The sequence below is a fragment of the Protopterus annectens genome, chromosome 17.part0 (genome assembly GCF_019279795.1).
Source record: "Protopterus annectens isolate FY-2018-M chromosome 17.part0, PAN1.0, whole genome shotgun sequence".
NCBI lineage: Eukaryota > Metazoa > Chordata > Ceratodontiformes > Protopteridae > Protopterus > Protopterus annectens.
This window is the reverse complement of record NC_056751.1, coordinates 569,219,648-569,291,736: the sequence shown is the minus strand read 5'-3', so window position 1 is coordinate 569,291,736 and position 72,089 is coordinate 569,219,648.

The window sequence follows — 72,089 nt, the reverse complement described above, 5'->3', positions numbered from 1 at the left end:
GTTAAGTGTAATTGGGTGTTGGATTGTGGGAGCGGTGCTAGACAGTAAGTGAATTTGTAGTGGATGGCTGGGCAGGAAGGGGAGGGATGGTTAAGTATAACGGAAATTGTACAGGGGTGGGTGGGAATGGGGGTAGGGTAGGGGAGCGAAGTGAGCCCGAGCGAGCCTACACACAAAAGGAAAGTCTGAAGAAAAAAACAATCAGTGAAAAGAGAAAGAAAGAGAGAGGAAAAGTGTGTAGGGTTCTAGCAAAAGCAGGGATAGTGGGCCTGAGATTAGGACAGCAGGAGGTAGGAAGCAAGGCACAAGTCTATGAAACCAGTGTTCTCTGTCCCTGCTCCAAGTAGCTGACACACACACACTGACTGAGACTTGATTTTCACACACACACACACACACACACACACACACACACACACACACACACACACACACACACACACACACACACAGACACACCAGATATGCCCCCTCTGCCCAACCTATAAGGTAGATACTGCCACCAGAACACTCCAAAGCCAGTTACTCTAAGGTTCTTGCAAAGGTACCCAAATATACTGAATAAAGTTAATACTAATGCAAATGGTAGAATCTGATCAGTGTAGCAAGGCTTTCAGGAGTGGCCACAATGTCACCAAATAAATATACGTGCTTTCAAAGGTTATAATATTCTCTAAAAGATCAGCAACAATGGAAAGCTTAAATATATTTAATAATAAATAATAAAAGAACATATAAATATTAAATAATTATTTATAATAAGCACCAGAGTTTCAATCACATGAAATATTAAAAATAACACCAATGGAAAGATCTACACAGATACATAAAAACAATACTTCTCTAATCACACAATATTTTCCTGACTGATCTATCAAATTACTCTCCCCTAGTTCACTTACTACAGCAAGGCAAGATGATGTAAGTGAGTGGTCCTTCTTTGTCAGGTTTCACAAACAGATTGCCCTGAGACTTCTGTCTCATCTAGTATTTTACAGAATGACATCATGTACATCTGGTCACCTGACTTCTGGTTCCCACACTAACCCCTTTACTAGAAATTGAACCAGAAGCTAGCACATACGTCACACACACACACACACACACACACACACACACACACACACACACACACACACACACACACACACACACACACACACCTTTGCTAAGATGTGTTAGAGCATCTGGAAGCTATAAAACCATTTCAAATACTTCAACCCTTCCAGAGTAGCAATTAGTTCACCCCTAAGGACAATACAATATGATTCCTAGTCCTGGTTTTCACAGACATTTTGTCTCTGGCTTCAATCAGAACTGTAAGATACAATATTTATTGCTTAAATGAGATAATTTAATTTCAGGCTATTATTCAAAGTTAGCTGGACTGAGATTAACCTATTCTCTTCCAGTATCCTCTGTTACGATATATTCATTTCAGCATTTGCAATACAGTCTGAAATACAGGTATACTTCTTTTCTGCCCAGCAAGACCCACCGTTGATACATTTTGTAATACAAGCAACTTTGCAAATGCATTTTCAACACAAGCATCTGTACAAATCAGTTTGATATACAAATGACATAAAATTGTTTACAAAACTCCAGCTAGCTATGCTGGCATATGTTAGACACGCACTGCCCTATTCTCTCTGGCATAGCTGCCACTACCTCACATTATCACACTTATATTCATTGAAACAGTATTGAAACCCCCATTCAAAGAAAATGCATCTGGTCAGTGGAAGATAAAGTCAACTTTTGGGCTGTTTTCAAATCATAGGCTCCTTGCACACATTTTTAGATCCAGGCATACATGCATGCGTTTTTAATTTACCTTTCTGATTATATTAATTTATATTCCTTGTATAATACAGCACCACTTATAAGATCATTTGAACATTTTTCCAGTAAGCTATGAAACAAAATATATGGACCAATAATGACAAAATGGCCCAATTCAGAACATTTCATCAATAAATGTCTGCTCAAACTTCTGTCGTTAAAATTCCACCAATATCAGTCAATATGTACAATCTCTAAAGAAGTAATAGCCATCCTTATAAAATGTACTTGACACTCAACTATACCTCTCAACCTTGTAACACAAGAAATCTAGACAAAGCCGAAATTAATGGGGGGAAAAGGCCCACAACTAGGGGCAAATATTGCTTGTACAATCTTAGAAATTTGCTACAATAAAAGGTTTTGTGTTACCATGCATTTTCTAAAGGATATGAAGACTGAATCTTAAATAGCTGTCATTAGGTAATTAAGTCAGTCTTCACAGATTTGCCAGAAAACCACATTTATGAGGAAGAAACCTAAAATATGAGGCAAAATCTGGACATTCTATGAAAATCTCAACAGCTGAGAGCTATGCACTCAGTTCTTTGAAACTCATTTTTTAACATCTTGGTGGTTGGGGTACAGGATTCAGGCTCTTTCTACCTGTATATAATGTACTGGGTTTGAGCCTGAATAAATTAATTAACTATCAGTTATCTCTCTTTGGGGCATTTCTCACACACACACACACACACACACACACACACACACACACACACACACACACACACACACACACACACACACATACACACACACACACACACACACACACACACACACACACACACACACACACACACACACACACAAACACACACACACATACACACACACACACTGAAGATGAAGGCTTCATTTCCTGGAAGCAGCAGCACAAATCTATCCAGGAACCTAGGAGTGAGTGCACATTCATTCTGCAGAATCAGTACATGGAAGGGGAATGTTAAATCCTGTGTGTGCAGAAATGAAGAACAATCTATGTGATGATAAATGCACAGACACAACAGTTGTGTGTGACCAGATGCAGAAGGTGTTCAAGAAGATGGCCTTCAAAAACACATACATTTTTGTAATTTAAACTGTAAATGTGATATTCCATCTGCAAGCAGATCCCATCCCAGCCAGCAGGGGCCCCTTCAAACCAGTGGGCCCTATGCTACTGCTTTGGTCACCAGTGCTTGAACCAGGTCTGTCTGCACCAAGTATTACTCAGACATTTGCACTGTAAATGCAGATCACATGTGCCACACATTGATCTGTTGTGCTTGGGCATTGTTCAGAAACATTGTGCACCATGGTGTCAATAGCAGAGCACAATGCAATTCATAGAAATTGCAACACAATGAGGTTAGACTCCATGGACAGTTTTATTCTATTGTACAACCATAGTATTGTGTGCCAAGGTATGCATGCAAATGAGACCTCAAGCAACATACTGGATTTGTGACCACTACAGAAAATGCATATTGACTGGTACCAACAGGGTAAATTAGAGTACATGAAATACATACCTGCAGATGGTGTGGTGTACATTATCAATAATCCCTCTTCTCTGCTGATGATTTGCTCAGTTATCATACCTGAGAAGTACATTGATACAAAATAAAAAATCAATCTCCTTTGCATGGTAAGAACAACCCTGTCAACTCTGGGGTTCTGGGTGGTCATATCTCCTTGCAATGACACTGCAAAGCTTTCGCCAATGGGAGCTCCAGATCTATCATTGACATAAAATGGTAATGACTTTAGCGCCACCATTATGACTAATGGATGAAAAATCTTAATGAACCACATTTAGACATGCTAACAGAGCACAACACAACAGAAAACAGCTGTTTGGTAAGGTTAACAAATCATACCTTAGTAATTAACTGTTCCCTGATGTGCTGTGTTGTACTTCATTCGTTTTGGCTCCAGAACCCATAATACATTATTGTGCACTATATTCATACATATGTGACAATGTGTGCCATTCTTAACAAAAAATAGTCCCTTGCATACTACATGTCAGTTCCATGATCCATGTCTGTGACTCATGATACTGACAGGTGGTATACTATACAGCACTATGAATTTATGCAACTGCATATTTATGAATGCAGGGGCTTGAATTCCCAGTTGTGTGTGACTGGCTGACCAACATAGCTCCAATTATCACTGTGTACCTCCTGTATGTTGTATTGTCAAGGCAAACGTGTGCAGTATGCAGTTGTTTCATATACAGCATACCACAAAAACTGCATGTTTTTTGTTAAGGTTCCACTGGTGTAATCAATGCCAACAGAATGCATTTCCCAATAGGAAACTAAACATTTGATGATATTCCTTGTTCTCTTCTGTTTATAGTTGATATGCTCTTTGTCATTGTGTGTGAATAGATGCATGCTTTCTGCTTTGTTGTTACAGACTTCTATACAGCTCTCTGGATTTCAGCCTTAATAGGTCAAAAGCCAGTTAGCCATGTGGTATATTGTCAGCTCTGAAGGCCTAATATGCAGCAGACATTTGTACTGTACTGCCATTATAGTTTCCCCTGAAGTGTTTTTTTTTACAGAGATCATCGCTGCAGTCTATGTGGTCACAAATTGCCTGGCTCAAAGTTTAGAGGTTGGTATCCATGCCACATGACATAAGTGTGAGCTTTATGTATACTAGAATCCCTGATGGACATGTTTCCAATGTATAGCAGCAAGGATGTCCAGAAGGAGGTCTAGAGTTTAAAGCCCCCTTGTTACTGATGTTTTGCCCACCTGACTGTATGGAGTATTTATGTGCTGCATGTTGTATCATGTGGGTCATAATCTAATGGTAGACATTGTCCACATCAGCCTGTGGCCCACTTCAGTTATCAGCCACTGCTCATTGAATTGTTCAGTGGATATGATGCCCACTGCTGTTGCCACTCTTGTTTGCTGTGAAATGGAGTGTAATGAGTGGCACGCAGTACCATATCCAAGCACGAGACAGAGCTGATCAACATTTCCAAAATCCATTCCGTTGCACCCTGTCCCCTTTGCACTATTCAGCACAATATATAGTAGCTCATGCAGTTAGTGTCATTGCACAGCAGTGATGTAGGCACTGGATATTGTGATTCATGCTGTAGAAAGAACAAGAAATGACTGGTTACTCTGTACCCAAGTATTGGTGGAGTTTTAGCTAAGTTAAACTGCATCACTATTTACACTTACGGTTGATGCCTCCAGTGCATCTCATATATATATTTATTTTTGGATTTTTTTACTGGGAAAGTCTGACTGCATAATTTATCCATTTTTCAGTGGAGTCTGGGCAGAAAAGTTCCACAATTAAAAGAACAGAAAATACACATGCATAGGTGAAACCGGCATCATATTACAGCATACAGTAACTATGTAGATTAATACAAATATTAATATACATATGACATATTGATGTTTTAAATGAGATGGTATTAAATGATTTACTGTTTGAATTTCACCAGAGACACTATGATGAAATTTTTACATCTATTAATGAACATGCAGTTTCTTTTAAGAAAAGAAAAACATAAGAAGCTAGTTAGGGACTATAGAGATTATGCCGATGGGAAAGCAGATTCCCTTAATGATAATACTAATAATTCTAGTGGTAGGAATGCTGTTTTAAATACTGGATCTGGTATGGAACAAACTAACAGAGATGACTCCCAGGATATTGAGAGGGATTAACAAGGGGGCAACATATTTCATTAGTGACAATGACTTATAGGAAATTCTCCCTTTAGAGATATGCACAACCCCGAGGAGATCAGAAATACACACACCCCTGAGGAGATCAGAAAGTCTAAGGAACAAAAATCTAAGACAAAACCTAACAAATCCAGACTATAGTCAGCACAATGCAGAGTATTAGCAAATAGAAACAAGGAAAAGACACAACTGAACTTCAGTGAAGGGACAGAGAGGAGCGAATGGCAATTAACACTAACAAATATGCAATTTCTTTATCATTAGATGGTAAGCTAGTCTAGTGTAGGGGGTTCAACATTTTCAATTGCAGTGACTTAGTTATTAACTATACTTATTTTGCATTGCTTGAAAAGGGGTTTACATTTGTCCCTAGAAATGAGAGATATCTCCAATGTCATATTCGACATAAAACTATATACTAGAAAATTTAATTCATCCTTCTGTAATAGGAACACAGTTAAAGAATATGTTCCTAACCCTTTGAAAAAAAAAAAGTTTATTTAATCCTTCCTTTCACTCAAATATTTTATTATGTGAGGAAACATGTGAAAGGAATTTGTATGCACTATGTACAGATAGAAAGAGAGAGTATTCTAATTTGAGTAAAGAAGAATGTATACTTTTGGATAAGTTGACTAGGGATAAGGCTGTGTGAATAATGAAACCTGATAAGGTTGGTGGGTTGGTAATAGATAACCAGACTGATTATGTAAGCAAGAATTTTGAGATGCTTCAGGACGAGACAAAATACATGGCTGTATCCAGAAATGAGATTAACATAGCTTATAAAACAATTGATTTCTTTCTGGAAGATGCAATGACTCATGGAATTATCAGTCCTGAAACACATGATTTTCTGGTTAATAAACACCCCTTAATTCCAGCAGTTTTTAGGATTCCAAAAACTCACAAAGATTTCTTCAATACCCCCCCCCCTTACAAGTTAATAGTAGCTACACAGGGTTCTAAAACATATCCACTTGCAGTATACATAGATAGAAAACTGAAGTTATTACTTAATGATTATCCCCCATATCTTGAAAGATTCATGGGACTTCCTGGGGGAACTGACACCAGATCTGTGGAAAGGCAACTGCAGTTTTTTTATGATAAATGTCATTGATGTGTTTACATGCATTCCACATGACAGTAGATTAGAACCTTTTGAGAAAGCCCTGACAAAATATCAATTTTTAAAGACCATTGAAGTGAGGTCCCTGGTAGACTTAATGTAAATAGTGTTACAAAACAATTTATTTGTTTTTTGAGGGTGTGTTCTATAGACAAACCAGTGGCATAGCTATGGCTGGGCCATTTACACCAATCTAGTCATGTTAGTTTGGGAGAAACCATATACTGATTTGTGGACTTTTACTGCAGATTTATATATGACTTTTTTGATCTGGCAAGGTAGTACCCATGGCAGTCTCAAACACTACTATTTTTTTTTAAATTCACACGCAAGCTTAGTTTTTACTCCACACATTTCCTTGATGTATCTCTGACAGTAGAGACCAGCCAGTTTATCTTTTATATATGGAAAGGATACCTTTTCAAATTCCTATTTATATTTTAACAGTAGTCATCCCTGGTTTTGTAAGAAAAATCTTGTGAAAGGTCAGTTCATTAGGGCAGCGAGAATGGTCTCCAATTATAATGGATTTATCAAAGAAGTAGAGATGAAGTAGAGTATGTTTTTGGAAAGGGGATACCCCAGAAATTTGTAAACTGCTATGCAGGCAGAGGTTATTAAAAATAGGGGAGGGAAATACCCACCCCTTTTGGGGAAAACAATAGAATGTAGTGAAAAACAAAATAGGATGACCACTGATTTTACCCCAGTTTTTCAGAACACTATGGCAATTACATATAGTGACTTTAGTCCACAAGTGAAGAATATTATTAAGAAAAAATGGGCATTTTTAAAGACAGATGAAGAATTATAAACCTCAGTGGGGAAACTACCCCAGTTTATCTATAAGGTAGAAAGCAACATTAAGAGAATTTTAGTAAAAGACACAAAGGAAATTATGAGGGGTACTACTAAGTGTGGAAAATGTAGTTATTGCAACTACATTCTTGAAAAAACATGCAGTACTTTGAATAATTATTGTAGCTCAGAAATTAGGTTTGTTAAGGGTGACTGCGAAACAAAAGGGATACTATATATAGCAAATTGTACACAATGTCAGTGGGGAAAACTGAGAGGAAACTGGCAAAAAGAATGCACAAACACTTATATGACATCAAGAAAAAAAAATGTGAACACAGCATTTTATACAAACATTCACTAGTATGTAAAGATTTTAATAAGTTTGGGTTTGGCATTTTAAAGAATATACATCCTAATATAAGAGGGGGACAGTGGGAGAACAGGATAGAATACCATAAGTTGGTATGGCAAATTAAGGTGGATGCCACTATCCCACCTGGTTTAAACAAAAATATTTCAATTCAACCAATTTTAAAAATGAGGGCTGCCAGAATTTAACAAAAGATTTTTTGATATCAAATTTTGTAATATGTAATTTTAATAATATTTTATATTTTGTTTTTCTATAGTTTAGACATTTTATATTCATGAATTTTATTATATGTATTTTAAGCTTCTTATGCTGATTTTATTTGATGAAGTGTTTACATTAAAAACATTTGATTAATTATTTAATAATTGTCTCAGTTAGTGATATATACAAATATAACCTCTGCAATTGCTTTGATTAAATGTTCTGAAGAAGTCCGGAGTATTGTGGATGAAAGCACTTAGCAACTATTTATTAAATGTTGCTTGGATCAATTAACAGTCTTCAGTCTGCACATTTTATTATATTTGTGTTTACACCGAACCAGAGCCAAAAATAATGACAACAACTTTTAATTCAACACATCCACAGTAAGTGCTTTCATCCACCAAGGACTTCTTCAGACTGTATCAGATGCCGTCTGAAGTCTGAAGAAGTCCTTGGTGGATGAAAGCACTTACTGTGGATGTGTTGAATTAAAAGTTTTTGTCATTATTTTTGGCTCTGGTTCGGTTTAATTTTATTTCCATTATTTGTTCCGGATTTTTGTTTGTTTTTTAGATTTGTGTTTACCACTTGCTATTTACCTGCCTCAGACTATGTGGACCTGATTTTGCTTATAAGTACAAAACCAAGTAACATTGAAATGTTTAGCATGTTATATGTGTTATATTACTCACTAAAGCAGAAGTCAGACTGGATCATTCAAACAGTGGATAAGGAGGAGGAGAGGAAAGGAGAAAGAGTGAGAAATAAGTATTTGTTAAAGGTAATATGGAGTAGATATGGGAGGCATGAGAAATAGAGCAAAAGTAAAATTAAAATTAAGGGAAATAAGAATAAGAAAAATAAAAACAAGGTAATGGAGAGAGAGCTGTGTTCATAGGTTCATAGGTGTGTACTAGGCCAATGACCACAAGCACCTTTTAAAGCTTAGCCACACACACCAAATTTCTAATGAGCTCTGGTACCCTTGATAAGTGTAAGCAGGAGCTTGGGAGATTAAATCATTTACAAGCAAGGGCCTGGGAGATGAAATCATTTACAATCTACCTGTGTCCACTAGAGACATAGGTGCCAAAGCAGGGATGAATTTTCTGTTCCCCATCCAGTTGTCCAAGTTACACTTGAATTGGATTGGAGAGGAACTCTGGTTCACATAGATGGAGAGCCTGTTTCAGGGAAAGGATAGCCTCTGAGATACAGGCCTGTTACTCCAGCAAGTCTTATTTATATTACAGACAACATTTAAGTCTCTAGAATAGGAAATTCTGATGCTGATTGTTTTGCAGATACGCAGGAGGCCCATCAGGGTGGGGTCTGACAATGTCTTGTATGCCAAGCCTTCTATGATAGGGTGTATATAGGTATTAGAGGAGAACGGTCTGAAATTATTAGTCAGAAGAGCAGTATGTGCAAAGCCAGGATTCAGACAGGCATTCTTTTAGTTGTAGTTTAAATAAAAGAATGTTATGGATTGTCCTGATTGGTGCAGGGATAGTATTTCAGACTTGCTACACAGTCTGCATATAGACTTTGACTGTAGTTTTTGTACATGACATATTATCAAAGGTTTTTCTTTAGTCTTATCCTTTTTGTCTAATATATACTGACAACATGTAGGCAGTTTTCCATGTTTGCCACTGATCTTAATTATATAGCTTTCACTGTAGGATTCTGTCGCCCCATTTTCTGAAACTTTGAAGGGAATGCCCAGGATTTTGCTCCTGCTTTTCTTTGTTCTGCAACCCACTCTGTTGGCTTGGCTTAAGCGTCTTCTAATGGAGCACTTAAACCTATCACAAAGATAATGGTTCCCCTCCCAGAGCAAATCTAAGGCTGTCAGTCTGTAGTTTATTGCTAATTTACCTCTCTATCTTATATGATGGTGCTTAGTGTTTTGCCATAATTGGTCCAGTTAGAATCCAAATGCACTGCTAAACTCAAAAACTTTTAAATAAAACTGAGAATGTGGCATTCCTATTTTGCAGTTCCATAATTTATACAGCATTACATACTGCTAAAATTAGTCAAACTGTGACTCAAAAGATAAAAGAGTAACTTAAATGAGAAGATGTCAAAAAATAAAATTAAGAAACACACCTGACAACACTAAAGCCATAAAACCACACATACCTCATCATTATGTAAAAATTTGTACTTCATCTCCTGCTACAAAAAAAAAAATCTAACATTTTGGCTAGTGCCCAAATATTCTCTACAGTAAAGAAAGCATGTTTTATAAAAAAGTGTTAACTTATTACAAATCACATTTTAAATCTCTCATATGAATTACAACAGAATGGGAGAAGTGAAACATAGAAAATGTTAAAATCATCTGTGAATGTTCTCAGTCCAAGTCAAAGCAAATTACATTTTCCTTTGAATTTCACTAGTGGAATGAGTACTTAGTGTAGATTCATGTAAAACATTCAGGAAACATAGAAAGGGTATTGTTTCTCTGCTTTTTTTCAGACATAACACATCACTCAGTAGGGCTCCAGTAACTGCAAAGATGAAATCCCTTATGTATGCAATTCTTCATCTGTCCACACCAAAGGAATGGTCATTTCCTTTTGTTCAGTTACTACGTCCCTCTATTCCACCCTAATGTAAGTCTCCTGGCTGTCCCGAATTGCACATGTCTGAAAATTATCATGATTTCCTGTTTGATTTCACCCAAGACAATGCTTGCATGCACTTAACGTATTGCTTTGTAGTTAATAGGAATCTTATCTGTCCCACCCTTCAGTTTTGGAAAGCATGCTGCAATATTTTATATCAAATTAACACGACTGTTATTTAGTTTCAAAAACGTTTAATTGTTCTGGTGACTTCATGAGAGAGAGATGCTATCTGGGACATAGTTTATACTCATGTCACCAAATGGCCTGATCTCCTCTGTCTTTTTTTAGGAATGTTTATAGCATCTGAAACACAAAGCTAGACTTCCAGTGATGGTTGTATTTAACATGCTATATTACTAAGTTAAGGACTACATACTCCAAGTCCTTTCCAGTTCATATTTTATTCTGATAACCTCTATCACTTCCGTATTTTAATTTCTCTAAATTTAGCAGAAGGAAAGGGAGAATCTATTGACATAATCAAGATCCAATGTTTCCTTAGTAGTTAATTATCATCGGTGAAAATGGCAAAAATAATTCTCGTGAAAAAATCTGAAAATTAAATATTTGTAATATGATAATCTCTAGGTTCAAAAAATGAAATTAATTCAGTCATCAAAACTCTGCCAGGGATTTATTGACAAACTGCCATGTCAGTCTATGAGGCCTGCTTGTTTTCCAGTAGCAATTGCATTTCACAGCTTCTTTTCTGTGAGATCTCAAACTGTTTTGTTCTTTCTATAGTGCTAGAAACATCTCTTCTTACTAGATGAAAAAATAATTTTGAAAATTATTATAATGAATAAATACCAGTAAATGATTCATATTTGAATATCAGCTAGTGTATTATACTTAACCAATGCACACTATATATAACTCATTATGGCTATTTTCATGCAGGCATTGTTGTAAGTAGTATGTAAAGGTATATGGTATTAAATCAGTTGTTCTGTGGTATTTCATTTTCCTGATAAGCTGGTTTATTATTTTACAGGTTCAAGGGGATCCCGGATCTTATCTTGCCAACCATTGGGCAGAAAGAACTGAATCCATTCTGGACAGGGTCCAAGTCTGTCTCTGAATGCACTCCTTTATCTCAAACTTTCCAGCCAACTCCGAACTGCCATATTGGATAATGTAACACTGTTTGCATTGTTATAGCAACCCTGGAAAACTAATATGCCCACCTGACTAAGCGGCTGTAAACTGTACAAGCTAAGTTGTTTTTGCTCCTGCTTCAGAATGAAGCATGCTATATCATTTGTATAAATATCATATGAACCAGAAGAGGAACTGCCTGTCTTTTAGCCAGGGTCTCTAGAGCGCCAGACTGTCATGTCTTTAAATATCAATTTGAATTTGTGATGTCTAGTTCTTTATCAGAGTAACTGGCATTTTTATTTTATTATATTCACTGGAAACCACTGGAAAATGATGGCAAATATATGCAGTGCCATAAGTGAGTATTATAGCCAGTACTGGCTAGCTTAACTTAATGAGAACAAATATACAGCAGTCTAATGAGTCAGTGAAAGTATCCTGAAATGAGTTCAGCCTGCTATGCAAAGTGTCACTGATCATGTTTGATAAAATTAAACTACATGTCACAGTTAGCAACATCAGGTCACTGTCAGGGTTGAGTTATACACATGCAGGCAGCATGACTATCAGCTATTCTGCTTACATTTAAGCTCCTGCTGCATGCTACTATGTAACCATTAGTACAGGAAGACATAGCCCACTTTATGGTGAAATAATATAATAGACTTTGCTGTAGCATTTTCAACTGAAAAAGATCAGCAGTAATTGTTCAGAATGCTTCATGATTACTATCTGGAATATAAAAAAAATGGGCCAGTGGATGAATGTAACATAACTGAACATTCATATATTTTCTGGGTTTCCTTGTTATTTCCTGATTTACAACTTAGCCAATTGCTGTCTTATGCTCGTGGTCTCCAGGAGTTTTCAACATCCAATGATCCTCTGATAGAAAATAAATAAATAAATAAATAAATACATCCCAGAGCTCTAATAAGTTTCTCCAGTGAGAGCAACTGCATATCAGTTTTGGTCACAAGATAAACATGACAGAGGACCTTCTAGTACACTTTTTTTTTTTTTAATTTTAGCTTAACGTGACATCAAATAATTCTTGGGGAAGTGTGTGGCTGTCTTTGACACATGTAGGGCAATATTAAGGAACACTACTTCTCTCCCAATTTTATGAGACAGCAAATTCAGTTGTCAGTACAGAGTTTCAGAACAGAAGAAAAAAGATGCAGTAACTTTTTTCTTTTTTTTTTTTTTACATCTGTAGCATTTTCTGCAAGGTGCTAAGGAAAACTATCAACAACAAATCATCAACGCTCTAAATAACAGGACATTATATATTTACATGTATATGTTTAAGGCCCAGAACATTCTGAATGGACATAACACATTATCAGCAGAGAGCTGGGAAGAAAAGCTTCAAACAGAATTGCAGTGACAAGACACCAAGTTTATGATATTATACTAAGACACGTGTCTTGATAATAAACAACTGTGTTATTTATAGTGACACAAATGCATCTCAATACTTTTAATTATAAATGCACAAACAGTAAAACACACATATCCAAACAACAGAAGCACTGATAATATAGACAGCAGTGACAAGGCAGTAAATGGTGCACAGCAAAGTTGGTGAATCAAGCATTGTATATACTATTGACACACGTAAGTGAGGAGAGGTGAAATAATATTTAAAAACTGCACACTCAGGGCTGTGACAGATGATAATTGATGACATCATTCAGGTTACCACACCTACCCTTGAAGTTACAGTTCATCACATGTATTAGTAATCTAATATAGGAAGCTTTTGTATGTTGCAGAGGTTGTAGATTCAATACATATATTTCTAGTCTAAAAGGAAACATTTTTTGAAAAAAAAACAGATAATGACAATCAGGGAAAACAAATTGCAGATTAAGCTGGTAAGCTACTACTGGGAATGGTTAGTTCCTATTTGTGAAGTGGTTTGCTAGGGGGTATCCACTAGGGAGAGGTCAAGGGTGTGCTTGAGGTAAGTTAAGGTATACTAGGAAAAGGCAAGGGGTAAATCTGAGTAGACTATGGCCATGGTAGGTGTATATGAGAGGTAAGGAATACTAGGGATAGACTAGGGGTACACTACGCATAGTTAAGGAGTGCATTAAGAGCACACTATAGATAGGCTAGGCATTGCTGAGGGATGAACTAGGGGGAGTTTAGGACTACTTTAGAGGTATAAAAAGGCTATGTTAAGGGTGGAATAAGAGAATATTAGGGATACGTTAAGGGTAGACTAGTATCTTAGAGGTGGCCTAGAGGTAAATTAGTGGTAGGCAAGAGGTAGACTAGGGGCAGGCTTGCAGTAGACTAGAGGTGCTTGCTGGGAGTAGGGTAGGTGCCTGTTAAGGTAGCCTATGGAGTAGATTAGGAGTACATTGGGATATGATAGGGTTAGGTTAAGGATAGATGAAGTGTATACTAAGAGTAGATTAAGGGCATGCTGCTGTTAGCTGGCATAGGTTAGGTGAATACTGGTGATAGTTAAGGGTAGGATAGGTAAGAGGTATGCTAGACATAGGCTGAGGTTATGGTAGCAGCAAGTTAGAGACAGGCAAAGTGTATGCTGGGGCAGATTAGAGATCTGTTTGGAGTTTACTATACATATGGTATAAGTAGCATAATGATACTCTAAGGTTAGGCTATGGGTAGGCAATGTGAAGGCTGGAGAAGACTGAGGCAAGCTAGGGCAAACTTTGGACACTCAAAGTGATCCCAAGATTTCCAAAAGTACACTTACATTTTCAGTCTGAGAACAGATGATTTTTGAGAGCAGTTCTATATGTGGAGTCATCTTGAAGCTATCTTATAGATACTGGTAAACTTATTAATGATATAATGGAAAGAACAGAGTGAGGTGGGAGTTGTCTGAAAGGAGGCTATGTGTTGGATGATTTCACTTTATCCAAACCAAAACAGTGTGGAACAAAATAAAAATGAAACAAAATAAGTTCCAAAGGGCAAATCATGAGAGTCCTTTTAAGATTAAACACTTTCATTCTTTAATAATTTCACCATGCAACTTCCTCAGAATCCTTTTACAAAATCTTTCCATACCATTTAAATACTCTCCAGGTTTTGTGCCAAAAAATACACACAACCAATCAACTACCATTCAAAGCACATACACCCAATGAAATACAATATTTAAATTACTATAAAAAATCTCAAAAAAGAAACATTTCCTGGTATTCAGGACCAATCATAATACACTAAAATCAAGCCAAATCATAGATCTTAATGGCTTTTTTTACCAGTCAGAAAATAGAACCAGTCATAGATCCTGATTGCCTTTTTTCACCAATTAAAAAAAAAAAAAATAGTATTAAAATCCATTGTCAAAAACTGATGTTCACAAACAGTCTCCCATCCAAATGCTATCCAGGCTTGACCGGGCATATTTGTTCTGAACTAATAATTTGCTCCTAAAATGAAACATTTTATGTTAATCATATCATTTAATCCAGGCAAGTCAATCTACCATACATGCTATTTGCCATCTAGATTCACATCATTCCAGGCAAAGCTTATAATCACCTAAAGCCTAGATTGCTACAGAGTCAATGACAAAGAATATATACTTACTGAAACTTTCACAAATGAAAGTGTGTTTAACCAATGCATTATTTACAACACATGTTCTGATGGCTAAATTGTGTTCATAGGTCCTACGTTTTAAACATCTCAGTGTTTTACCTATATAAAAACCTATACAAAAACTTGAACATGAGTCACATAAGGCCAAATAAACTACCCCACTGGACGTACAGAACTAAGTATTTAAAGGAAATGGAAACATTTTGTGAAAAAGATTCTGAGGAAGTTCTATGGTGAAAGTATTAACTTAATCTTAGAAAGACTCTCAAGGTTTGCTCTTTGGAACTTGTTATTTTGTTTCTTATGATTTCACTTTATGAATTACTATATGCATTTATAGGCAGATAAGGTAAACACTGAACAGTTCTTTACTGTATCATTGTGAGCAATTGTTTATATTATAGCCAGTATAGAGTCCTAAAGATGCAGCACGGATGAGCTGGGGGTTGATAGTTTTGAATCCAGCTTGGAAATCCTTTCATACACTTCTTTTGGTTGAGTAGCTTGACTGGTGTGGAGTTTTATGAGGTTAGATGAGACATGTAATAGTCTGTGAGTAAATGTGCTCTGGTTATCACAAAAATCCATGATAACTCATAAAACTGCTATGCTTGGCAGTGGAGGCCTAGGTTCTAGTTAGTATGGAAGGTAACTGATCTGATGCTGATATGGAATAACATCTCAAAGCTTGTCTAAGTATATAACTACAAGGAAAGAAACTGGAGTGCAGTGTGGTAGAATGAAATGGTATTATCATAACAGAATCAAACTGATACAGGTAATATTATACAGATACATAGTTGATGTCACAACACAAAGGGGGACTCTGTCTACTCTTCCTCCATATAATATCCTGAAATTACATCCAAGATGGACACCTCTGCTCAAGGGAAGGTCAGAAACACCACTTCCATAAGATCAGATAAGGCATGAACAAGTTTAAATTGTGCTATCAAAACTAACTTTGTAAACCCAGTTTTATACATGCTTAACAGAGATCCATCCATCCCCAACACCTTTTCCCATTCACGCACATAAGGTCAGGGTGTCACTTCAACAGTGACAGTCATCTAGAGCCAAAGTTTATACTGTCAGGTGGCTAGGTCTGTCATTGCCTTGTCCCTGATATTTAGAAGCAGGCTATTATAGTACCAGTCAAGGAACCCCTTCTAGCAATCTCCACATTTACCAACTAATAAGTCTCACAAGCAACTATCAACATGGAAATTCCACAGACAGAGAAAACTTCTTTCTCCATAACCTAACCCATTACAATTTCATTAAAGGTAGATTTTTGTTTGCTTAAACTCATGCATTTTTGAGAATATGAATGCCACCATGGATGAAGTTTTATCTGTCCATGCAGTTTACGTTGATCTGGCTAAAGCCTTTGACACTATGCACCATGACACTATCATACACAAAGTCTAGGGTCTAAAGATGAATGAAGCTGCAATACCATGGATCCATAGCTGGCTGCATGCCAATACATACAGTTATGAATAGAAGGATTCCTGTCTTCATCAACACATTTTGCTAGTGGAATCCATTAAGATTCTGTCATGGGGCCTCCTGTTTTTGGCATCTTTTTTGCAGATATCAAAAATGTTTAAAGTGCATAGCCTACTACATACAAATACAATTGCAAACTTAATCCTGCTGCCATTACCAGAACTGCAGCAAGGGTGAAGTAAAGGGGCAGTTGCCACAGGTGTAAGTTATTAGAGGTACATTTGGTAATAACAATGGCAAGGAAGTACAGCACCATCATCATCATCATCATCTTTTCCCGTTAGGGGTTGCCACAGCGGATCATCTCTTTCCATTTCTTCCTGTCCTCTCCATCTTGCTCTGTCACACCAACCGCCTGCATGTCCTCTCTCACCACGTCCATAAACATTATCTTAGGTTTTCCTCTTTTCCTCTTACCTGGCAGCTCCATCCTTAGCATCTTTTTCCCAATATACCCATCATCCCTCCTCAGCACATGTCCAAACCAATGCAATCTTGTCTCTCTTGCTTTGTCTCCAAACTGTCCAACATGAGCTGACCCTCTAATATACTGATTCCTAATCTTATCCATCCTAGTCACACCGAGTGCAAATGTTAACGTTTTTAACTCTGCCACATCCCGCTCTGACTCCTGCCTTTTTGTCAATGCCACTGTCTCCAACCCATATAACATAGCTGGTCCCACTACCCTCTTGTAGACCTTCCCTTTCTCTCTAACTGGTACCCGTCTGTCACAAATCACTCCTGACACTCTTCTCCACCCATTCCACCCTGCCTGTACTCTCTTCTTCACCTCTCTTCCACATTCACCATTACTCTGAACTGTTGATCCCAAGTACTTAAACTCGCCCACCTTTACCAACTCTACTCCCTGCATCCTCACCATACCTCTACCATCCCTCTCATTTACATACATATATTCTGTCTTATCCCTGCTGACCTTCATTCCTCTGCTCTCTAGAGCATATCTCCACCTCTCCAGAGTCTCCTCAACCTGATTCCTACTCTCACTACAGATCACAATGTCATCTGCAAACATCATAGTCCACGGGGCCTCCTGTCTGATCTCATCTGTCAACCTGTCCATCACCACTGCAAATAAGAAAGTACTCAGAGCTGATCCTTGATGTAATCCCACCTCCACCTTAAATGGATCTGTCACTCCCACTGCAGTCCTCACCACTGTCACACTACCCTTGTACATATCCTGTACCACTCTTACATACTTCTCTGCCACTCCCGACTTCCTCATACAATACCACAACTCTTCTCTAGACACCCTGTCATATGCTTTCTCCAAGTCTACAAAGACACAATGCAACTCCTTCTGACCTTCTCTGCATTTCTCCAATAACACTCTCAGAGCAAACATCACATCTGTAGTGCTCTTTCCTGGCATGAAACCATACTGCTGATCACTAATCATCACCTCCCTTCTTAACCTAGCTTGTACAGTACCATAAATATAGAAATATATTGGCAGCTATCATTTATTTGAACAACAAAGACTGACTGAATGTGTGTGTGTGTGTGTGTGTGTGTGTGTGTGTGTGTGTGTGTGTGTGTGTGTGTGTGTGTGTGTGTGTGTGTGTCTGAGAGTGGGTGGGTGGGAGGGTGGAGGGGGTGTATAGGCATGCATACAAGGTTTTTCTTTTCTTCCTTTTCTCTTAAAACTTACAGGAGCCTTTTGGAGTTTATTTCCTGTTCAATCTGAGACACTGTCCAAGGCACCAGTTGAACTGGATACTGCTCTGACCACCACCTCGCTTCATAAACCACTTAACATTGTACATGAATGTTGCAGTAGAAGTGACCTTGCCTTCATTGTGAAAATATTTAACATTTTGGTATTTGGCGAACACACACACACACACACACACACACACACACACACACACACACACACACACACACACACACACACACTCACACACACAAAAATAAAACAGCAGACCTATAATCTACTGATTGGCAACAGCTAAAAGTTGACAAAACATTAAAAGATCTTGGAGCCCGTTTTCATGATGATCTTTCATTTAATACATATAGAGCTGTTACTGTCCACAACAAATTATGGGCAGCCACCATTATCTTCTACATGGAAAAGAGCCATGCCAGAGAAATAATCCTCTACACTATGCAGCTTTTACCAAGTCCATTATAAAGCACGCACCCTGCTCTATTACCTGCCATTTGGTGCAATTGAAGAACATATAAAGATTCATCGCAGACTTAAACTATGGCATGGGATTTGTTACAGCAAAACACTACAGCAACTTTCTCCACTCGATGAATCTTCTCACTCACAAGATTTGTGTCTGACATATAGAGCATTAAAGGGCCATCTACTATTGAAACCCTTTACACAGAAACTCCTCTGGTCACCTAAACACAAGATGACAGTCGGCATCAATAAAAAATAATGTCAGGCATATCTTAAAATTTGAAAGTGTTGTATTTCGAAGACTTCCACTCCTGTTAAATAAATTCTTACTTTCAATTAATCTCAACCAGTCTCTTCATGCCTTCAACAATGAATTGGATGATTTCATGGGCAGCCATATATCCCAATATGGGATCCAGGGCGAAAGGCTCCTCAATGCTCAATAGACCTTGATTTTGTTTATCATATCCATGAAACTATGGGTAACTCTATACAGAAGTCTTAAAGAAATTTTGGGGTACCATCCATGGAGTAATAAAGTACAGAATCATAAGATCATAGAAGAATATTAGGCTAATGACCCTAAAGGGCCTTTTTAAGCCTAATAAATGATTCCCAGAAATGCTAGAATGGTATTGGTCTCATAACTTATATGGAGGGTATATAAACGTAGGCATAGATTTTCGAGCATTTGTAAGCATCCTCTCTATAATAGAGGTGCATGTACGAGCCTAGGGGTAAATATGCAATTCCCCATCCAAGTGTCATTGGAATAAGGCAGGGAAAAACTATGTTTCATGGATGGAAAGCCTGTTCCAGAGGAGTGGCAGCCTCTTGACACACATACCTGACCCTACAGTATGTCTTATTTATGTTGCAGTCTAGGTTCAGGTCCCTGGATCAAGTGCTTCTGGTGGTATCTGTTTTCCAGATGTGTAGCAGGTCCGTTAAGGCTGGATCAGAGGATGCTTTGTAGGCTAGGCAAAGGCCATCTCTCAGTAACCAGCAGAAGACTGAGTGCACAGACAATAGTTTGAGAGGGTCCACACAGGACTTGTTTTCTATATCATGTATTCTTTTGTGACGAACATCTGTGGTCACACGACTTGTTGCATGTACCTGGTCAAGAAATGCTGAAGGGTACATTGTACTCAATGAATGGTGTTAGGAGAGCACAGTACAATGGAACAATGACACCACTGGATTTGGATGCCATGCCCTTGCTTATCAGGAGTTCCCAACATTATCCAACCTTTACGTGGATGTGAGCCATGCCAACTGCATTTTCTGGAAGACGTACAGGGTTTTAGTTGCAAATCATATAATTTTTGAATATGGTGAAGAGATTAACTAAAACTGAACCTTGATAAACAGCTACAGGTACTGATCGAGGCAGGCGGATTGAGTCTTACTACATGAAACCTGTTGTTAAGGTACTTGAGAAACACTATATACATTTGGCAGGTAAGCCAAAGGTATCAAGGCTTAATATCAGGATGTCGTGACTAATTCTGATGAGGGACTTTGATCTGTCCAAAAATGAATATACCAATGGATCTGTTTTGTTCAAGCTTGGCTCAGAGACGGCTGAGAAAGGAGAGCAGGGCAGCTTCAGTACTGTGGCATGGATGAAAAAAGTTTTGAGAGGCTGAGATGAGGTTATGACTGCTACGATGCTATTGTAACTGAATGTGTATACACTTCTCAAGAATTTTGAATAAAGAAGGGACAAGAGTGATTGGCCTGAAATTATCAAATCAAATGTAAAGTCCCCATTTAGGCAGTACTATAATTATTTCCAACTTCTAGAGCTTCATAGTTTAGGTTTCATAGCTGGACCTATTAATTACAATAAAAACTGGGCATGCCAAGACATTTTTGCTAGTTTTAAGTATCTAGAAGGGGGGATTGAGCAAGCCATCAGCACAAAGTAAAGACACCTACATTTGTTTGAGAAGTTTTCTTATTAAGCTAGTGGAAATGAGGGAAAATGAGATGAAACGTAATGAAGGGTAGGAGCCATGATTTTCTTAAACATACATTGCTGAGGATGAAGTCATGAAGGTTTTGGCAGTTAAGGTTTTAGGATTATGGCAAAGACCTGCTAGCAAACTTCATTCTGTATTCTTGGGTTTGATTCCCTCAGTTTCCACATAAAAACTGTATGCCTCTTTGCAAATCATTTAACCCAATAGTGCCAATAGTGTAAACAGAACATTGTGGCTAGATGGCTTACCAGTTTAACAAAAAAAAAAAAAGTAGCAGAACTGCGAAATTAATTCGAAAATAATAGATACTACACACGTGTCATACTGGTGCACTTTAATATGATTTAATATGGCTAAGTAATCAGGTTTTGTCATGCCAGATTGTTTGGGATCATTACAGTAAGTAGATAACCTGAGAAAAGAGGGAGAGGGGGATACAGTGATCAATGGCTCTATGAGTGTCATTGAAACAATCAATATGACTTAAAGGAATGTTGTTCTTCTGCTGATGTCATCATGCGTTGATGTATAATGTAAAAGTGTTGACCCTTGAACCGGGTCTATGTCACTTAGTTGAATCACAAATCAGCAAACCCCTATTCATCAAACACGTATTTATCGAAGCTACTAATCATCAAACTCAGTTTTCAGCAAACTTTTTCCTAGGGCAAACCAATGGTAGTCCAACCTAGTGACCATGAACAAAACCATAAAACTTAACCCCTATCCAGCTGGCGGGCTGTGACCCCCCCCCCCCAACTAAATATACCAACTCCAAGATCAAACTTGCCTTTGGTTTGCCCTAGGAAAAGTTTCACTCCAAATTCAGTTCAATGATTAGTAGATTCGATTAACAGGTGTTCGACGAATAGACATTCTCTGATTTGTGATTCGATTAAGTGATATAGACCCCTTGTACCTACTACTGCCTACAAAATAAGTTGTATTCTTATTTTGAAATCACAAACACTTTAAATGTTATTTCCTAGCATTTTTTACTACTGTTGATTGGGGTTATGTGATCATGCTGGATTTAAGGTTTAACAGCCAGTGATGGCACAGAGCAATAGTTGTAATTTGTCATTTTTATAATGCACTGTATGCAGAATTGACATCTGCGGCATATGGGATTCTTTAAAGGAGTACAGTGGGAAAAAAATCATAGAACAGCTATGGATCACTCTCTTTCTATCCAGTTTAACCTCCTATGTGTGTCATGTGAAACATGGTCTTGGTTACCAGGAAACAGCAAACTGACGATGAGAGGAAGAGAAACTACTGGGTGATGGTGACTGTCTTTTAGGCTGCTTCACCTGTGTCATTTGAAAGACGGCAGTACAAATAGCTACCAGGGATATTGTTTTTTTTTTTTCTCATAGTTGACTTCTGCAAATTGAAGTGCACCTTGAAATATATAATGGTTTTGAGAGTGAGAGAGACAGAGAGATGCTAATTGTTTTCTTTTTTTTCTTTAGCTATGGCTATCCCTGAACCTGGGCATAATAGCAACTATTTAGGATTGCCCTGATTCAAGAAATGCAGGAGGTCAAATACAAACCTATTCATATGTTGACTGGGTCAACAAGTCTATGAAGGCAAGCATGTAGCTTGACAGAGAGCCAATAGTTTTATTTTGGGGGCAGGTTTAGAAAATGTCCATAAAAGGTTGATCACATCCCTTGTGAACAATTGTTGCATTTTCATTTGAAAATAATATTGTTCCGTTTCCAATAATTAAGAGCACACCTCCCTTACAACCCCCCCTGCAAATATCAAAATAGGTTTACAGCTCCACATACTTCTTCCAAATTATAAATGCTAACTGCATGGTTATACAATAACAAGGAAAGGTGAAAAGTCTGCAAAACTTGTAGAGAAGCGAGAATGATTATGAGATGTTCCACATTATTATATTGCTGTCCGGTACATACAGAGTAAAGGTAGCAGTGCATTGTGCCAGGGAAAATGGAAATATTTCTGGCAGTTAGGGAACAGAAGAAGTGTCTCATATGTTATTGCCAACAGTTTAACCATTCACTTCAGAGCCAAGAAAGCACTGCAATGTGGGGACATAGATAAACCAAGCAAATAAGTAAACAAGCAGTTTACTCTTAGGAGTTACAAATAATGTAGTTCTAGAAGATATTCCCATGTGAGATATAGCAGGGAGTAGCCAAGGAGATGGTGGGGTAGAATAATGCAAATTATCAAAACTATATTCAAAATATCCTTAACTGTAAAGAAACTATCAGAAGGAAAAAAAAAACATCATCAGGTATCAGATTAAACAATATTTACTTTATGCTGTGACACAATGCCTGAATAGAGTTCCATCCTTACGTGGATCATTAATGTTGACTGTTCTAGAGGAATGATTGATATAATTCCAGACATAAGCAGTCCTCATCACATGGGCATCACTCTGTCAATGACAGATTCTACTGGAATAAATCACTGTGAAATTTTTCAAGGAAATTTCCTGAGATGAAGGAAATCCAATATACAGGATTTCCCATAGGCTCACAAAAGCCTTATTAACCCTTGCTGATTTTTGGCTCAGCTAAGAATCCTGGGGCTTTAATAACATCCTAACATGGTAGAAATCCATTGGGTGCTCATGTCTAATATATGCACAAATCTTATGAGCATCATCTTCTAATTCTGTTGATTCTAATGTGATGACTTGTACCAGGGTCTATAGTGTTGTCTTCAAGGTCCGTGCCCTCTTATCTGAAGGGGTAGATCTAGAACAATGTTTGCAACTTCAGAATGACCTCAGGCAGTGATCTTTGCTAGACTGTGTGGATAAAGTGTATGCTGACAGCATTTTTGCCATGAAATTAAAGAGTAGAAATGTGTATATTGGTATGAGAAATATGAAAAAAGGAGCATTTCTTCTGCTTTTCAACTGTTTAGGTTGATAAGGAGGGAGACAAGGATATAGAAGTGGTAGCTGCTAACTACCTGTCTCATTACTGATGACCTGCAATGACTGCACTGAAGACTAGGGTCACAGCCATATTTCTAGGCTGAAGAGACCATTCCAGGTATCTGAATCCCTGTCATGTTCAAAAGGCCTTAGTTAAGCCAATGTTTGAATGCAGGTTTCTGTTTTGGAGGTCATAAAAGAAAGGGGAAATGAGAGTCATTGAGACAATGCAGAGAAGAAAGCAGTCAGGATGATAACAGGGCAGAGGATGGATCAATTAAAAGCCAAGTCAAACAGAGAAGCAATGGGTTCATAGGTTCTTATAAAGTTTACAGCCAATGAATCACCGAGATACTCAACCACATCACTCAGTGCTGATGGCAGATTAATAATGTTCCTCATTAAGAAGCTTATCCCCACATATCCTGGGTTAAAATTTCCTGAAGGAGAGGAGTAAAGAAAAAGATATGAATTAAAGTTCCAACCTCTTGAAGAGCTCTATGATAATGTGAGGAAGGGATGCAGAGATCTAGCTCCGTAAGGCACAACATAACAAGGAATAATAGTAAATAGAAAACTGAAGCTGTGGGACTGAACTGGGAGAGCTATTCTTTGCAAACTGAGCCTCACAGAGCTAGATATCCCAGAAACTACAGGCTCATGGGCAGTTAATAGACATGCAATCCAGAAAACCAGTGAGGAGCCTAGCCCAAATTCTGAAGTGCTCTTGTTCCAGAGCACTGTCTGCTTAAGTGACTTGCTTAGAATCACACATTAGGCAAACGGCAGTTGAAAGAATCAGACTGGAGACTATAGAAAGTATCTTATTAATGGTGCAAAACGTTATCTGCTTGTTAACAGCTAATAAGATTAATTTTTGTCTGAGGAGAAGCAGTCATTTAAATATAGCATCTTAAAAATTATATGCTTCTGCAAACATGTTTTTCTATTCAATAATTAGTTTTAAATTTGCATTTAAAATTAAAAAAGCTATTTTTTAATAAAAAAGTTTCTGAGAAATTTAAAAATTTGAGTTTTTAGAACATTCTGCTTCTGCAAGAGATTTGAACCATGAAGACGTGCATGTTTCTGAAGTCATAAAATCTACGCAAACTCATATTTTATTTTCTCTTTTACATTTTATGGAAATAATTTACCATTGTACATACAGTATTTGGAATTGTTTAATCATATTTGTAGGTTTACATATAATTTATTGCTCTGAGACATATAACTGCTGTGTTACAAATATGACTTCCAGTTTTGATGCAGTTACTCTCTTGTTTAACTGCAAAAGCTGGAATCAGTAAAACAAAATACAGCTCATTTGTTCCAGATTTGTCAAATCTGAACTTAGTAAATGTTTTTTTATTCTCTAATTAGTATGTTGCTCATCCTCTGTCCACTCTAAATAAGACTCACTTCTATGCTCAGTCATACTTCAATTTGCATTTATTCCCAAAGGGGAAACCACTGCCTCCTATTCTAAGGACTGTGCTTTTTGGAGTGGGTTACCTTCTGTTGTGTGGTCACAATGGCTGTCTTGACATAAAAGCACAAAAGTGCCACAGAAGGATTCAGAGTGTGCAATTTAGAAAAGGAATGCACAGGCAGTAATTCTAAAGTAAACAACAAAAGAAAATGTTAGGTGTTTTGGGTGTGGAACAAAATAAGAAAAAATAGCAGGTTATTGTTTAGATGTGAACTTTTTTGAAACTATATCACTAAAGTGACTGTACTCAAAGAAGGTCAGCCAAGCTATGATATTGTAGGCTGGGTTTCTCTGTACCGTGGGTGTGAAGGCATGATTCCATAATGTGGTTGTGGTGTGTATACATACAGTCATTGTCTACACAAGTAAACATATTAATCACTTAGTATTTTGTTTATGCATCAAGAATTCAGAGACTAACGAAGGACTTGCAGAATTTTCATCTACATCAGATTTGCTCCATGCTATGACTTTAACATGCAAACTATATCCAAACAGAAAGTCACACACTGAAAAAAAATGTAACTATAGTATCATAAAGTAGTATGTGAAAGATTATGAGTGTCTGTGGTTGCACAACTTCAAACCTTTTCTGTAGTACCCTTTACTGAATTGCCTTCTTTGTTATTAAAGTTAGTTTGATTTACAGCAAAGTAAAGCTGTCCTGCTTTACTTAATTTGATGAAAGACATTTTTAACCTTCAATCTCTGCCTTATCATTTGAATTATAGTATAGACTATATTTGCATTCTAGCTGGCTTACAGGTACAGGTCGAATATGTTTGTAATGTCTGTGTCAAATGGAGGGAAGTCTGCAGCAATAGGGGGTTTACTAGGGTAGAAAGGAAGCATATTTTCACTGCAAAAAAAAAAAGATATTTAGATTGCCTTTCTAGTCACAATCTCTGTCGGAGAACACAAACACATCATTTGTTTTAACAGCTTTTGTGAGACAGATATCCGAACAGACTGCATGTGTGAAGCTGGAACTTGTGGTTACCTGTGCCATCATTAGATGGTTTACTGATGTAGATCAAGAATAATAGTTATTAAAGAGCCCACAGGCTTGGCTGTCACTTATATTACTCATCATGGAACAAAATCTGTAAAGAAAGTGCCTAACTTTAATGAATTGTGTATTAGGGACCCAGTACACATCCCCACCTAAGGATATTCAAATTCTTATCTTGAAAAAAGACACTGAGCAGAACTTATGATTGTGGTCAGATGGAGACTGTTCCTTGTGGCAACCAACTCAGGTGATCACAATAGATATGAAATCATTGGGTAGACAAACAGTTACTTAAATGACATCTGCTGTATAACATCTTTAACATTTCTTCTTTCCTTGCGTAGTATCTCAGCATTGCCACATCATTTGTAAAAGGAAGGCAAAGTATCTGAGTACATTTTCCTTTCTGGTTTCATTCCCCTTGTAGCAGTCTAGTACTAATGGTACTGGACTAACTGAAAGTGAATCATATAGACACCATTGTCCATTGTTGAACTATAATGTTATCTACTTGTATATTGCCTGATTCTGGTACTGTACCTAGCACGAGAATCCCAGGTCACCTGAGAAAAAGTATATGTTCTCAGCAGTTATTATCTACTCAATAATGTTTAAAGTGAAAAATGAAGAAAAATACTTTAATATTTATGAATCCTACCATATGAGCAGGTTTAACTTGATTAGTACCATCTGAGTATAATAATGACATACCATATTCAAATTTGACTAAGCTAGTTTCGAATATGACACACACCCTTCTGTCAACCTTTACACTCTACTCTGTAGCTGTGAACTGCACATGTTCTTTACTGATTTAGTTCCTCATGCTGATGGATGAACTAGTAGATAGACAGCTAGATAGATAGATAGATAGATAGATAGATAGATAGATAGATAGATAGATAGATAGATACATAGATATGTGTGTGAGTGTGTGTGTGTGTGTGTGTGTGTGTGTGTGTGTGTGTGTGTGTGTGTGTGTGTGTGTGTGTGTGTGTGTGTGTGTGCGTGTGCGCGCAGTTAATAATGCTGACAGTTCAGAATGTTGACAATGTGAATTGCATTATCAAAGTATCAGCAGTTCAGAATTTTGACAGAGTTGAATAGCTCGGTGTAAGGGAAAGGAGTGTGACTGTGCAAGTGGTGGCAGGTTAGGGTTAGAGTAAGGGTTAAGAAAGGGTATAGCTTTTATGTTATACATATTTTTGGTGTGTGTTTCTGTGTCTGAGCCTGTCTTGTATAGTGGTAGTGTTACAGAAAAGGATTTTGTAAGCGAAAGGTGCAAGGTAGGGTTTTACACAGACAATTGGGATGAGACACCAAAGACACACAAGACAAACTGTATCCATTCGATTGCCTAGGAATTTTTAGTGATCTCAAAGAATGTAAGAGAGATGGGGACCAATAATGAAAATAAGGACATCTTGTCTGAATGTTAAGCTTGGTACCACCTCAGCCTTGTCCAGGGCAAGTTTTGCAGAAAATGAATGCATACATGGATGTATAAATGGAAAGAAGGTTGCTCAGATGGCTGAATGAATGACTAGAAAGTAAGTTATATGAAGATATTATGTAGACTTTAATCCTTTGTCTGATCTCCTGATATGCCTTGTTTGAACTGATATGCCTCATCTTCAGTCCATACAAGGATAATAGAGGGTTGACTATTGTATTATTTAAAATAGATACCTCCCCGCAGTTGGGTGGGCATTCGTTGAACGTTGAACGTCGAGCTGGCACCTCGGCATTCGTGAAAATCTACTGCCAATCATTAGCGGACTGGAGTTCCGCTGTGGCGACCCCTAACCGGGAAAAGCCGAAAGACAAGCAAACATTAACACTAAAATGGGACATTCATGGCCAATCAACTACTAAACATCTTAAAACAACATACATATGACAATGTGTAAGTTTAAAATGGTTTTAAAACAAATTTGCCAGTTCTACGAGAGACATTGATACAAACAGGATGCATGGTATTCAGGCTTAACAATGGCCTTAGGCCCATAGTTTGTTCTCTTACTGTAAACCTATGATGCAAAGGCTTGCATTTTGCTAGTGACCATTCAAAAACTTCTGGATAGTAATACAGCCGGCACTGAAAAGTGTTATTTATTTATTTATTTCCAGTTTGATGACCGGGAAGGTCCACTGGGCTCAGAAGTCAATTTTCAGTGGAGGCCTGGGTAGATAAGCTCCGCATTACATAGTTTAGTTACAAAAATGTTTGATTTACATAAATTAGTTACAGGTACTATTGTGGAAAAGAAAAGCCTTTACAATTTCATTTCATGAAAGAGAAACAGGCATAAGATTGTGGATACATAGTACAATTTTGTTATTTACAATATTTACATTTGTGATAGGCTAGCTTGAAGACAGAGGTAGACAGGTTTTAAAAGGGTAGAAGTGATTATTACCTTGGGGGGAGTGTTAGCCTCAGTTTTATTCATTATTACAACAGAGTTATAAGACGATAGCAAAGGCAACTAAAAAACAGTTGCCAAAGCACTTTTTAAACAGGAATCCACAAGTCTTCTAACAATCCCAGTCCTTATTCACTTAAACTGTAACACTGCCCCCCCCCCGGATTCAGCAACTGTCTGTGCAGGAATAACTTATTTGTACATTGCAGGGAACGTTCCTGTGCAGCATGGCAGCATGCCCTGCATATGTATGAAGGCACACTGCCATGCTGTAAAATGGACACGGTTCTGTGTACGAGCACAGAGGGGTGTGTCTGAGAGCAGAGGTCTCACAATACACATTCCCCCTGCACTCCAGAATTGCCATTCGGCAATTTAAAATGAGCGAGAATGCTCTTAACACCCCAACCTGTCAGGGTAGGAAATCTGGACAAAACCATAAGGGGCAGTCATCCCTTCAAAGCCATAAAGTTGATAGACTAACAGGTTTAGCATAAGCACATAGCGCACACCTCCCAACCTGTCAGAGTAAGGAGTCTGGACAAAGCCATAAGGGACAATGTTCTTCTTTCGGCTTTTTCCTGGTTAGGGGTTGCCACAGCGGAACTCTGGTCCGCTAATGATTGGCAGTAGAATTGTTACAGGTGCCAAGGTGCCAGCTCGATACCCAACCTTCAACGAAGGCACGCCCATTCTACACATGTCTTTTGAATGCCACTCGACCGCGGGGAGGACATGCAGACTCCACACAGAAGGCACTCCAGCCAAGAATCGAACAGGAGAACCTCTTGATGTGAGGCAACAATGCTACCACTGCATTGTACCCTTCGGAATATCCATGCTAATGCTGAACCTGTTATTTGATCAACTTTCTGGCTTTGTAGGGACTAAAAGGGACAATAGTCCCTACAAAGCCAGAAAGTTGATAGAATAACAGGTTCAGCATTAGCATGGATATTCTGAAGGGTACAATAGTCCCTACAAAGCCAGAAAGTTGATAGAATAACAGGTTCAGCATTAGCATGGATATTCTGAAGGGTACAAATTAAAAAACACAGCAAATAAATTATTTTTTTTTTACATATGCAATAAAGTGTAAGTGTAGCTGTATGGGTGTGCCTGTTGCTTAGCTATGCTTAGCCCAGCTAAAATGGCAGGATAAGTTAAAAAGCAACAGACATCCAACATAAGCATAAGTGCAATAGTGTAGTAGTCAAAACATACACCTTGCATGTAGTCATTCATGGTTCGAGCCTCACCAAAGCCATTTCCATTTTGTATGTGTAAACATTATAATTTTAATTTATTTGTATAGTTATTTAGGAAGTAGCTTATTTTTCTTAACCAGAGTAGTGTATTAGGTCCAGATGTGAGGTGTCAGTGTAATAAAGTAGTGAAACCCCCATATAAACACAAGTGCCCCACACAGTATAGTTACACAAGAATAAATTAATTACAGCACATTGGGAGATGTCAGGGAAGGTAAATAAATATATATTATGTAATGAATGATGAATCAATCCCATACAGGTGGTAGACCAATATAATAAAACATAGGCAATGCTAAGCATTGCACATCTATGCTGACCGGGTGTAAGCATTGTGTACATATAAATACTAAGCAATGAATAGCCCAGCTAAGTGGATCTGCCCATTGTTTAGCAATGCTGAACCTGCCCCTGTAAGCACTGCCAACCTTAGCTAAGAAGGATTGCCCATAGTTTAGCTTAGGTCAGCATTTTCAAAACTGTCCAATCATGGCAAAGGGTGGGAAATCGGCAGTATTTAAACCCCGCAGGTGGGAATACAGTTCATAACTGGTTGTAGCTTTCCACTGTAGACAGAATGGTAGGTGTTGGAGAGGCCATGCACTTTTGGGCACAGCACTGGGGCATCCAGGAGTCCAAGGTTATGGTAGGACTCCTGGTATAGAACCATGACATGAGACTGCTGCAGAACCAGTCCTAGGGCTCCCAATATAAAGCAGAAGCCTGGAAAAATCTCTCCCATGATGTCACCTGTACCACTGGTATCCCTCAGACTGGTGAGCAGATTTGGCACCACTATGCCGGCATGAAACAGAGGAAGAGGGAGCTCTTAGAACAGTGGGTCCAGGAAGCAAGAGAGAGAGGAGATGTTCCAGCAGTGTGTAAGTATTCATAGCAATAACTTTTTACCAAATCCAGCCTGTGTATGTGATGGATAGGTATGCATAAATGTTTCTCTATTTTCATTACAGCTGCAGCTGAGTGGGCTGTAAACCAGGAAGCCCATGCCAGCAGGTTGCAAAGGTTGCGTCGCAATCCTGGTGAGTAACAATCCTGCTTGTAGTAGTGATACCAAATAAATATAAAGGAATAAAATGTCGTCTGGCAGTATAAAAAATGTGCATGGTTTCTACTGAATAAACCAAACAATATGACAGTAATAGTCCCATATAGGTCATATTTATATAAAAGTACAACTGGCTGGCAATAAAGTTCTAAATCCTGGACTGGTTGTGTTTACTCTGGTATTGTATGGCCTGACATGTTGCATTCACCAAGATCTAATATCTGAATAGTACTGATGTGTCAACCGCTGCTTCTCACACTGTGCTGCATAAAAAATATGTCTAGGAATATCTGTATAAGAATGTTGATATTACAGGGTCAGATTGTACAACCAAGAGAGACTTAGACAGAAAACACTGAACGAAAAAACAGCAGTTTCTAAATAGCTCACTTTGATGAAGTGCAAATTGTTGCATCTTTAGCAGACACAGCTATGGTTCGAATCCCGGGAGTGATAGTAAGCTATATGCATAATTTTAACTAGGAATCTGGGAATATGTATAGAAACAGTTAGGTTAGTGTTAACAAACATTCCCCGCACAGGTCTACCAGGTAAGAGAAGTAGAATGTAGCTATCAGACGGCTGAAGTATACACTGTGTACAAACATACCACTCCCAAGGCCATAGGGTATTGCAATAATACCTGTAGAGTAATGATTAGAGCAATGATCATTAAAGTTGTGAGTACTGCAAGGGTATACAAGTTGGTAATTGACATCTCCCCCCCCCACCATATCTGCAACAATAATCTAAACACACAAATCAATGGGTATGCTTTACACCAAACCTACTGTTGGGACATACGTGCTATTGTTCGACAATAGTCATTCAACAGTAGGGAAATTGTATTTATATATGTATATATATATATATATATATATATATATATATATATATATATATATATATATATATATATATATATATATATATATGTATGAGTTCTCTTTATAATCCCAAAATCCTGAAATATCAAATTTCAGAATCTCAAGATCATAAAGCAAAAACCTTAAAATACCGAAACCCCAGAAGTGGGAATTTCAAAACTGCGACTCCTACACCAACCAAACACCACACTCATACACATACACACACCTTCCCCCCACACACAAACACACAAACCTATACTACCTACAAGCAGGGGGGCAAGCACCCCTGTACCCTCCCATGTGGGGCAGATACCCCCCACACCCCCCACTTAAATATACTAACTCCAAGGTCACACTACACAGACAAACACATGAAAACACCACCATACAGGCTACATTCCCCTTACACACACACATCACAGTAACAAAACACATTGACACACAGTAAAGCCCCTAAACAAAACCCTTAAACATAAATACTTACCTGAACTTCCAGCTATCCATTAACACATCGCAACACCAGAAGCGTTAATTCAACATCTTTGGACTTCGGGATTTTGAAATTCGCACTTCTGGTGTATCGGAGTTTTGAGCTTTCGGCTTTATAATCAAATTTCAGGATTATAAAGTGTTCCCATATGTGTATATGAGTTAACGTTACTTGAGCGACAGACCACTCCATCGACACTCACTCCATCGACATCTCAAAACATCGACAATCTGACAGCTGACATTACTCACACTGCAAGGAACCCTTTGGCCATCCACAAGTAAAAACCTACCATTACAACAAACACACACATATGGGGGGCTATGCCCCCCACACCTCCCCTCCAACTCCAAGAATGCACTACCGTGGGGGTACATGGTAAAGTTCGGGTTCCTGGCCAAACAGTTCCTTACTGTGTGAGTAACGTTGGCCATCGGATTGTCGATGTTTTCAGGCGTCGATGGAGTGAGTGTTGATGGAGTGGTCTGTCGCTCAAGTAAGGGTAACCCGTGTGTGTGTGTGTGTGTGTGTGTGTATATATATATATATACATATATATATATATATATATATATATACATATATATATATATATATATATATATATATATATATATATATATATATATATATATATATATATATATATATATATATATATGTGTGTGTGTGTGTGTGTGTGTGTGTGTATATGTGTGTGTCTGTGTGTGTGTAGATATATATATATATATATATATATATAGACATTGGTTCCACACTCTGAACCTCTTACAGCAACAAATCTGACCAAGGGCTGTGTAAATGGGGGTGAAGGGGCCCAAACTAGGGACCTCTTGTAATTATAGCCCTTATCCCATTCTCCACAGCTGAACTGTTCTGCCTTGTAACAACATAATGAGGCCTGCCAAGTCCTGGACCCAGGGCCTTGTAAACTATGATCAAACCAATGTACCATTACACCATCTGAGCCCTACAAAATAGTGATGGCATCCCAAATATATCAGTTAGTACAGTCATCCAACAGCAGGGAAAGGATTCTGTAAAATCAGTCAGGTTGTCTATATATACATGTATGTATGTATGAAGATAAATATATGTGAACAAATATATACACACTGAGCCGAGTGGAGGGAGGGCATCGACTACAACTCTGATCTGAGATATATAACAATAAGTATCCTGTTTTTTGGCTTATTTATACTGGTTATTGATTCTAACAATTTATATATAGCACTTTTTACTGCTGGCTGCATACTTTTTACTGTATTTTATTGCTATTTTCTGTACTTGTTAAGTACCTATTTGTTTGTTCTGATTTCCTGCCAAGGAGTGTATCATATAACTGATTTGTTTGCAGTAAAAAGCATTCTGTAGAGTCTCCTTGCTCCTTTGTCTGTTTAAAATGTTCATTTTGTGGCTCACTGCTGTGATAAATATTTCTGTAGTGTTTACTGTCTAAAAGAGTGTAGGCTACTAGCTTTAGTATTGTTTACCTCCCTCCCTCCATGTTGCTGTCTTGCTGTTTTACTTGGTGGCTTTGCAATTGCCCACTCCTACTGTAAATTTGATCTGGGACACTCTTCCCAGTCTAGTGTCATTAGCTCATTCTACCTAATACAGAGAGAACATCTGAGAAGGCCAACCCACTTAGTTTCTTTTCTTCTGTTCCTACTTTCTCTCTTTCTTACAAAAAAAAAAGACTGAATCTCCTTGTGTTCTGACTGTGCTTCTCAAAAATTTTGGAAATATAATGTATATTTTAGTGCATTTATTAAAACTGTATTTGCCTTAATATTGCAACAACTCAAGTGCTCTAGGTTGCACTGCATCTGAATTGTTTTAGTGTGTTTATCTGCCTTTCTGTATATATAGATTTTTCTGTATATGTAGACTAGCTATTCTACTGTATTACTTCCTCTTAAATCATTTTTCAGTTGTGCACTTGCATTGCTTCATTAAAAAAGTTTTAAATTGCTAATTTTGTTGAGTTTTAACTGCATTTACTGTTTAGGGCTACACAAACAAGTGTGTTAGACTTTTCTGTGTTTATTTACTGTATTATTGCATTGTTTAGCCTGTTTTAACCAAAAAAAAAAAAAACAAAAAACAAAACAAAAAAAATACTATCTTGCTTGCTCATTTCCAGCCTTTCCTAGCTAGTATAGTCCAGATCCCAGGCTTTGCTGGTTTCAGGACTTTATTTTCTGTGTTCAGAGCTATCCAGACCTTGCTGTGGTAGAGGGAAGTCCTACTGCTTACCACTGGGGAGTGGTGAGCATTGTACTGCCTATCTAACAGTAGAGGAGTGGTTTCCAGCTCTGAAATTATAATTTTATTAGCTATTTTGGGCTGATTTCTATCCCTTTCAACTTTCTGGCTTAAAAACACATGTGTTTGTGCATGTTTCACATTGTGCAGCACAGTGGGGCTATGGTTAAACTATTCCAGGTGCCAGAAAGTCTGCTCTTCAAATTTTCCTTAGAACTAGCTGGTTTCTCAGTAGTAGCACTAAATCTGAACCCCTGTGACCAGCACTTGCTCTAGAACCTGCTGGAAAGCACTAGGAAGCCTTAAACTGATACAAGCACTCAACTCTCCTTGTTAATAAGGAGAAATTAATTGTAGGCACTAAGCCTATAATTGCAAATTACCTTGCAAAGGTAAGGGAAAACAGCTCTTCTACTTTACAAAAAAAGCATCTAAACAGGTATGTCCAAGGGTCAGCTTCCGGTGATTTTTCCTGTCCACCTGGTGAATCTAGGCATACTGGGGCAATGCAGCAACTGCCTCATGTACACAGACAACCCTGTCCTCCTACCACCCAACACTACAACCTGTGAGAGATGCACTTACATAGCCAAACTGGAAGCAAAGCTCTCTCTAGCCAAGATTGTGCTAGACAGTCAAGAGGAAAATGTTAACACCTGCACTACACCTCAAGCAACACATAGCCCTTCAAAACCCACACCATCAACACCCACACATAGCAACACTAAACGCACATATGCTGAGGCCCTTAACATTTACCTGCCCAAGCAACAAAGACCTCCAAAGCTGAAATGCAAACAAACACCAGTCACAACCAAAGTGACACATAGCTCACAACACCAGTGTGCCACCCAACAACAGCCCCTAAGGCAAGACAACGTACCCAACATTTTAGTCATAGGTGACTCTATAGTCAGGCACACTGATGTTCCACTCACCAGGCTGAGCAAGGAGAAAAGTCCAGTCGGCTGCCTGTCGGGTGCCAGGATCCACCACATAATGCATGCACTCAAGTCACTCCACAAGTACACATACGACTCTGTCATTGTCCATGTTGGAGTGAATGACTTGAGATGTACCTCCCTGTACTACATGAAAAGAGACATGGAAGAGATCTCAGATCATGTGGCCCAGGCAGGTATGACCCTAGCCCTGAGTAGCATCTTGCCTTCACCCAGAATAATACCACAGTATAAGGACAAAATGATTGACTTCAGCAATTGGCTAAGCTCCTGGTGTCATTCAAAGGGGGATCCAGTATCTGTCTGCCTGGGATGACATGATCGACAAACCACAATGCTTTGCAAGAGACAGTCTGCACCTGTCACCCTTGGGATTCAGGTTACTGGCTAAAGCTCTTGCCACCCCTGTAGTGCCTTTTTAGGCAAGGTTCAAAGGGCAAAACCGCCACCATAACAGATACAAGCATGCAAAATCTGAAGGTAATGCTACTCAATGCTAAAAGTCTAGACCTGAAAATGCACTGGAGAACATTGATATCTGTGCAGTAATTGAGACCTGATTTGAGACTCCAGAGAGCACCCCTGCAATACCAGGCTACAACTCTTGCCACACTTTTCGGCCACCAAACCAAGACCAAAGCACTAAAGGTGGAGGAGTGTCCATATTCACCAAGGATATTCACACCTCCAGGCTAGATGCCCAACACAATGCATCTGAAATTCTCCAGGTGCAACTAACACTAGGTAAGACTGCAATCCAAATTGTAGCTTGCTACAGATTCTCCACCATGCCCCAAGATTCTCACTACACCTTTCTAAACATACTGAAAAATATTAAGATACAACCAAACACCCTAATACTGGATGATTTCAACTATCCTGCCATTAACTGTGAAAACTACTCGGGTACCAACACCTTTTCCCAACGGTTTTTGGAATTCATAAATTCCAATGCCCTGGATCAACTAATCCATTGTCCCACCAGAGGCTCCAAGATCCTAGACCTGGTGATTACCAACATGGGAGATAGATGCTCTACATCAGTGGTCAGCCCCTCATTGGTCAGGTCTGATCATGAGCAAATCACCCTTGACATCCACATCCCACACCCCAGTAAGGAAATCTCTGTAAAAAAACTTCTCCAAAGCCAACTTCATGCTACTTAAGTCAAAAGTGACAAACATCATGGCACCCATGCAGATGGGAGATGTAAGTTTGACTGCTGAATCCTACACTAAGGCACTGTATGAGCACATCCACTCATGCGTGAATCGTGCCATCCCAAATAGAACCAAGATGCTCTCCTCCAAAAAAAGGAAGCCAATCTGGTGGTCCCCTACCATAAACAAACTATACAACAGACGGAAGAAACTGTTGCAGAAAAGAGGAAAATCCCAGGATGCAAAAATCTCCCTTACCAGCCTCAGTAAGAAGCTGAGAGTCCTCATAAAATTCTCCAAAGCTAGTTACAAAAATAAAATTGCCAAAGATTCCAAAGACAACCACAAGACATTCTATACTTATGTCAAGAATCTAAATGGCAATGCTCGGATCTGCTCTGAGCTACAACAGAATGGCATTAAATATACTTATCCCAAGGATATTGTCAATATCCTGGCAGATCGATTTAGTGCCAACCTCACCCCCCCTCCCCCGTAAAGGGCCCATCTCAATACCAAAAGATTACCAAATTCCGGTAATCACGGCTACACAGGTAGAAACCGCACTCTCCAAAGCTAAGAATACAACATCCATGGGACCAGATGACATCCTGGGCTGTGTACTACATGAACTACAAAATGAACTGGCACCTCACCTAAGTGTCATGTTTAATCATAGCCTCACCTCAGGCTTCATGCCCGCTGAGTGCTGCACAGCTACAGTTATCACACTCCACAAGGGGGGGATCCACCTTGGATCCCGGGAACTACCGTCCCATCAGTCTGATAAGCCAGTTCTGCAAAGGCATGAAATGCATTATCATCGACTTATAAACAAAGACATTGGCAACCTTCAAACATGGGAACTCACCCAGTTTGGGTTCATGAAGGGCCAATCTTGTCTCCTGAACCTGATTGAGTTCTTCGAATCAGTCTCCAGAGCTGTGGATGAGGGTAAGGTGGTCCACCCAACCTATCTGGACCTCACCAAGGCCTTAGACACCATCCTCCACTCTGGAATCATAGATAAACTTACTAAGCTGGGCATAAATCCCTACATCACTCAATGGGTTGCCAACTGGCTTACTGACAGAACCCAGACTGTAAAAGTAGCCGACTCCAAATCCAGCTCCAGACAAGTGACAAATGGAGTACCTCAGGGTTCAGTCCTGGGACCACTCTTGTTTGGCATCTACTTCTCTGAAGTACAGGCCAACACTAAGGGACTCTGGTTAACAAAGTTTGCAGATAATGGCAAACTGGGAGCCATTATTGAATCCCCAAATGATGTTCATATTCTATAAAAGGGCCTTACAGAAACAGATGTTTGGTGCCAGAGCCATGAGCTCAAGCTTAATGCCAAGAAATGTATAGCTATCCTATTTGGGAAAAACATGTACCCATGAATTACCACATAGGTGGCAGTACACTAAACACCAAAAGTGTGATGAGAGACTTAGGGACACAGCTGGACAGTGGTCTCACCTTCGATAACCACATTGCCACAACAGTCAGGAAATCCTTCTATGTGGCACACCTCATCACTAAGGGCTTTTTATCCAGAAAAAAGGAGGTAATTGTCCCACTGTACTCATCCCTCATTAGACTCATTATAGAGTACGATGCCCCATTTGGTATGTACATCACAAGACATCTGCAACAGCTGGAAAGGCCACAGAAATACCTCACTAAAAGAATCACAGGCCTAAAACAGATTCCCTATGCTGACCGTCTAAAAAAACTGCAGCTATACTCTGTGGCATATTGTCTACTCACAGGCAATCTCTGCTTAACATACAAGGCCATGTCAAACCCTGAGCTGTTGGACATGCTCCACTTATAGAAATCCCAATCCCTCAGAGCCACACACTCCGGGGATTTAAACCTTGTCATCACAATGAACAAAACATGCTGGAGGGATAGGTTCCTGACCCAGAGACTCCCCATATTCTGGAATAGACTGGCCATACATGTCAAGCAGAGCGCCTCCTTGGCCCTCTTAAAAAGGAACTTGACGATTGGATGGGAGATAGGAAATTCACCCGGGGATCACGTCAGTTGCCCTGCTAGACAAGGGACCAGGGAAGAAATATCCGGGGAATTATTTGGCTAGGCTTGTATAGGCCCTAGGGCTGATAGCCTAGTACCAGCCTACGAACCTATGAACCTATGATACATATATGCATAGAGATATACATCCACATTCATATCCACATATATACATACTTACATATATATAGAAAAGTTAATAAATACATACATACATACATACATACATATACATATATAAATATATGTCCACATAAATATACAGAAATATATGACAGCTACAAAGACATGGCAATCAGAGGGTCATGCTGCTGCACACTGGAATTCTGCATCTGGAAACTCACTCACTCACTGGAAGTATTCCTTAAAATTGGGAACAATGACATCTGTGCTGTAACAGAGACCTGGATAAAGGCAGCAGGAAGCACCCCCTGCAGTACCAGCCTATACGTAATTCCACAACATTTGATTACAGAACGTGGACTAGAGCTGCATAGTTGGTTGTATTTTCATATTCATAAAGGATGCAAACACCTCCAGAGAGGTAGACCAACATCATGCATTACAGATCCTGCAGGTGTAGCTGACATTGGGTAAGACAGTGGTTCAGGTTCTAGCCTGTGATAGGTCCCCATACATTTCCCAAGACTAACAATCCATGTCCATAAACACCCTGGAGAATATTAGTGTCCAACCTAACACTGTCATACTGGTTAACTTCAACTACCCCACCATTAAGAGCGAAAGCTACTCATGTACCAATGCACATGCCCATCACATCGACCTGGTCCTTCCTAACATGGGTGACTGTTGCTCTACACCAATAGTCAACACCTCACTTGTTATATCTGAACATAAAGTAATCACCTTTGGAAATCCACAGCCATCCTACACCCCTGCACAGGATACACCATGAAAAGCCTTTCCAAAGCTAACCATGGCTTCATAAAAGCAGAGGTGGCTAACCTCACATCAGCCATGCAAATGGAAACAAGTGGCATGACAGCTGAATCAAACAACAATTCACTATGAACACGTACACAAATGCATGGGTACTGCCTTACCTAATACAACCAGGGCCCTCACCTCCAAAAACAGGAAGCTGATATGATGGTCCCCTGCCATAAAGAAATTGTACAACAGAAGGAGGAAATCGATGTGGAATAAGGTGAAGTCCCACGACGGGAAATAAACCCTTATAAGTGTCAATGAATAGTTGAGATCCCTCATCAAATACTACAAAGTTAGCTGTGAGAACAGACTTGGAGCACATAGCAAAGACAACCATAAGGCCTCATACAGTTATGTAAAGAATCTCCATGGCAATACCAAGAATTGTTCTAAGCAACTAAACAATGGTACCTCCCAGACTGAGCCAACAAGTAATGCCAATATACTGGCTGGCATCTTGAGTGAAAACAGTACCCCTCACTCTCCCCAAAAGGACCAATCCCAATACCAGTAAACCACCAGGCACCCAGTATTACTGCAGCACAGGTTACAACACCACTGTTCAAGGCTAAGAATACAGCCTCTATGGGACCTGAGAATATCCCTGGCTGTGTTCTACATGGACTACAGAGTGACCTGGCACCTTACCTGTGTGCCCTGTTAAAGGCACAGCCTCACCTCAGGCTTTGTCCCTACTGAATTGTGCACTGCCACAGTCACCCCTCCCCACAAAATGAGGTGTAACTACAGACCCTGGTAAATACCGCCCCAACTGCCAGACAAGTTTGTTATGTGAAGCTATGAAATGCATCATCATGCACCTAATATATATATGGATATGGGAATCTGCAGAGTCAGGATCCCACACAGTTTACGTTTGTGAAGGGTAGGTCATACCTGCCGGTTCAACCTGGTCAACCTCTTGCCGTCAGTCACCTGAGCTGTGGATGAAGACAAGGTGACACCTACAGCCTACATTGATCTTGCCAAAGCCTTTGATAACATTCCCCACTCACTAAGCTTGGGATCAACCCCTATATCACTAGGTGGGAACAGAGGCACAAACACAGGGGTAGATTGGACATACTGCTGTCATACATTGAGACAGTTGCAGATGTCACTGGGTTTGTTATAACATGCTTTATGTGGAATTCGACATTTGTAATACCAATAGATGTGAGTATTTACTGACTGCATTCCCCAGAGTCCACAACTGATATACTAAAGGACCCCAGCTGTCTGATGAACACACAAAACATGACAGGCAGACATGTGTCCAATCTGTGGACAGTATGCCAGTGGAGAGGTATGTCAGAGACACATCAGTGTGAATTGTGACGTCACACACTAAATGCATGTCCACACAAACCCTGTCAAGCTATCAATCTACCATGTGTACAACAGCACTGATACCATAGAATCTGTTCACAAATATGGGGATATGTCCCCCATGTTGGTTGGCTGTCTCCACATGTCCTGTCTTGTGACATATTGTCACCCACTGTATGTGAATGTCTGGGCTACCACCTCTGTAATGTCCCTCACACAGGCAAGGAAATGGGGCAAGGCCCACATCAAGGAATGTCCCATATGTTGGAACTAACAGCAGTGTCCAGGCCCACAACACAATACAATGATCATAGTGGTATGGCCGTAGCAATACCTGACATCTGCACATCTGTACAGAGGACAGACAGAAAGATAGCCAACAGGTAATGCATTAGGATGAATGTATTGAAAGATACACATCTGAAACTGAAAGGTATGCCATTACTACATGACAGCAGTCCCCAATGACATGTCCAAAGAACATAGTAGTCTGCAGTTAATATCAACATATCACATCAATATCCAATAGGAGATACATAGAAACATACAGCTCAAACACGCAGAACAAGATACTCAGTACTCAGAGTCCAGCTTTGCATGCAGGGGTGTATGGTTCCAGTACTACAATCTGCAATCTACTCTTACTTGAAAAAGCACTGTTAAAGGTATTAACATAATAATACCATATGTGTTAAACTATTTCTGTCAACCAGTGCACTGTAGCTGGTGTAATGTGCAAGTGTGACTGCATATAACTTGGGATACTACCCATGTATGAAACAAATCCAAAGAGAACAGATTGTGGTACTACCCATGTATATCCAGGTGCCCCATACAGTATACTCATACCCCTTGCTACTGTAATGACAGCACATAGAAGAATTTTATGTACAGGGAAATAAATTTAATTAAAAATTGAAATTAATAAAATACCAAGGCTAGTCTATGCTTAGCAGGTGTAACCATTGCTTAAATGTAAATGCTAAGCAGATTTGCACACTGGTAAGCGAAGCCTAAATGGTGTAAGCGTGTATTTGTTTAACCATACATTAGCACCGCTTACCGTCAGGCAAACCCACGCAAACCTGTTTAAAGCTGCTCAAAACTGCCTTACTCACTCTATATCCAATAGTCCTTGTTCTTCCTAGCAACAAAATAAACAGCCCTTGCACACCATAGCCTATGCAATTTACCAGTAAGCCACCTCAGCTGTATTGTTTGAGGATGTTTTCTCAAACATACCCTTCTTTACAGCCAGTTTTTAATAGGGAAGAGACAAGTGTGCAATTAGGAAGGCTTAGTATGTATATATATATATATATATATATATATATATATATATATATATATATATATATATATATATATATATATAAATAGAAACATACATAGAGAGAGAGTGAGATATGTAGGTAGATCCATATATGTGTACAATATATAGATATATTAACAATAAATACTGAGGTGTATACACACACACACACACACACACACACACACACACATATATATATATATATATATATATATGTGTGTGTGTATATATATATATATATATATATATATATATATATATACACACACACACACACACACACACACACACACACACACACACACACACACACACACACACACACACACACACACACACACATATATATATATATATATATATATATATATATATATATATATATGCATACATGTCCCAAAATGCCCATACAAACATATGCTACTGATAGACCAACAACAACTGGGGTGGCATGCACAGTTGGATACAAAATCAGCCATGACACACGCATCTGCCCCTCCCCACAGTCCAAATAAATGAGTGAAGAGTACACTGCTGCAAAATCATGATAAGCCATACACAATGGCCAGACATACAACAATCTCTTAGTAAAACAAATAAAATGTCTGACCATAGCAAAGAAAACTACAACCAGACAGTAATTCACACATTTTTATTATACTCTGATGTCATGGCCAAAGCCTTCAAGGAGCAACATCACCAGCAATACATGCCTTAATTCCAAGAATCAATTAACACATAATTACATAATTGAATACACAGCCTTCAATTACATTCGTCATTTAACCCCCTATGGGATAAAGTATCACAGTTAATATTAATACATTGAAGTGTACATAACTATTGTCCTTTTATGAATGTTTCATCACAAAGAAGTTTTCAGAAACAGTACCTTGAGACCCACTACTGTCCCCATGGTGTGATTTATTCAAATGTACAGCTATAGAACTAACATATTTCTTATCAGTAATATGTCTGACATGTTCTAACAGCCTAGTTTTAAAATATGTGTTACTGTCGCCCACATGAAATATGTTACAAGGCCACCCAAGAGCATTCCTTATACACCTACATCTGGAATGTACAGACCTCAACATGTTTCCCAGCCTTTCCCCTCAGCAAAAATTACAACAGTAAATAATGATAGACCAGTATACCTATCCACCTACTACTGTATGATGTCTGGATGAAGACTGATATAATTGGTGGACAGAAGCCCAAATACATGGCCATATATGAAATATTGCTGTTATACACTGAGAAAGTTTCTGGTGTTACAGGGTTTGGTGTAACATATCTTTTCTGAGGGATATAAAGTCAGGGGGAAAAATGGATGTTACCATCTACATAATGCAATCACCAGAGTATGTTACTGATTTGCCATAGACAACACCTGTCTGGGGAACAGCCCATACATAACAGGTTAACCTGTGGCCATTATGTGGATGGCCCTACAGTTGAGAGCAATGCAGAGACAACTTCATCAGACTGAAAGCCTTGCAGATGTAGCATGTGTAGACAAACCCTGTTAAACTAGCAGTATTCCAAACATATAACAGCAATACTCACATTCTGCCCCTAAGTCCTGAACCTTCCCCACCATTTAGTTGGCTTGTCTCCACAAGTCTTGTTGTAAGAGGTAGTAGCCCACACAACTCCAGGATGTCTTCATCACAAGTAAGGGAAAGGGCCAATGCCCACATGGCGTACTCATTTATAGGACTGTGTTTCCATGACATTGGCTATTTGAAGAACTACACAGCTGCTCTGCAAGCGGGGAACCCCAATAGGTGCACAGGCCATCTCCTGGTCATGAGCATCACCTACAAAAGCCATGCTTCCACCTATTCAAGCCAGTTCTATCCCTGTAGTGCACAGGGAGAGAGAGAGAAATAACAAATGAGACATAAAGTGAAAAAGAGAAGAAAGAAAACAGATAAGTAGAAAATGTAAGCAAGTAATTGAATCTAGTACTTGGTCTGTAATAATGGGAAATATGGTTTGGAGGAATCTATGTCCCAACAAGACATGCTGTACTAATGTCCTGCTAAACAGCTGCTATGTCCATAGCATCTGGCCCTCTCTGCAGTGGGATATATAACAGACATACCTCTCAACTGTACAGATCCTCACAGAATGTCCACATTTTACCATCATGTATTTTTGTCCGTTCCTCCTGAGATCTGTACTTTACTGGCAAATAGCAGAGGATTGAAGTCATCAGGTAATGACAAACACTTGAACTTGAGACTCTACATCCTTAAGAATATTCACTGTAATGCTACATGTATCATTCTCTGAACTTCCTATGTTTGTAGCAGGTATATTTAAAGTATGTCCCTATTTACCCCCCCCCCATCATTTTAGGCATTGTAATGATGTGATGCTCTGAGAGGTTGTGAGGTGGGAACACAGTTCATGGGCCTGATAACCTGTGAAAGGACAGCTAATATATGACAACTGCAGTGGCGTCTGTCAAACATTTGTGACTGTACCACTGCTAGGCCAGTTAATGGGATGTTTTCCATATCCATTTTACCTGTGATTTTGAGTATGACACATATTTGCCTTGTAAAGCTAAGACACCTATAGATGGTGTGTGCATAGTAGAGTACTGTTGCAGACATATGTGTGGAACTGCATGTGATATATTGACTTAATAACATTTGACTGTATGGTGTTCTGCTGGACAATAAGCACATTTGTGACTATCTGTAGTCACATATACATATGCCTGTGTTATGTCACCCAAACAATTGGCAGGTCTTTGAGCAATGGCATTGTAACATAATAGCCTACTTATGACTGTTGGACATCTTCCAGGTTATCACAGTGATGTCAAACCCTACTGTGTAATCAATGTACTAATGTATGGTGTAGCTATATTAATACAGTATTAATACTGATGTCCTTTTTGTCACCCATTTATGTGTGCCATTGTCCAAATGTACTGCTATAACAGGTTGAAAAGTATGATTGAGCAGCAAGACTGATAATACAGTGTGCCATACTTACATTCAATAGAAATGTATACCAGATATCCCCTGAACACATGTATGTATGCATATGTTCAGCTGGATGGCACAAAACTAATCACATGGGTTTCAAGCAGCCAGGTAAATAGGTTGTACATGTTGTACATGTGTGTTATTTCATTGTCAGTGCATACAACAGACATATATGTGTACAGCTACTGGTGGTTGTATTGCCCTGACAATGATGTGGGTACTGGAGTAGGCATGATTATCAGGTATTAATCAGAGAAATGTCCACCTGTGTTATGAGCCTCTGTCCATGCCTACTACTACCACCTATATCACCTATATACAGTGGATATCTGAAGTGCACACACACCTGTTGGAATGTCAGGTTTGTGTGCTGTATGACAGTCAGACCACAGAAGATCATTTCATAATGTTTCTCATCTTGAATGTTACCCCTAACCTGCCCAATTCCATTGCAATACAATCAAAGGTGTTTTTAGGAAGGTGAGCAACTATTGCCAAGTCAGGATGTGCCATGATGTTAGAGTCAAGACCAAGACAGATGAATGCTGTAACCATCTCAAGAGGTGCATACACAAGTTTAAGGGTGTGCACACTCATTCAACTGGCTTATTGTACTGAGTATTATTTCCATATGTTCTCAATAACCAGATTGTTATGTTTTCAATTGAATTGTACTGGCTATAGGTCACACTACAGGTGGGAATTGTTATGAAATGAGTTATTGTGGTGTCAAGTTACAATTGCACAAATACCAGGCAGTGTATCAGCAGTGTGTAGCCTTTATATCCACTGTAGTTATTAGAACACAGCAGTACCTGACCTGTATATCCAGCTTCCACCAAGGTGGAGTAATCCCCTTTGGTGGACAGCAGCAACACACAAACCATATAATAGGTTGCTACAGTGGCTGCACAGGAACACAATGGTGCATGCAACAATTTTGAAGCAAGTCCATCTATATCAGAGCAAGTAGGTAAGTTCACAGGTGACATCCTGTAAGGCTGACTATGACTATGAATCAGACATATCCACATCGCCAAGGACAATTGCAACCGTGTCTCCACATATGTTGTAAGTCTCAGATGAAACAGCACAATTCACCCTGTACTGGGGGTAAAGAACAGCTCATGCACACATGCCATGGATATAGGCAACCTGCATCACACAGGTTAGGTGGGAACATCGCCACCCTTTCCACCCCAGTCATACATGGAGATATGCACATCAACCACACTCCTCCGCACAGCAATGGTCAGTATGTATATATTGCCTACTGATAGCAACAACAGCATAGCTCCATGGGGCATACTAACATCAGTGTCTGCCTCCTACATGAACTCAGGCATGTGCTTGGAGGTCCATCACACACTACAGTCAAACACAGACCTGCCACCATACACACACCATCCACATGGAAGATGACCACTGTCAACCCTCTGCACAGAAATGAATGGAGGATAGAAGATTATACAATCAAGTGTCCAACATTGGGGGGAATAAGATACCTCAGGGACAGGTGTGTAATGCAAGCTGCTATAGCCATGATAGCTTGGAGGTTTCCGAGGTAGTCTGGATTATTTGCAAGTAATATCCACTGTTGATATGCATTTTTACAACCGTATGAGGTCTTGTGACTCTTTCCTGTTTATGTCTTCCAGGTAACATGCAGAGTGCTTGCCTACCAGTATTCTCTGCTGGGGAAACAGACATAATCACTCAATATGTGATTGGACATTATGCCCTGTCATGTGGATGAAGAGCAGAAGATGTGTGTGAGAGGGCCGCCCTGTTGAACAGTGTGGTGTACGAGGTAAATAATACCAGACTGCACAGCAGAACTTACGTGCATGTGCAGAATTGGGCCACTGACCTCAAATGCCATGCCCATCAATGGGCTGCTGCTGTAGTGAGGGTTTGGCTAGACAAAGGTGGGGGCCCAGCCATCCAGCTCACACTGACACCCACCAAGGAGCTCCTCACCACACTTGGCCCACATGCAGAATGCAAAGGCCAAGACGCTGAGGGAAGCATTGTGGAGGTGGGTTGCACACATACTCTGGATGAAGAGCATACAGGTAAGGTCTCAATGGGGATTTGTACACTAATGTATCAGACATACATGTATCTGCATTGTATCTACGTGCATGTGTGAGATCTCATTGCAGTTGTTGATGGGGTGTTCTAATGCACAGAAGTGCACATCTATGGTAAGGATAGGATATTGTGTATTATTCCAGTTAGTAAAGTAGATGTGCAGACATGCTGCTTCCATCCTATACCAAGGCCACATGTGGGTCTGTTGACAATAACCCCATCTCACAACTACCTAGGACCCTCTGGTCTGCATATGGGACAGCAGCCTATAGTTGGGTTGTTATTACATTGTTCTGTTGTTGTCTGGCAATATCCCAGGCCTGTGAAGCACATGCAATTTACCATGCACACAACCATCAGTAATAGCTATATTGCTTTATGTAATAGCTATATTGCTTGTTTTGCATGTTCATTTGTGCTGGGGTTAACTGTACTGCATCACAGTGGTCACCACTTGGGTCTATATTCCATGAATTCAACATTCCTGTAGCATACCTCACAACTTGTCAGTGCCAAGATGTCTGGACAGAGGCCACCAAGTTGTACTGGACAAACATCCTAAGGTAAAGTCATGTGTGACACATTACTGGTATACAGTGGATATAAATTGTCAATATCCAAGAAACAAAAGAGGCTCACCACAATGATTGAAGTCTGAAGAAGTGTTCTGGCAACGTGAAAGTGCTTACTTTTACTGCAGTGGAATAAAGAACAGTAGTTTTAAGTGGTCGTGGTGAGCCTCTTTTGTTTCTTGGATATTGACTTTTTGCTGATGTGAAGAGACTCTTTACCCGGTGCTGCTTTGTTTTTTCTACAAGGATATAAATTGTGTACACACCCATCTTAAGATGCAACATGTTCCTGTTACATACTAATCAGGACCACAATATGACAGTCCACACCTCTTCCAGCCTTTAATGTGACCTATAACGGGTACAGTTCACTTATAAAACCAAGCAACTGTACTCATGTATTGCAACTACAAGACAGGCCACCTGTTAGGGCGGCAGACATCCTATCTGCATGATGTTTCAGTCAGGTATGATACCTCATGCTGCCATATGTGTCTGTACACTCACTGTAGCCTATTTGGCTATACTATCACATACATGGGCATGGTTAAGGGACACAGACCACTTCCGACCATGTATAGGTTTCAAACGTATAGATATTCCAGACACATCTGTATAGAGGACTGTACAATGGTTTAACCTACTGCATGGGAGGCAGATGCTGTCACCACACTGTATAAAGTAATGGCAGCAGGAGGTGGTCACCAGCTGTGTATGGTATGGTTTACTATAATGTCAACGTAGCATTGTACACCTATGAACTATTCAAACTGCAGATGTTTGAATAGCTCATATGTGTGCAAGCTACATCGAAAGTTACATATGGGAATGTACTGTGCATTTGCAAATATGAACTTTCGATTATGTACAGGGATCGCGGTACAGTGCGATAAGGGAAATACATCCCTTTCCTCACTGTAGTGCGATCTCAGAGTTGGAATATATAGTTAAGGGGGTGTGGGGGTGCAGCTCCCCCACAGGGGGTTACAGGGGGGCTTCCTCCCTGCATAAACGGGATGTTAGGTGTACTAGTTAGGGAGTTATGGCAATGGTGGAATTGCTGTTAAGTGCCGTACAATGTCGTGTTCAAAATTTTTGGCATTAACTGCTGATTTTTGACATTAGGGCCATTAGGTAATGTGTACTTTTGGTGAAATAGTTCACTGTTAAGTACCATTTTTTTAAACTTCAATATTTTAATAGTAAACTGTATGGTATACACATAAAAATGGTATAAGCTACACATGATATGATCCTCACACACACACACACACACACACACACACACACACACACACACACACACACACACACACACACACACACACACACACACACACACACACACACACACACACACACACACACACACACACACAGTTACCATCATTAGGATTAGAACTCCTGCCTATCTCAGTGTTCCTACTATAGTGCTATGCAGTTATCAGACACGCAACAGAGATTATACATTTCAACCTCTTCCTAAGGTACTTGTAAGTTGGATGACATGAACATGTCTACTACATTAGAGTGAAGGGAAGTGTAATGAGTAGTACACAGGTCAAAACTGGTATGAGCCAGATAGTACATGATTCACACATACTTGCTAGTATTGGGATTAGAACTCCTCCCTATTGAGGTATTCCTACTTTAGTACTATGCAATTATGAGACATGCCACAGAGCTTATACACTTCCAACTCAACCAAAAGTACTTCTGAGGTAGATTACATCAACAGGTCTACTAAATTGGAGTAAGGAGCCAGGCAGTACATGATTCACACACACATACACTTGCCAATATTGGAATTAGAACTCCTACCTATCTAGGTTTTCCTAGTACAGTGTTAAGCAGTTATTGCATGCACTACAGAGCTTACTGAATTTTAACATGGCCAAAGCTGCTAACTGCACAGCTATGGTAAAGTATTACAGGTGGCATACAGTCTGCTTCTTTTCCACCCATACATCATGCTTCTTTCTGTCTTGCACTTCAGCTAGCATTATGGCTTGTCACTTCACCAGGTTATTGCATCATGAAGTGTGTCACACATGTGAGCTGTCAGCAGTACTCGTTCATCATAGATATCACCCCAGTACTTACTAGTTATGTCCAACCCTCCTGGCATGTTTAAAGGGTGGTTATATGTGCTTTCTCTCATTGACCTGGTGCACAGGCCATTCCAGGGCACTGTTGCAAATGCCGTATGTACACAGACAACCCTCCCCTCTAAACTCCAAACACTCAGACCTGTGAGGGTTACCCATATATCACCCAATGTGGAGATATGCACTCTCCAGCAAATAATGGACTAGCAGGTCAAGAGTATAAGATCAACATTTGCACCATACCATATGGAACGCGCAGCACACCATAACACCCAGTTTGACTGCCATGACATGCAGTGAAAAGCCACACACTCACATTCCCAGAGGCATTCAATGGACATCTACCCAAACAGCACAGACCAGCAAGGCAGACACCCACTCAGATACCACAACATGGCACATGCCAAGGGACATATATTTAACTTACAGTGTGCCCCCAACCTACGCCCCTAAGGCTAACCACTTGCACAATGCAGTGATCATGAGTAACTCAATACTGAGGCACACATCCCGCTCACTAGGTTGAACATGGAGCAGGCAACAGCCAAATATCAATCACATGCCAGCATCTAACCCATGTCACAGCCAGTCGTGTCACTCCACAACAACTATGAGTATCACTTCATATCCATGTGGGTGTGAATGAATTGGGACACAGCTCCCTGGAATACATGACAGCATACATGGTTGAACTCTCTGACTATCCAGTTCAGGCAGGTGTGACAGTAGCCCTGGGCAGTGTACCGCTGTCACCCAGAATGATGCTGTGGTACTATCAACAGATGATTGACTGCAACATTGGCTTACATGTTATGTGTCATTCTCAGGGGATCCAGGGCCTCCTTGCCTGGGATAGCATGATTGCCAGAACCCAATGACTTGCCATGGATGTCCTACATCTGCTACCACTGGGTTGCCAGGTAATGGCTATGTGTCTTGCCACTCCTATGGTGCCTTATTGGGCAGTGTTCCTAATGTTATTACCACCATAACAGCTACACATGTATGCAATCTGAGGGTCATGCTGCTCAACAGTGGACATCTAACTTTCAGAATGCAGTCACTCCTAACAGTTGTTGGAGTGGGGGACACATGTCTGCTATAGTGGAGAGGTGGTTCACAGCAGCAGACAGCAGACCTGCAGTATCAGGCCATGACACATTCCACAGCTGTCAGCCCCCAAATATAGACCACACCACACCTCCACAGGTGGTGTTTTTCTCCATATTCATTATGGATAGGAACACCTCCAGACTAGCATCCCATCATAATGCATTGGAGATACTTCCAGTACAATCTCCTTGGGGTAATGGTGCTATCCAGACCATAGCCTGCTATGGGTCCACATCTATGTCCCTAGACTGTCAATGCACATTCCTCAACACCCTGCCATCTCTGTCAGTCCAATGCAATACTGACATAGTAGGAGTCTTCAACTACCCCTCCATCACCTGGGGAATGTAGCCGATCACCAGTACAGTGGCCCAACACTTCTGGGATTCATCATTTCCATTGCCCTAGACCAGCTCATACATGGTAGAGGATGCAACAGCCATGACCTGTGTTGACGACTTAAATATGGGACCGTTGCTCATCCCCAGATGGCAATCCCTGCATGGTGAGAATCACGCATTCTGTATTCAACATGGAACTCAACATGTCAGCCACCCCCCCCCCCCACAAAGATAACCACCTGGCAAAAACTCTCCAAAGCTGACTTTGCAGCCATGAAAACAGGAGTGGATGTCTTCACTGCACCCATGATAATGAGATGTAGCTGCATGACTGTGGAAGCATACAGATAGGCACTGTACAAACAGGTACATGAATGCATGGTTCCAGCCAGAGCCAACAGAACCCAGACACTGGGAGACAATGTGATGGTCCCCTGCTGTTATCGAAGTGTACATCAGAAGGAGGACACTGTTGCAGAGAAAGGTGATGTCCCATGACTGTTGAACTTCCTTATTAGCCTCAAACACAAGTTTGGATCCCTCATGGAGTCCCCAACAGCATCTATGGCAGCAGAGATGCAGCAGACACAAATGACAGCCACAACAGCTGTGATAGTTATATCAACAACCTCCACAGCATTAAACACAAGTGCTACGAGTTACTGCACAAAGCTAATACCTATCCTGAGACAACAGATATTGGCCACAGTCTTGGCAACACATTCAGTGCCAGCTTTACCCCTCTCTCCCCCCCACAAGTGAAGTGCTGAGTGAATGTGTTTTCACATGCTGTATCCCATGTCCATTCTAGGCATCTGTGTGTCACCAGGATGTGGCCCTGCAGCAAAGCCACAGGGTATGGCAGTGTGGTGACACATGTACCATGTCATAGGCAGGGTACAGAATGTGGATGGTTATTCCTGGTCTGTAACACAGTGATTGCATATGCCTCAGATTATAGGGATGAGGGTTGTATATAGGTACATGTTGATAGAATGGAGAATGGTACATGTTCTGGTTTGGACACACCTCTGATTGCTAATAACCACAGCCACACTGGATTACTATTTATGCACACACACACACACACACACACACACACACACACACACACACACACACACACACACACACACACACTTGCAAGTACTGAGATCCGTTTATTGCATCATAGGTGTGTAGTAGGTGAATGGGCCTGAAGTCTCTACAAGGCTAGCCCAATGGAATACCTTGGCATCAGGCCACATGACAATAGTCACAGTGTGGCTCAGGGGTGTAGTCATTGGAGTTATCCCCAGGGGTGGGTACTGTATTCATCATCCACTCATCCAGGTTTCTATTGTGGGTGGCGAGTGATGTGCACTGCTTCCCATGTATGTGATCTATATTCCATAACATGGACAGTGTCTGGGTTGTGCACATGTCCAACATGCATGTTCTTTGATGTGTGGAAGTGTACTTTAGGTCTCTGGGGCATGTTGTGTGGGCAGATTGGTATCTTTTGATGTAGCATTCCTGACCTCATTTGGTGAGACCTGGTTATGTAACTGAGGTCATGATTGCACCTACATTGACAGTATGATATGGGTATTCAGTGGAGTTAGGGGCATCTGCCCATACAGGGCATGTGTATAAGGCATGGTATTCCCTTTGTGGGGTATGTTTTCAGACTCTACAGTTGTTGCAGGCGTCCAGTGGGAACATGGCAAAAGGGCCACTCTACACATTTATTGGGCTACTGAGGGGATGGAACAGGGTGCTGTGTCCTTTTACTTGCTGGATAACACACAGTCAGGAGATGTAACACATCACAGTGCTTTCTGATGTCAGTGGCACTATTGCGGTCAACAGGCATGTAGTCCACTGCTATCACACTGTGGGTAATGTCTGTGAGGCAATATGCAGGGAAACTACCAATATTGTGGTTGTTGCCTAGCCAAGTGTGCTTGTGTATGATAAATGGGTGGACAGTGGTCTCTGAGTAATAGAAGGGTTGCTTATATTGTTCATTAATCCATACTTTCACATTTAGGGCTGTGGATTGTCGACATCTGTTGGCCTTGTAATATGGACATTGTGACATATACTACGTCTTCAACATAATAATTTAGCAAAACCTGCTTCCCAATGGATCCTGTTATTACACAATCACACCAACCCCAACACAGGATACTGATGACTGACAAACACACACACACACTTGCCAGTGCTAAGATTCACACCCCTACCTAGCTATGTATTGCTACAGTGTACTGCATTTATCGCACATGCCATGGAGCTTATAGGATGGATTTTGTCCCAAGGTACTTCTAAGGTGAGGAACATCACCAGCCATTGTAAATACTGGCATTGGGTGATGTAGTGAGTGAGAGATTCCAAAAAATATTTTACCCTACACACATATTTACATTTGCCAGGGGTGAGGTTCAAACTTCTCTCTAACAATCTTTTCAGACCATTATGTTATGTATTTACCACATGCAACACTGACCTTACATGATTTATGGTTGGCAACAGGTAATTATAAGGTGGATTATATCTACAGGACTGCTAAAGTCAGGCAATGAGATGTGTGCTGTGTGTGAATGGGGCACAGACATACATATGTACACACACACAAACACTTGCCAGGGATGAGATTCAAACCCATACCTGTGCAGCTACTGCTACTACATTGTTCCACATTTATCACACGCACCATGGAGCTTACATGTTGGAGAGCTGTGCCACGGTAGCTTTGAAGGTGAGTGACATCAGCATCAGGAGTAAAGGAGGGGTAAGGGAAGTGCTTCAAGGGTGAATGACCACAATATTAGGTCTCTACAAGGATACACACAGTCTTTCACACAAACATTCACATTTACACAGTTGCCAGGATTAGGATTTGAACTCCTACCTAACTAGTTTGTTACACTATAGCAAAACACAGTTTATCGCATGCGGCATGGAGCTTATATGTTGGAGAGCTGTCCAAAGGTATCTTTGAATGTGAGTCACATCAGCAGCAGTGCTAAAGGAGGGGTAAGGGGAGAGTAGTAAGTGTGAATGTCCACAAAACCAGATGGCATCAAAGACACACACATTCTCTCACATAAACACACACAGCTTCACAGTTGCCATGTCTGGGATTAGAATGCCTACATAACTAGTTAGCTACACTATAATATTACCCAGTTACCACAAGCACCACAGAGCTGATATGTTGGAGAGTTGTCAAAAGGTATCTTTAAAGATGAATCACATCAGCAGCAGTGCTAAAGGAGGGGTAAGGGAAGACTAGTAAGTGTGAATATCCACAAAATCAGGTATCAACAAAGACACCCACACTCCCTCACACAAACACACATAGTTGCCATGTCTGGGATTAGAACTTCTACCTAACTAATATGCTACATTACAGTATTACACAATTATTGCAAGCGCCACGGAGGTTATAAGGCTGAGACTTCCCAAAGGGTTATTTTAAGGTGACTGACATCAGCAGGAGTGTTAACATGGGCAATGGGAAGTGCAGTGTGTGTGAATTGGCCATAAATCATTCCTCTGGAAACACACACTCAGCCACACACAACTTTACATTTGACAGGACTGAGTTTACAAATGCTACATGAATACTTATTTGTACTACCATGTTACACAGTTATCACAAGCACTACAGGCACAATAGGGCTGAGGGCTACCAAAAGGAATGTCTACAGTGATTGACATAAGCATATCGTGCGATATAGGTCAATTGGATGTATAGTTGGGGGGCAGTCCTCATAATAGAATTTTCTCTGTCACTGTCTGTCTCTCTCTCTCTCTTCTCCACATCTGTGTGTGTGTGTGTGTGTGTATGTTTTACATATTATAGTCTGTTGGCCTTAGATATGTGTGAGTATTCCTATCCAGTGTGTGTGTGTGAAGCATAAATGGTGTATAAGCTGGAGTGTGCACAGACATCTGCAAATGACAGATATGTATAGTCCACTGTGTTGTCAGACATGGCCTTCATTTCTCTAAGTATATGAGCATGCCCAGTATGACTTTCTGTATTGAGTGTGTGAATATATTCCAGGTAGGGTTGTACTCTAGTCCAGGGTTTGGTGCTCTACACCTACAGCTAGCACCCTGTTTCTGCAAGATATCTGTAGATAGGTTGACAATATGGAGTCACAATGGGCGACAGTTAGGGGGATACTGTAACTATTGCTGTCTGTGCTGCTTGTGTTACATGGTTGGTGTTAGCAGAGATATTCAGACATATGTACTGTTTTACACTGTGATGTATTATGTCATCAGCTACTGACAGATATAATTATTTGCTCACAGTTATTTACCGGTAAATACAAGATGAATGAAGCTGAGTCCAGTATTGTGGGCTGCAGCCTACACATTCTTGCACACTTCTGCCATTCTGGAGGGGTAGCTTCAGACACTTGCTGATGGTTCTGTGTAAATGGTCCAGCATATTGGTAATATGGTGGCTGAGGATCCCCTTCTTGGACATATATCAACTTAACAGAATTGCCATATCCTGCTGTGTCCATACCTCTCAGCTGTACAGATTCACCCAGGTTACCCTGAGACAGGGCTTATATATCTGGTCAGTTCTCCTTCACATTGTGATTTATGAGCAGGTTTATAGTCACTCATTACTGGGTTTGCAGGCAAGGGTAGTATGGGCACACATCAGAGTTTCAGACTTCACACACTCTATGACGTCCATGCTTCTACACCCCCCACTCTGTTATTCTATCCTCTTCCTAACATTATGCAAGCTATATCTGAGAAGTATCCCTATAATTGGCCCTTCATCCCAATGGTATTTATGGATTGGTCCACAGTTCATGCAGTAGGACATGGGGGCATGCTACTGGGATTTGTCAACATGGCCTTGCATTTGTGTTCTGTTGACTGTGTTAGGTTGTTAGTTGGGACCCCATGAGATACCATACATTGGCACTACGGGTGAGGCACAGGCCTTTGACAGAGGACTGTAGGCCATTTGGTAGTGATGCAGGCCATCTGTAGCAGACCAGTGCATTCTGTCACTCCTACATTCCCAGGCTACGAGCCAGTGGACTCCTCTGGGGTGACAGGGTAAGTGTGTGAGATGTTAATGGCAATAGTTCCTGTCCATTTTGATCCACTGATCTAGATGCAGGCAGGGTGCTGCTTACAGCTAGGGACACACCTGCAGAGGACACCTCTTCAGCATGCTGCATTCTGTGGGTATTATCATACAGAAGTGGGGTCATACTGTATTCATTCCCAACAGCAAGGATATGACCTGTGATAAACCTGTGGCTGATGGTCGGGTGAGCTGAGTGCATGTGTGATATGGAAGCTACTTGCAAATGACTCACAGATATACCTGTGACATTCCACTTATGCTGAATTGTGTGAGAACATAGGCAGTCTCTCATTATTTCATAATTGTGCCTTTTGTGGTCTGCCAACGATTGGCCAGACTGCATCAGCATTCCGTACTACACGGACAACTAATGTGCTGCTAACCTGCATGTACAATTCCAAAGTTGTGTGCAGCTGACAGTTCCATTTTATGCAGTCTGTCTAGGGTACTTCCGCCTGTGTACTGTGTGTATGTATGGGACACATTCATGGCATATCCATCTTTCAGATGGTGACAGATATTGATAGCTGGACAGTGAGAATGGATGACTGTTGACATGGGTACTGCTGAGAAGCATTGTGGTTGGCACTGCAGTTGCCCAGACATGGCCCTGTCAATAACAGTACTGCCCATAGGCCACTGAGACACAACCATCCATGCCTACATGCTGACCACTTCCAGACAATATTGGACAAAACAACCTAACCCACAGACCCCTGCATATTGTACACATGCCACAATCTATCCTGTAGATTGGGCCAGCTCGGGTAATCTGTGCTCCACTGATATTACTCATCACACTTATATGTTACTGCATTTCTACATAAGATTGTGGAGGGGGCACACCTGATTACTTCAAACATTTGTTATGACTGTACTGGTATTTCAGGTACTCTGCTGGCTTTCATTTCGTATTGTATTCTCATCTATCATGCAGACGGGAGGCATATCAGTACAGTACAGATCTTAGGTGTTATTGACCTACATTTCAGTTTCAGACATCTTACTCTTCAGAACTAACATACAACTGCCAGACCTGTTGTAGTCTGTCTGTATAGTTCTGGAGGGGGGCTGTTCACCATTGCCATCAATTGGATGCCTTAACCCAGCCTTTCTTTATGGTCATCTACACCTGTCCTGCTGGCTGAGGCTGGTGGTGGGTATGTGAGCCTCACTGACATAAATGTGTGCATCCTATGGACACACATTTGAGCCACCACATGTACTGCAGTGAGATTTGTCACCTTGTCTAGTACTGCCTAGTATGTTGACACCAGTATTTGTTATGGATTGCATGCTGCCCATATAGGTGTCAACTATCTGCTGCCATCCCATACAGCCACCAGATTCCCTTGCATACTCACGTCCATACCATAGATACAACTATCATAAAATACTACTCCATTCTGTAATTGATAGCAAGAGTGACTTACCTTGTGACTGGGCCAGTAGTGAGGATGGTGCTGGAGGGCTGACTATGTCGGATGCATATAGTAAACTCCCTATACATGGTAAAGCACAGGTAGTGTCATGTTTGACATCCCTTTTACTGTATGTGTGAGTCAGAGAGATGTGTCATTCCCTGGGTCCCTACCTTGTCAGGGTATGTGCAATGCGTTGCCTCTTTGCCAAGGCCTGGGCATACTGGGCATGCTTCCTTTTGCCTACATGGGCAGGCTTAGGTAGTTCCTCTTCCAAATCACTCTGTGCCTGTGATGGCCTTGGCAATGGTGGGGGGCTGTATGGCCTTGCCCTGTGCTGTTCCTGCTGCAGCTGTTTCCACAGGATCATATTGTGTAGCATGGCACATACTATGAACATTTGTATACATGTAGCTGGAGAGTACTGCAAGGCTCCACCAGATATGTCCAGGCAGTGGAACCATGACTTGAGCATCCCAAACACATGCTCTGTTATGATTCTGGTTTGGGTGTGTGCCTCATTATGGAGTTCTTGTTCAGGTGTGTTTGCATTTTTAAGGGGTGTCATCAGCCATGGCTCCAGTGTGTAGCCAGCATCCCCGACTAGGTGGCCATATGGGATGTCCCCACTGGCAAATGACTAGTACAGCTGTGTCATATGCCAGATATGGGAGTCGTGATAGCTTCCAGAGATGCCAGCACATACATTCAAGATAATGCCCTGGGCATCACACACAACCTGGCACTTGATGGAAAGTAAGCCCTTGTGGTTTATGTAGACCCTACCCCACTCAATGGGTGGTCCTTTGATGTGTATGTGCATGCAGTCTATAGCACCCACTACCTCAGGGTATTCTGCTATTTTGTGGAAAAGACGCATATTGCTGGTCAATGCCTCATGGGTGTCGAGGAAATATATGTGCTCACCAGCATGTGCTGACATGGCATCCAGGAACTGGTGGAGTATCCTGGATTCTGATGCCGTGAGATCCCCATGATATCCCAAGTTGCCCTTTGGAAGGTACCTGTGGCTAGTATTCTTAAGCCTACACATACCTTGGTATCCACTGAGATGGGTTCCCTCTGTTGGTTCTGTGTATGAGTTGGGGCCGTCACAGCTCAACAATTTGCTGTAGAATGTCTCTGTGCACCCTATAGCACTCCACTATCTCCAGCTCATGTAGCCCCTGGAAGGTTACCCTGGGTCTGTACACTCTTCTCCTCCTCATCAATGTGGGATGGTCATCAGCATTTACATCCTCACCACCCTCAGCCTCTTGCACATATTGATGTATGAAAGCGACAGCAACCCCTAACATTTTGTTAGTTTTGTCAGGTAAAATTTCCCCATCTGTGTACACCAGTGGTGTAGAGTTTGTGGGAAAACCAGACTGAAAGATGTTTGCATAGTTTATAGTATTGTACTGGGCTGCTACCTTTGTAATTTATTTATTTATTGACATTTGTTAACCAGGTTTGTCCAACTGGGCTTGTGGCCCATTTTCAGTGGAGACCCGAGGAGAAAAGCTCCAGTAGTACATTTTAAACAAGTATAATTTTAAACAATATTGATATAATAGCAGTTATAGCAAAAAGATTCACATATGTTGGGTTACATGCATAAAGTTAAAGTTGCATTAAAAAGACGCTAAGTAACAATTTTACATTGATATAGTTCAATAGGTCAACAATAAAAGAATTTGTTTGTATAAAATTATGCAAATGCATAGTAGACACATTGGAGAGAGAGGTGTAATGAGGTACTAAGTATGGTCCTTTTGAGGGTACATAAAGGGAAGGAAGACTAGGTAAGGTCATAGTAAGGGCAGGTTCTGGAACTGAGAAAATAAGCTTTTAGTTCATTTTTAAAGTGTGAGGTGTTGGAGATTGAACGTAAGTCAAGGGGAAGTTTGTTCCAAGCATGGGCAAGGGAGTGTTTGTAGAGTAGTTTGCCTACTGACCATTTTGGGTAGTAGATATCAAGTAATTGTTGGTTAGAAGTATGCAGGTTCCGGGATGGGATGTAGATGGAGACTAAGGAAGATAGAGATGGACAGAAGGAGGGTTTATAAAGAATAGAGTGTAGCATATGAAACTGATAAGATAGCAGAAATTGGGGAAGTTCAAGCTATTGAAAAGAGTTTAAAGAAATGCAGTGGTGTGAGTTGTATGGGGAGTTAGTAGTGAATCTGGCTATTTTATGGTAAGTCTGTTGGAGTTTGTTTAGAGTGGAGGCCTGGACATTGGTAAGAACTGGGGCAGTGTAAAAGAGGTAAGTCTGTTAGAGTTTGTTTAGAGTGGAGGCCTGGATATTGGTAAGAACTGGGGCGGTGTAAAAGAGGGAGGGGAGGAGGAGTGCCTGGCCCAGGGTAAGTCTAGATTCAGGGGTTAGGAATTTTTTGTTCCAATATAGCAGACCTAGTTTCTGTTTTTTTTTATACATTGGAGTATGTGTAGGTTGAACTTTAGTTTGTCATCGATAATGACCCCTAGAAGTTTTGTGTGGGTGTCAGGTTGGATAGTTGTATTGTTAGAAGATGTAATAAAAAAGGAAGTTTTGTGATGAGAAAGAGAACGGGGAAGGAAGAGTAGGAGTTTGGTCTTTTTGGGATTTTAGGATCAATAGTTTGCAAGAGAGCCATAGTTCAGTGGATAGTAGGACCTGTTGGGTCAGGGAGTGTAGTAAAGGAATGTTATTTGAGATGGATATAAGTGTGGAGTCATCGGCATACTGAAAAAGGGAGGATTCTTTGCATGAGGTGTAAAGATCATTGGTGAAGATGTTAAACAAAAGGGGGTCCCAAGATGGAGCCTTGGGGAACACCAGTGGAGATGGGAAGGAAAGGTGAGGAGGATGAGAGCCATTTGACAGATTGTTCCCTGCCAGATAGGTAACTATTAAACCAGGCAAGTGTGGAGGGGGATAGGTGGAGATTTGTGAGTCTGGATAGTAGTAGAGGATGATCGACAGTATTGAAGGCTTTGGAGAGATCTAGGAAGAGACAGGAAATTAGTTTATTGTTGTGTAGGGCCTCTGTAATTATATGAGTGAAGGAGAGGAGGGCAGTGATAGTGCTGTGGTGAGGGCGAAATCCATGTTGGGTAGGGGTAAGTAAGTGGTGTGTGAGGAGGTAATTGAGAAGCTGTGAGTGAATACATTTTTCTAATATCTTGGAGAGGGGGGGACAGAATGGCAATGGGTCGGTAGTTTGAGGGGTCAGTGGAGTTTCCACCTTTATGAAGAGGGATAGTGAAGAAAGATTTCCAAATGGTAGGACAGTTGATTCCAGAATAGATCGATTAATTAGTATAGATATAGGATAGGCAATTGCGTCAGCAGCAAGTTTGAGGAATGTAGGAGATAGATTGTCAGTGGAAGGAGAGCAAGGTTTTAGCTTGAATAGTAGAGATTTGATGTAAGTAATGGAAACTGGCTCAAAAGAAAACAAAGTTGTGTTAGTGGGACTTGGAGGGGTGGGTGTCGAAGTAGAGTTTGGCTTAAAGATTACCTGATTTTGGATGGAAGAGGTAAAGTGTTTATTCAGGAGAGTAGTTGTTTCCTGAGAGGAAGAGTTAGGGTATGGGGAGGGATTAGAGGGCTTTCCAGGATAGAGGATGTTGTTGAGAGTTGACCAAAATTTTCGAGGATTGGATTTGTTGTTAAGCTGAGCAGAGCTATAGTATAACTTTTTGTCATTAGTTGTATGTTTTTTTGCAAAGTTCCTCAGTTGCCTGTATTTTTGAAGAAAAGGTGGTTGTTTAGTTTTAGTCCAGGTTTTCCAAGCACAATCTCTTTGTTTCATAAGGGACCTAGTCTCTTTGGAGAGCCAGGGAGCATGATTTGATTTTACTCTGATCTTCCTAGAGGGAGCTAAGGAGTTGGCTGATTCTAATACATTTCACCTGCCAGCTATGTTAGTTCTCCTTGATCGCCTTCCTACTGCTGTTTTCCCTTCCCACTGCCTTCCCATTTAAGCCCCGAGCCGAGCCGAGCATACCCAGTGCTCAGATGTGAACAGAGCTGTTATTTCCTATTTTTTTTTTTTTTTAAACCTGGTGCACAGCGTGCACACCATTTAGGCAACGTAAAACTGCTAGGCAGCCGCAGACACACCCCCATCCTTAGCTGTGCTTAGCTAAGGGCAAACACCAACAGAGCTCCATTAAGCTTACAGCATGCATGACACATCCCCTTATGAGGTCATCCATCTCTTATACTTATACAATGGTGTTGCTGCACCTACACGATTGGGTGCAAGCTAACACTGAGAGGAAATCTGTGATTCAGTATCAGTCCTCTCATTTGCATAAACCAGAATGCTAATTCATAGTTACCACACTCACACTAAGCCTTCCCCCTTAGCAACTACTATTCCCTGGTATTGTTGTCTTATGCATGCCATTGACTATTATGGCAAAATGCTGATTTGGCTATAAAATGCTTATTTCCCCCTTTTTTCTTATTTTCGTGGCGATCCCGTTTGCGCACCTCTGCCTTTCACTTAAATGGCTGAGATTGGTAAAAATAAATAAAATTGTTTTTTATACAATTTTAACTATTTTTCATGCCAATGGCCATATATTTGGCTACTGGCATGCCTACTACATTGAATACATGCTTTCTTTCTAGTTGTCATGCCTCCGTTTTGTAATTTGCAGAAATGTATTCGGTTAGTAGCCAAATACATTTCTGCAGGTTACACTATTCCTGCACAGACACCTGTCTGTTTCCTGGATTGCTAATTCCCCTCATTTGCATGTTTTTCACCAGCAGATAAGGTAGTTAGCATATAGCAGTGGTGTCCATGTGGGAATAGTGTAGGCGTGCTCATGCACATCTCGGGGGCTTGTTCCTGGGTCGCTCGTTGGCCATATTGCATGCAGCAGCTCTTGCACTATTCAGGCACTCCATGCAGAGCTTGTTGAAACCGGGGGTGCCTCTTTCTCTTTTTCCCTTTCTTTCTTTCTCTCTCTCTTGTTTTCCTGTGTAGTCATCTAAATGTGCATTTACTAATGTATATCATGTCCATATAATAATTCCATTCTGAAGTTTTAACACTCCAAACTAAATTGGCTTTAGATACTATTTATTATTTTATATAACATTTATTTACTGGACATGTCTCACTGAACAGTTTTATCCATTTTCAGCAGAGACCTAGTGAGAAAAGCTCCACAAATATTAGAACAGAAAATATATATATATACGTAGGTAAAAACAGACATCATATTAAAATATATCATAAATACATAGATTCATACAAATATTAATAGACATATAACATGTAGAATAATACACATATAGCATAATTAAAACAAGATAAATGCAATATCATGTAGTACTGAAACATGTTGACAAGTTAGAAGTGAGTGAGTTTATTACTCATAAAGCAAGCAGTAAGCTAACCAGTCTATTATATATTACTAACTTGAACAAGCCATACTGGGTTACACTTTTTTCCACACATTCAGACCACAAACTGAAGGCAAGAAAACTAAACAAAGCAGTCTATCAATATTCATCAAAAATAAATACCCCTCCAGATTGGTTAAACAGTATGATGTCCTACAGATACTTCAGGTGTCTGTGTGTTTTATTAAATAAGTGGTGGTTTAAGTTCTTGGTATCCTGTGAAGTTGGCTTTTTTGGTTTCACTGGCATTTTGTGGTTGTGTATGTATATATATATATATATATATATATATATATATATATATATATATATATATATATATATATTTGCTTTATTCTTGGACTGTGGTTGTGCAATTAATTGTTGGTAGGACACCTATTCAAGTCATAGGCAAAAACTACTCCATGAATTAGGACACCCACTCTGCCTATTTGGATCAACTTGAGTCTATCAAGGTACATCGAAACACCATAGTTTTGGGCAATTTCAACTACCCTAGCATTGACTGGGTGAATTACTCATGCTCAAACTCACCTGCTCAAAGGTTCCTCAATTTTGCAACTCCAACCCTGGAACAGCTAGTGGACACCCCCACCTGGGGTGCCAATATCCTGGACATGATGCTTAAAAATATGGGTGACAACTGTTGCTCTCCCACTGTGAGTTCATCCCTGGTGAGATCTGACAATAAATCAGTCTCATTTGAGGTAACTATCACACCTGACCCTCCCCTAGCAGGAACTAGACTAAACAATGTCTCCAAATCAGATTATAACCTCTTATGGGATGGTATAAATAGTTTAATTGCACCTCTCCTCTTAGAAGGAACCGGTAACTATGCTGAGCTCTACACCAATGTCCTCTACAAGCACCTGTATAACTGCATTTACCTGGTAGTACCTGTTAGGACCAAAACAAGCTCTTTATGGAAAAACAAACCTGCCTCATGGACAAGCACTATTTACAGGCTTTAAAATAAAAGGAAGAAACTGCTGTCCAAAAGTAAGAAGGAGCGGACTCTAAACTGGAGACACTCCCTCCTCAGCTTAAAAAAGCAAATAAGACTTCTTGTGAAGTCCTCCAAGGCAAACTATGAATCCAAATGAGCTTCCTCAACCAAGGACAATCATAAGACGTTCTTTAGTTACATCCATAAACTAAAAGGTAAGGCTCAGATTTGCAATGAACTGGTAGTTAATGGTAACACATACAATGAGCCGGTGGACATAGCTAACCTGCTCGCCAACAGGTTTGGTGAAAACTTCACTCCCCCGTCTCTGCCACATGTACATCATGACATCCCTACCACCTGTTCCATACCTTTTATTTCTAAAGAGCAGGTCATAAATGCCCTCTCTAAGGCCAAAAACGCAGCAGTAATGGGACCTGATAACATCCCAGGCTGCATCCTACATGGGCTCAAAAAAGAATTAGCATCACTCTTGGGTAATCTTTTCAATCACAGTGTAAGCATTGGCTTCATCCCAGCTGAATGGAAAACAGCCACTGTTATCCCCCTGCATAAAGGTGGTGCTTCTACTGACCCTGGGAACTACAGACCTATTAGCCTGACTAGCCTTATCTGCAAGGTCATGGAGAGAATCATCATGGACCTTATCAACAAAGATATAGGTAATCTCCAAACAGTAGATCCTACCCTGTTTGGATTTTTCAAGCAAAGATCATGCTTGTTTAACCTGGCAGACTTCTTCAACTCAGCCACAAGGTCCCTGGGAGAGGGGAAATCTGTGCATACAGTCTACCTCGACCTGGCCAAGGCATTTGACACTATCCTTCACTCAGGCATGATTGACAAACTCTCCCAGCTAGACATAAACCCTTATATCATAAGGTAGGTTGCAAACTGGCTCTCTGATAGAACCCATGCAGTCAAAATAGGGGAATCCACCTCCAACAGCAGACCCATTACCAGTGTTGTTCCACATGGGTCAGTCCTGGGACCTCTATGGTTTGGAATCTATTTCTCTGAAGTACAAGTTAAAACCAAGGGCCTGTGGCTGACAAAGTTAGCTGACAACTGCAAACTGGGTATGGCCATAGAATCTCTAAATGATGTCAACATCCTTCAAGAAGGTTTTGCACAAACAAATGATTGGTGCCAAAGTCATGGCCTTAAACTCAATGCAAAAAAATAAATATATATATATATATATATATATATATATATATATATATATATATATATAAATAATCATCCTTTTCAGCAAGAGCAATGTTCCTGCAGATTACCACATCAATGACAATACCCTATGTACGCACTCAGTGGTAAGAGATCTGGGCACTCAGGTTGAAAGCAACCTTGCCTCTGATCACCATGTCTCCAGAGTGGTAAGATGGGCATTTTATATGGCTCACCTCAAAAGTAAGGGCATTGCCTGCAGTCTTCACTCATTAGCCCAATAATTGAGTACAATGCTACTTTTGGCATGTACCTTTCAAAGCACCTGCAGCAATTGGAGAGACCACAAAAGTTCCTCACAAAGAAAATTCAAATCTTCAGCAGCTATCCTATGTAGATCATCTGAAATTGCTGTCTCTTTATTCTGTTTCATACAGACTACTCAGAGGCAATCTCTGCCTTGCATATAAGGTGATCTCTGACCCTGCTTTATTGGAAATACTGCACATCCACAAGTCAGGTTGCACACAGGTTACGCACTCTAAAGACATAAACCTGGTATGTGACATCAATAGAACCTATTGGAGGGACAAATTTGTCTCTCAGAGGTTACTACACCTTTGGAATAGACTCCTACTTGACATCAAACAGAGCACCTCATTGGCATTCTTCAAACACAGTCTGGATGATTGGAAGGGTAACCATAAATTCACCCCAGGGGTTCCACCTGTGTCCTCTTGAACAGGAGCAATAGGTGCTGATCATGGTAACAAGGGTAAAAATTGTATAGACTTATAAGGGCCCTCAGGCTATTAGCCTAGCAACTTCCTATGATCCTACTGACTTTCTTAGACTATGTACCATCCAGTACATGTCTCATCAGACAGCTGTTAGTATGCTTCATGTTCTTTCCTCTTGTAGGCCCCCCTCCTTAGCTGTTATATTGAGTGGTTATTTACCTTAATAACATGGTTGACTCTTATTTGTTAATGAACTTTAAATTATGCAACTGCTGCCTCTCTATTATTTTCTGTTGTCTCTTCTTCATACTATTTTTTTCGGTTGTATTTTAATCAATGTGATTAATTTTCATGCAAACCTATATGCTGCTGGTTTCATGCAAATGCATGATAACATATGACAACAGTGGTTAACTGATTAAATGGACATCCCTGTTAATAGAACTTCAATGAATGCACAAATTATTTAATTTATTACTCCATAACTATCAGCTGAATGATATTAAATGCTGTCCATGCAAGCTTTTAACTGTTATTTTCATTATGCTATGTGCTGCAGACACTGTTAGCTTTTCACTCTCCTGAAAATTTGAAATCTATGGTTTACTTTAAAGTCTGGTAAGGACATTGCTCCATTAATTTCTTGTTATCCAACCAAACATTTAAATACAGTTTATAAATTATTTGTAACTCTTTAATCTCACCTGCTTAAATTCATCATAACTGCACTGGCCCCTGACAGCACTAGAAATCTCAAGGCAGTTAGAAAAAAAAGTCTCTTGTTCTGTGCCAAGAATATCATAGATGCCTCAGCTGAAATGCAGAAAAGACCACTATAAAACAATGGTGTGAGTATTTATCTGTAATCATGGACCTACTTACACATAAAGGTACACCTTATATCCTTTAGTATAAATTTATTCTGTTACTTTGCTTAGCCCTATATGACATATGTCCCCCCTCAAAGAATTGCAAGTGTCTTTGTGATCAACCCACACACTGCTCAGCCACTCAAGTACTAATTGATTTTCCTAAGATGCAGTTCAGGTAGGTTCACTAATTTCTTAACTCCTGTATGAAATTCTTCTTCATTTTTGGTTGTTAAATGACATAGGTGTTTCTTAAACTTTACTTCTTGTCTCTACTCTCTGAACTGGCTCATAGACTTAACAAGTTGGAAATGACATGACAGCAGGGCAAATAATGATTGAGACTGTGTCAGTAACACCATAAAACACCAAGTCAAATGTTGGAAACTAGCAACAGAGGAAACTACTTGGCCACGGAAGCACAAATGTGCTGAAATACATCAACCATAGCCAATTAGAAAATGTGGGCTGCAGGACAGTCATCTGATGCATTTGCTTTTTATTGTTTTGTGAGGTGTGGCACCATACCACTCAACCTGTGGACATCACAAATCTGGACAAAGACCCATGAAAAGTCAACACAACTGTCCAAAAACCGGGCACCAGTTAACATAAAATTTGCATACATAACAGCATAACTCCACCCATTCCCACTAAATTGTGGGATATTGACATTCAAAGGATAATTGAGAAAATGGTCCCCAATTTAACATTAACTTTGAAAATATGCACCCTATATAGATAAAAGACAAGAACACATATGTGAAAGCAACCTGTGTAATGAATGCAGCTAAAAACTATAAAACAGATGTAGAAATAACAATGTCAGAAGACATAATTGCAAACACGGATATGCAAATTAATGCAGCTAAAATGAATTTTAAATTATTCCAGACAAAATATTTATTTGCAGAAATCAGTTTGTTGCCTGGAATACTACCTATGTAAAGAGAACTGAAGCACTGAAGTTGAAAAAAAGGCATTTAAAACAGCAGCCATTTCAAAATGTGGCCATGCTTGAGGTTCTAGTCATTTCATCCCATTAAGATCAATAATCTCACTGGGCTACTAATTAACTAAGATGTCTGTCAGAAAATAAATAGCAGCCAAAACTATCAGATGCTGTATCTGGAAAAAACAACTATGTCTATGTAGGTCTACTGCTTTGCAAGAGTTAGTGGGGGTGGGGAAGGGCAGGATCAAAATATCTGACCCTACATTTAGATTTAATGCACAACAAATCATTTAAGGAACTGAAAACATTTTGTCTCACATATACTGAAAATGCAATTTGCCTTTAATTTATTTAAATATGTACCTCAATAATAAAAATATGCTTGCTATCAATAACCAAGAAAGACGCATTTATGGGTTTAAGGTGCTTTTCTGTCTTAATCCAAATGGACAGATCACACAGTAGCTAAAATTCTAAAATAAAAGAAAGGGCTTCAAAGCTACAGAAAATGATAATTGACTTCAGTGATGTCCTAACTTTACTGTTACAACTGCTGCTGAAGCAATTGCTTTTCATGAATGGGCAGAAAGACAGTCTCCCCACACGCATGGGCAATCAAGCACTTGTGTTTCCTTGCACGTGTACCAAGCCTTGTTTTTCATGATGGACAGAAAACTCACCCATATTGCTCAATAAGTGGTCACATTTTATGAATGGTGAACAGCAGAATGAAAAGCATGTGCTCACTGCTAAGGTGGTTTTATGAATGGTGGTGCTGTGTTTGGTGGGAACCAAATAGTTCTCTTCTTCCCCACCAGAATGCTCATGTTAGCAGGATCTCTTGGTGCTGATGCCATCATGCATGGCCCTGACACTTTTATAATGCCACAGGATATGCTGGTGGTGTGTGATGACATCGCCATGAGCATAAAACATTAAAATAAAAATAAAAATGAAATCAGGATTTAAAAGGACCACTCAGGAATTTGTGGCACCCTATTATTTTGAGCCTAGAAGTAGTAAATACTGAGGAATTCAGTACGGTTGAGAGGTATGTGTGGCACATCTGAATGACAGTTTGAAGTGGGTGGTACACATCTCCTTATTCTATGGTTCTAGCACCCTGGATTTCTATGCTGTAAAACAAAACAATGCACTGGGAAATTAATCAGTTACATGGCTGCTTTGTTAGTTTTTCTTTGATGTATCATTTGCCATACAGAGTAAACAAGGGTGTTTTAAGGTACAGGTAAGGAAAATGCAAACACAAAACATTACTAACAAAGTACAGTTATAGTACTAGAACCAGACAATTCAAACATATGTCAGTCTGTAACACTGATGTATAATACAGGAAGTAAGTCAAATAAAAGCATAACACATACATAAAAATATAAAGACAAAAGTGTGTATTTGCACTCTTATGATTGCTTTTGAAGGGCATCTTCACAAAATATATCATACGTCTTATCACAGATTGGTTTTATTTCAATTTACTCTAACCCAGGAGCACCAAAGGAAAACTGACATAGGTATTGCTCTCTTTTTTCCTATCTGCATCAATGTAGTTTTTCTAATCACCATCTTGATTTTCTGTTAAATGCCATAGTATTTCCTGTAGATATCCATCACAGCATGGGTTGCATTATGTACTTAATTTCTGCTGAGATTAGTTTTTGAGTTAAGTGGGAAAAAAACTGTTTCTAAGACATTTCCTTATGAGGTCAGCAATACAACAAAATCTGAAGGTGTTACTGCTCAGTATCAGGAGTCTAAAGAAAAAAACTACTCCTTGCAAGCTCTGCTCATCCTAGAGAATGCAGACGTCTGTGCCATCACTGAGGCATGGTTTAACCCTGTCAAGAGCACCCCAGTAGTACAAGGCTATAATGCCTTCCACACATTTAGACCAGATACTACATAGGCATTAACAAAATAAGTAGGTGTCTCTGTTTAAATCAAAAATAAATACACAACCAGAGTGCTAAAACAGGATGATGCACTTGAGTTTCTCCATGTTCAAATCACCATAGGCAAAATACTATACCTGTTCCTTGCAAGCTATAGTTCCCCCTCTATGACCCAGGAAACCCATAGTATGTATTTAAGCTTAGTGGAGACACTCACCATCCAACCTAATACCATATTCATGGGTGACTTTAATCACACCACTGTTAACTGTGAATCATATACAACTCCAAATGTGCAGGCACAGAGATTTCTGGATTTTGTAAATACAAACTCCCTGGACCAGCTTGTCACTACACTGACCAGGGGTGCAAGCATACTGGATCAGCTCCTTACTAATATGAGAAAGTGCTGCACATCCCAGAGTAATGTCCTCAGGCCCAGGACAAACACAAGGCATTCTTTAGCTATGTCTGTGACCTCAAAAGCAGTACACAATTGTGTGCAAAACTCATTGTTAATAGAAAAATCTACTATGAGCCGGAAGATATAGCAAACCTTTTGGCAGACAATTTCAGCTCTAACTTCACCCTACTCCATCCCCAGAGTCCCCTCAGGAAATATTATCAAATATAACTCCCACAACTATCACTAGGGAGCAGGTCCTCAACTCTCTCTAAATCTTGACAATATCACAGACTGATTTCTAAATAGCATGAAACATGCCATATCAGCTCCTTTAGAATCACTATTTAACTATAACCACCAAACAGGCTTTATGCCTCATGAATGGAGAATGGAAGCCATCATCTCTTTGTACAAAGCCAGGCCATTTGTGGATCCTGGAATTTACAGACTGAAGTCTCATTCATTTCATATGCAAAGTCATAAAAAGGGTTGTCATGGACATGACCAATAATGACATTGGAACATCCAGACACTGGACACTACTCAGTTTGGTTTCGTCAACAGCAGGTCATGCCCACTCAGTCTGGCAGACTGCTTTGTGAAAATCACCAAAAGCAATGGATGAGGGTAAAATGGATTATACTGCCTACCCCTATTGGGGTTTGGAGGGTGACCTAATGGTTAAGGTGTTTGCCTTACAAACACAATGTACAGGGTTTGAGTCTCACAAGGGATAATTGGCTAGGCTTAAAATGACACACAAGGGCAGTTAGCCTAGTACTAATCTATGAACCTATGAACCTATCTTGACCTAGCCAAGGCATTTGACATAATACTCCACTCAGACGGTGTTGACAAATTCAAGAAGTTAGGTATAAACCCTTATGTAAACAGGTGTAAAGCCAGCTAGCTCACAGACAGGACCCAAAAAGTTAAGAATTATAGAGTCTACCTCTACAAAGAGGCCAGTCTCCAGTGAATTCCATCATTATCAAAGCCAATGTCAAGGCCCTTGGTTGATCAGATTTGCTGATGATTGCAAATTAGGAGCAGTCATGAAATCTCCCACCAACACTAATGTTGTCCAAGAAAATCTGACAAAGAAAAATAACTAGTGTCAGAGCCATGAACTAAAGCTAAATGCCAAGAAATCCTTAACAGTGTCCTTCATGAAGTTGACTACCCCTGGTAACTGCCATATTGGCAACACACCTCTAAGAGTTGACACAGT